The following is a 72,089-nucleotide window of genomic DNA, read 5'->3' as shown; positions in this document are numbered from 1 at the left end:
GTCTAATTAGAATGCCTTCACGCATGTTTATGGTCAATGCTGCAGACACTGGATTTAAAAGCAGTCAGTTGATATGCCACTGAAGGCCATAGCCAGGGGCATATTGTTTTCAGGCTTCCTGTCTATACATATATCCCCCTTGTCCTATCCTTGTGAAAGGAATATCTCAGGAACACCTTGGGGGAATTTCGTTATATCTGGGAAGATACCAACTTGGACTCAAGGATGAACTGAGTAGATTCTGGTGGTCAAAGGTCACTGCGACCTCACAAAACATGCTTTTGGCACTAACTCTGGAATTTATAATTTCACAAATTGTGTGCAGCTGTAATAGAAATAGATGATGACTTGATGGCATTTTTGATCCAAAAGGTCAATATTCAGCTTTACTGCAACATCATAATGTTCTGCAAAAACACTTACCTGTCTCAGGGAGAGAAGGTTGGGTTGTGACTGTATTTCCTCTTCATTTCGCATCTCTGCATTTCTCCTATTTTTCTTAATTATTTCAGAGCTGTTTGAATCAAACAGTCATTATGTGGCTGAAGTGCAGATTTAGATTTAAATTAAAGGGTTTAACAATAGTATGGTGTAGTGGTTTACACATTTATCTAACAAACAAAAGATCCCCTGCTTTGATCCTGGAGGAGACACGAATCCCTTTGAGATTGCGTCATGAAGAGCATCTGGTGTAAAAATCTGCCAAATCCCATGTGAATAAGGGAGCAGCTGAAAGTAGTTTCTTATTGTAGTAAGTGCTTAGGAATTGTAACATTTTTATCCATAGTCCCCCATTTTCAGAGCCTGAAAATTAAATGGAAAAACTAGCATAATTTTAAGTATAAGGAATGTTTGGAAGAAAAATCGTTTGCAGTTAATGACTACCTGATCGCCAGAACCTGTGGATGTCACAGAATGCTTTGTGTCCTCCACTGAGATGCTCTGTTAGGCCTTTACTGCAGCTACTTTCACTTGTTTGTGGGCCACTATAATTAGTTTTACCTTCAGTCTCTGACATGACTCTTTATTGGGCTGGGATAAGGTGACTGACTTGGCTATCAAAGAATATTTCATTTCTTTGACTTGAGAAACTCTTCGCTTACTTTTCAGTCATAATTCATTTGTACTGTGAAGTGCTGTTCATGTAGCTTTGCAGCATTTGGCTGATTCTGAGCAGAGAGTATAACTCTGTACACCTAACAGTTCACCTTGCTTCTATCAGCAGTCACATCGTCAGTAAACACCAGTGACTCAGTTTCACTGCTGCCTCCGCCATATTTTACAAATGATGTGATATTATTCAGATCATGAGCTGTTTTTATTCTTCTTCATACTTTTCTCTTCCATCATTCTGCTACAAGTTCATCTAGTTTTCATTTGACCATTTCCAGAACTCGGCCTGTTTCCTGGCAAAGTCTAATCTGGCTTTTCCGTTCTTGAGTGTAACCAGAGGTTTGCACCAGGTTGTAAACTCTGTGTATTTCCATTCATGAATGTGAATCTTGATTGGAGACTCTGACAAAGATAGAGACTGTTCTTTGCTTAGCTAGATATTTGACCAAAGAAGTAGTCTTTCAAGACTTTTGTTGTTTGCTGTGTACAAGATTGTTGATTTTGTTTGATTTTTCTTTCCTTCTGATATGTTTATTTGTATTTTTCACCCCCAATGTTTATTTATCTTAGTTTATTTCACCATTATTCATACAGGTAAATCTCATTGAGACACGATGTCCCATTTTCAAGCGTGGCCTGTTTTAAATAAATATCCATAACATCCATTCTAATGATGAACTTTGTCCCTTGCATTTCATTGGACCTCACATTGAGAATTCCAGGGGAACGCTACCTAATGTAAGTTCAACACTTTTATCCGCCTAATTTGTCACAGAATGACAAGGGAACAGGCCTCACTTGGCTTTTTGTCAGTTGGTTGTCCAATTATTTTTGAGCCTCTGGAGGACCATGTGTAAAAATGCCTGTAGCTCCTAAAAAGTGAATTCAATACTTGGTATTAAACCCCTTGAATTAAAAGTGTAAGGCTGCACTTCAGTCACATCTTGACTATTTGATTTGCATTCCATTGGGGTGATGTACTGCACAGAAGCAAAGCTACAAAAATTATGTCACATCCCAAAAACTTTTAGGCCTAACTGTATTTCACAGGTCTGAATGACTGTCCAGGTTGCCTGTTGTTTGGCACTTTGGTTCATCTGTTGTAACTTTAGTACTAATAAAAAATGGCTGCCTTAACTTGACTTGACACTAGTTTGATGGCACTGATCTTGGGTGGCCAAATGTGCTGACTCTCTTTGCATCTGAAGCACGGTTTACCGACTTGCCTGCAGTGTTGTGTTCTATCAGAATTAGCTTCGTCTGCCAAGTGTGTGAACACACAGAAGAAATATGACTTGTCTTCTGGTGCTCTTGGCAAATTTACGCATTAATATTGTAGAACAAGGAAAACTAATTTTAACACAGTCCAGTCAAATCAAATTTTTATTAATGCTACGGCACCACAAATCAAAAACAGACCTCAGCGGGCTTCAGTAGTATAGCTGACAACTTACTGTATCCTCAGACTCCTGACTCAGATGACGAACACAAACAGGAAAAATGTAATCATGGGTGCAAAGTACAACTTGACTGGGTGGTGGAGTCATACAACCGTGAGGGGATAATTACAGTTAAGCATATGGTATATGATAATACCAAACATCTGCCTGTAATGCAAAGGGATTAGTAAACAGGGCTTCTATTTAAGCCACTTAGTCTCATTACAAATATGGCTTATAAAAAAACCCAAAACAGTATATATATATATATACACTATATTTAGATCTGTTGTAATTACAATGTCAAATAGGAGAGACTCCATTAAAGATAGCCATTAAAAATGAACCAATTTCCTTAATACACAGATGCTCGATTTTAAATGTAATTATTGTTTGGAGTGAGTAACACAATATCCCTTATCTTGTCATATCCTCGTTGAGCTTGTTCTGAATCGACCCCCAGCCTCCCATCAGCTCCTTGAACACCAAAATGCTGACAATGCAGCCGCCGTCACACCGCTTTTATAATAGCATACATCAAGCCTTAAACGCTTCCGTGAAACACTCAAACATCTGCGTGCAGATAATTTTTGTTGCCCTATAGATTCTGCCCAGACAGACAGAGTGCAAAGTAATAGGTATACAGCAAAACGAAGAGGACAAACTGTTTTCAGCAGCAGCAGTGATTTTTTTTTTCTTGCTTTTTTTTGGACACTCAGTAATCAGTGAGTGTGTAGCATCTGCAGGGGCCTCTTGCTTCTGCTCTTGCCCCGGGCTGTGCAGCTAACTTGGAGTGCTCGAGAATGTAGAACGCTTTACAAAGGGCCTTAATGTAAATACTTCATAGCGGGCTGAGTGACTATGAATATGTGATAAGGATACAGGTACCAGTTTGATTTAAATGCTATGCAAAGCTTCCATCTGCATAAATGCATGCTTCGTTTTTTCGGACGGGCGGACAGTTCCGCCTTAATGATGGCAAGTGTGTAACCCGGAAACGGTTGGCTTCCTCTTTGAATACATTCACTTTTTTTTTTACGCCATCTGGTTTTATGTTTTAAATTACCTTTTAGCGAGGGGCGGTAGTGTTTTTGCAAAGTGTTATGTTTTGTAGCACTCAGCCGTAGCATGCCAGTGGCCACCTGAACTGCACTGGTGCTTAATGTGACAGCTGCACTGGCAGCCGTCACTGCACATCATAACTGATGCTGTGCTGAACTCACTGCTCATGACTGCAAAAAACCCTGTTTAATTGACGTGCAGTAACTCCGGCCAGCAGCCCATCTTTGCCACTCTGTGTGGTCGAACAAATATACCCAAGAAACTGATATTCTTTTTATTAACTTTTCTTTTTTTTCATCAAATGTGTTCTTTTTTCAGGCGAAAATACCTTAAAACGGGCTTCTCCCGGGGAAGTGTAATGCAGTACATCCCCAAGGCTTATTAGTTTGTCCCTCAGTAAGTGTTGGTCTGAAAAAATGAAATGGATGAGTTCCTTTGATTTCTGCTGGTTGACATGACAACCGTGCCCTGAAATAAGAACGCAACATCTGTTCAGTCAATAATTGGACCTGAGCTCCTTGTTAAAATGTCTCACTATACTGAGAGTTGGTTGTTCCGTCACTGCGAGCATGTATCACCTGTACATTTGAAGAACCTGCTAATTCAAATTTCCCACTAGACTTGTGATTTTTTTGTGTTTGAATTTTTTTTGCTCTCTTATGTACCAACACCCAGCGTGAAGTGCTTTATTTAGGGGAGAGCGCTTTGGTTAGAGTCCCACATAACGCACTGAAATGAAATGAGGTCCATGATGAGTAAGTAGATAATTTCCATGGATGCTTTCATTTGAGTTGCTTGCCATTAAAGAGAGAACACATGCAACAAGCACCAGTTAATGAAGGAGTTAAATCATGGGCAGAGTAGACTTAAGACAACGCTGCTGGCCAATTAGCTTCTCCACTAGGGCGTGATCCAAGGCTTTGCAGCACATACTGCCTCTGGCGCTCGCGTCCTGCTTGGAGAGTTTTGAAGTCCGGTGCATAGCCCCATGTGACCCGGAACTGGCTCAGTCTCAGTCTTCTTTAGCCTTCTGGTAGCAAGACTGGCAGAATTAGGTAGATAAATACAAAGAGATCTGCAACACCCCAACATCCCTAGTTGAGTCCATGTCTCACTTATTGATTGGGTCACACACCACTAGATCTTCATTTGCTTCTGCTAAACGTGCGTGCTGCTTTTTGTGAGCATGACTCCAAGGATTTACAGACATGGAGTAAACTGCCTTGACCTTTAGAGCAGGTGTCGTTCACATGTCAGGCATAAAAAAAATGCAGCAAAAAATGTAAATCTCTGCAAATTCTCTCCTGAAACATTGTTTATGTGCTTATGCAGATTTATCCCTCTTGTGCTGAGCTCACACACAGAGTGCTTTGTAGCCAGGGAATCATGTGACAGTGTACAATGTCAAGTTGCTTTTATTGCGGCTCCGCTGCCAAAGCCCAGTAGTGTTTAAACTGGATCATAGCTGAGTGCGGTGGGGGGGGGGGCGTGATGGATGTTTGGAGCCGCTTTTTTTTTTCTTTCTTCACTGTGTGGTTATTACACAGCTCCAGTGTGGAAAAAATCCCCAGGGGCATAAATTCTCACATACTATTAAGTGGAATGTAATGTTATAGAGGATATTCATCCTTAAAATGAAAAGCGTAAATTAAAAAAAGGATGTAGCTTGGGAAATTAAAGTCAGGCTTCATGTACACGACATGTATTGAGACTGTCACGCTTATTCTGCAGTGGGGAAGGTGCGAGGGAGCCTTCCCATAGAAGTGCTGAATGAGTCATCTTTTAATGTTACCTGCTGCCGTGGAGGCTCCACTTGTCCCTTCTTTTCATTGAATTTCACACAGAACGTTACAAAATCACAAAACAGAAGGTGCGTCTTTCAGCCATTTGTGTTGCGGTTGCATCACATGGGTTTTAATCTCTGCTAAATATACCGCACTGTGAACAGATCAGTGCATTCTCACAGCTCAAAGCTCCAACCCTCCCCTTGCATCTTATCTGGCGGGTATACTCACTTTTTCTCACATTTAAGGACTCTGGACTCCTCATCTGCATTTATATAAGCAACCATAAAAGCTGGTTTCTGCTCTTTCTGCTTCCCTCTTCCTTGGACAGTCTTGAAGAACAGGAATAGAATTGAGATGCTGGCATAGGTTACTTACTCGTCGGAGGCAGCAGCTGCATAAACAATGCTTTATTTCACATCCTCTTAATGTTTATTCACTGGCTCCCATTCGTACACTGGTAGTGCTGAGTCACACCCTCATGCACACACTCTCTAATTATTCTGTACCATAGCAACCGTAACTTAGCAATTGCTAAACCTCTTCCGTTTGAGAGGTTTAGAAAAATGTCATTATTTCTCTCTGTTTATCCTTTTAACTCAGGAAAGTATGAAGCCAAATGAGCAGTTGCTTCATTGTTGTGAATTTTTATGTGACCATCTTATCTTGAACCAACTAAATCTCTTTTGTGATATGCAGATTTATGGTCTTCAGAGAAGAAGTTAAGTCATTAAGACAGACTTGGCTTACTTGTATGTTCATTTAAGATGCATAAAGTACATTTTTTCATTCAAGCTATTAAATGCAGTAAGTGACTTATATCTGCTGTCCTCCCTGCACAACCATGCAGCACCGTCTGGAGGTGAGCCACTATGAATTCTGGGCTCTCTGACAACTAGTGACACTCTTTCTCAGCTGATGTGTCTCATAACGCTTAGACACACAAACTGGGAATTGAGACAATGAATTACACACATTCAGCGTGACCATTTATTCTCGAATTATGCTAATGGGTAAATTCTAGTGCTGTGATTGATACGTTATCCTGTTCTGTAATTATTCTTCTAAAACGGGTAGTTCTGGTCCTTGATTATGATTGGCTGCGCTACGTTCAAAGCTGTTGTGAAATAATCTTTAAGCACACACCGGCAGCCACACAAGATTAGAGTTAATGCAGCAGGCAAATTGTTTCAAAAATGTGAAATTTGTTGTTTTACTTGGTGGGCTAAGTGGTGAGTGGATCAGTGGTTGAAAGCGATGGACAGGATAGAGGAGAAAGATCAAATGAAAAAAGGAAATAACCAGTCATCTGACAAACTGAAGAGGTGGAAGTACTTGGATCGTTAAACAGACTACATCCTCTGTTTGTTTGACCTGTCTGTGTAATATCATCACCACAATGGAGCAGTTTTGTTGCATGTATTATCAGGGTGAGCTGTGTGGCTGGCAGTGGCTGGACCCAAGTGCAGGACTCGGAGACAAAACATTTGCTGGCAACAAACTTGGCAATACAAAAAACAAAACTTAAACTAGGAGGGTTTAACTAGACTGGAAAAAAATGGCATGACATGTTCTGATGATACAAGACAATGGATACACACACGACTAATGTGGAGGATGCAACATCTTGCCAGGGAAAATACAGGGCTTAAATACAATAGGCCGTAACAAGGAAATGAGACGAACAAGGGGAGCACGTGGGAGTAATCAAACCTGACGAGACTGAGGGAAGCAAAACAGAATACATTAACCTGAGACACTGACCTTCAAAGTAAAACAGGAAATCCACAGACAGAACTTACAGACTCAGGCGAAACACAGAGACATGGGACTCGGGAGACATGAGACATGACTAACTGGGGAGCAAGAGAATAAGCGCAAAGGCAGAACCAAACCCCAAAACTAGAAATCACAATAGACAAAAGAGCACAAACAAGGACTCAGAACAAAAACCATAATATGAAATAATACAAAAACACATAAACTGAAAATGCTGTCAAAATGACCCAGAACGGTAACATGTATATTTAATGAATCTAAAACATAAGAAGTTGGTGGAGCTGTTTGAAATTATTTTAGATTTTCTCCTCTCCACACAGGATCAAAAATATATGGTATAATTATAATTCTGGCTGGATATTTGACCACTCTGTTTGAAAGAATTGATAGAGTAAATTTAAATCGGTTTCTTTCCTCACACTGACCCAGCTTTTAAACATAATCCACTCATTTCCAATAGGACTGAGGTTGGGGCTTCGGGAAGGCCATTCCAAAAGCTTAATGTTAGCCTACATTGTCCTGTTGGAAGACACAGTTGTGTTCAAGTTTCAACCATCCAGCTGCTGATATGAGGGCGAAATTGCAGAATTTGGAGGTAGTCCTCCTTCTTGATTATTCCATATATTTTGTACAATGTACCAATACCACTGGCAGCAAAACAAGCCCAGAGCATATTGCTACCACTACCATCCATGCATGCAAATTTCAGTTGAGCTTAACCTCCTTAGACCCGAAGTCTTTCATGACATGCATTTTTAATTTCTCTTTGATATTTGGGCTGATTGGGGCCCAATGAATGTAGAAACAAAGAATTACCAGAATTTTATTTTACCTTATTTTTGTTTTTAAGAAAAATAAGAGCCACATATAAGGATATTCATTTAAAATTTTGATAGAACAGTAGCAGTATAATGTCCTCGTAAGTGGATATCAGGCCCTTGTAGAGCAAAATTGAGTATTTTGGTCTAAATAACCCAAAATGTGATGTCCACATATGTGGATGCCAGGTCCTAGGAGGTTAAAGGTGCTGATTTTAAAGCTTTCTTAGATAGAAGCAGTTGTAGATGCACCCGTGAGAGGGTGCCATCTAAGAATCCTATTACGGTGCCACGCTGGAATGCACCAACCCAGTCTTTCACAAATGTTTGCAGTCTGCATGCCTTTATACACCTGTGGCTGTGGAACTGATTGGAACAAATAACTTGAACAATTTGGATGGGTGAGTGAATACTTTTCGCAATGTAGCGTCTGCATAGTCACATCTGGCTTTCTGCAGGGTTGTGTGGAAGTGCGCATGTGTTTATATGTGCTTTTGAACATGACTGCTGTGAAATAATCAGAAAACAAAGTTCTGACTCACTGCTTTGTTCTCACTTCGGCTTGTTTCTTTCTCTTGTTGCCATTGTTCTGCCTGACCATCACTGCCTCTCTCGTTCTCTTGCTTATTCACTTGTTGAATTTTGTATTTGCAACCCAGCAACTGCTACTTATTACCTGGCTGTAAGCATTATTTTTGATAGTTTTAGAGCAGCAGGTTGGTTCAGCCCACATTCTGCCTACTTATCAGATACACCACCAGTACACCACAGGTGAACCCTGTGCAGTTATTTACCGCACACAAAACAACAGCATGGTTGACACCTTTTAAAACAACCAGCTGACAAGAATAAACTCTCTAGAGTTCAAGCACAAAGCCACAAGGATGCTCAGTGTGAACACACTCTTATGCCTTATGGCTTAGAGTATCACCTTGTCTGTCTCGAGAGCTTCCTCTTGTTGAAGATCCCTGAAATTTTCCACTCTCTTCTTTCGCTGACTGTCTTATCTTGTTTGTTACTGCTCGGTCTCAGAGCTCTGCTGTGCAGGATACAGTCTACACACACACACACACACACACACACACACACACACACACACACACACACACACACACACACACACACACACACACACAGAGGCAATTTTCCTTTCCTGCCCATGCCTAAGGGTTTGGTTTGATTCATGCCCTTTGTCAGAGTTTGAGTGGGTCTCAAAGAAATAATGGTGCGACTTCTCTGGAAGTGTGGTGCCTTCTTTAATTGGTGTCTTTTCTCGCATGTACATCGCATTCGCCCTTGTTCACTAGAAATCACACATCAAAGGATCTGAAAAACTCCTCTCCTGCGGTGTCAACTTGAAGTTCATACTGCTGAGGTCCTGATAAGACTGCACATCAAAAATTTTGAGGGGGGTAGTGGGGGTTGGGGGCTGCATTCAGCATTATATTTACAGTTTACTGTACAGAGTATTAAATCAGCAGCACCCACTGCAATTACTGCAGGGAAATGGTAACATGAAAACATCGTTGCATGCCATTATTGAAGACGCTTTTTATAGGAGGAGAAATGCCACTTTTAAAAAGGAGCATGTTAAAGTGGTTCTCTGTAAACACACTGTGTAAAAAAGCGTCACTTATTATTCCGATGCGACTTGACACATGCCCTTTAATCTCGCAGAAACGAGATTTGCCTGCACCACTTAAGGCAAATGTTGTTGGTTCAGCAGTGCGCGCTTAAGTTACCCAGCATTGCCGTGGCCCCTGAAAAATCACCATTAGAGATAATTTAAAACCATTTTCCTACACTGTTATCAATATTAAAAAAAAGCAGCAAATACAAGTGCATTGTACAAGAGTGCGCGTCTTGTATGCGTCTGCAGGTGCATTTTAGCTCGTGAATGAATTTTACTTGTGAAGGCGGTTTTTTTGTCCTTAACCAACCCACACTTCAGCCGTGGCTAAGTAGAGCTAGTCATACTGTGATAGATGCTTTAATGCTTATTAAAAGCATGCGATCGCCTTAAACTTAGACATCCAAACGCCAGAGAGTTTTTCAGGAAGACAAATAATCCGAGAAGCTAATTGAATAACTGAATAGATGACTGCAATGGAATAAATGTAATGCCTTCCCCTGCTGCTGCGAACACAGTTGAATGATGGGGAACATATGTCTCATACCTGATGGCTGAATTGGAGCCTTGAGGTTTTCCCCTGTCACCGGCAAAAAAAATGAATGGTCATGTTTTTATCCACTCAGGTGTGAAATTGCTGCTGTATTTGGCAGATCGGTGCGGGTTAATGTACTCTCCAAGGTCCCACTTCCTATCCCCTTGCACCTCCCTGGCTAGCATAAGCAGTCCATATCACACCTGGTGTAATGCTTTCACAGTGGCCACTCTGGTGATAACAAAAGATTTGTGAGGGTGCTTGTGTGCAGGAATGCGTTTAGATGCAGAGGCATGGCCAGCAAAACTGCTCTGATGGATCTGTCCGAACGGTGGTAACTCCTCTGTGGTCCTGCCGGCTCATTTGCCGGTTCTCCCAAATGAGGACTAGGCCGGAGTTTTTTACCCCTCCGCAATCAGATTGGTAGAAGTAGCTGCTTGATGGCTGGTTTGTTTTAGAGCAAAGAGGGCACGGGGCCATGAAAATCAGCCCGTGCCCCTGCCTGTTTCGCACCGCTCACATCTCATTCTGCCGCGCTCTCAAATACCCAGGTTGGAGTCATTTGGTAGCTGGTCTCATCTGTGCATTGATCGCTCTGTTTTGGATCCTCTTTCATCTATAAATAATGTACTCATCTGCAGAGTGTACTCTCTCTGTAAGCTCCCTGTTACCCAGACCGGCCCTACAAGGCATGCCATTCCTGTCTGTGATAATTCTTTTATGGATGACAGTCTCTCTTTCTCCCTTTAACTCTCTCTGTGATGGACAGAGGATCTTTCTTCCAGCCCCGAAATCACCTCACACCTACCAGTGGTCATCATGATCTGAGATCATGAACACTGCATCAAAGTGACGTTAACTCTATTGGAGGGCTAAATAAAAACTAAGCGTTGACTCTCTTCCCTTGTATTTGCCGACAAACACTGCCCAAGTAACACTCTCCCTCACTTTCTCTCACCGTCTCCTCATTATCAATGCTTGGTTGCCTGTCTTACCCAGTGTACTGTAAATGCTTTCAATGGCAATCTGGGAGGGTGGAGAGTGTTGCGATTTCCATTCTGTTGCACATCTCTCCGCGCCGGTCTCCAGAGGCAGTCGGGGAGGGGGGTGGAGGGGGTGGTATTGCCGGGGCTCCCCTGGGGTTAAGCACCAAGCCCCAGGCAGCGTGAATGGATTAAGTCAAAGACGGAAATTCATATTTGTTCAGTTACTGTTTTCAGCTCTTTAAAAATCCACTCTGCGTATTTTGCGTTTGTAAACACTCGTGGAGGTAGAAACGCTGTCCGTCCCGACCCGTGTTCACATGCGGCGTGCTGTCAAGTTTTTCTCAAGAAATGAGGTGTTACATAATGTGACGTGGAGTTTCTTTTTTAACAGGCACCGCTGACACGGCAGCTCATGTTGCATCTTTCTGAAGCACCTGGCAAAACACTTGGTTTTATTTTCTGTTACTATATACTGTATTATTATTTCATGACAGGGCAGCTGCTTCTTTTTCCAGTTTAATCTGGTGCTTGGACTATATACGATCCAAATGACTGTGCGAATATTACCCCAAAAAAAGAGAGCAGGACTTATCCTTTCCTTGGGCCATTTCCCATTATGTAGCTTTGTTGTTTGGATTAGGGGCAGGGTCTTTTCTAATGAAATCTAATATCTTAAAAAAACCATTAATGAATGAAATCATGGAAAGAAATAGCTTGGAGTCATTTGTAGCAGAAAATATAGATAGATCTAGTTTCTTTTGAAGTCAAATGAATGTTTCTGGCCAAAAAAAAGAAGAAAAAAACTGGATGAGGATGAATTCCCACTGCCTTGTCGAGTAAGACCAGACTAGATATCTCTAATCTCATGACATTTCTCCATGCCAGTACTAGAGTTTTGCAGCGTATCTCTGTGAGAATAGGGCTGCATAAACTGATAGACTATTCTGTTGAGATTTTAAAGACACACTCGGCTTAATGGCTGCCAATAAACAAGACGCTGTGGAACCAAATCACCGCTGCAATCGTGCCGCTGCCGTCACAGTCCTTGAAGACAGGTACAGTACGAGCCAGCGTGGCGTGTGCATCCCCGCAGACCCGAGAAACAGTTAAGAACATGCAACCGCAAAATGCCACGGCTGCCTCCAAACATGCCAGGCTTAGAAGTGGCTTCATGTTGTTCTTTTTCATGAAAAACACGAGATGTGATGAATAATATATATCCTGGTTTGACATGCCCATGTACACTGGCAACAGATAACGCTTTTTATTTTTTATTTTGATGCGGCTGTTACACATTTGTCTCTACTTTGATGGCTGCGGCATTGAACTTAAGACACCACTTTTGACTGCTGAAACACAGCGCTTACCATTTCAAATGAGCTCATTTGCAGTATTTTGTTTCTAAAATGGTTTAATCAAAGGGTCAGTTCACCCTCAGGTGCCATGTGTCCTTGCAGATAGTTTCGCTTTTATAGGCTTTAATGTTTGAAGTCCATTTTGATTCGAATTCTTCTTTATGTCCCATGAGCAGCAATCTGAAGCAAGCACGCTGGTAAACAACAACAAAAAAAGCTTTTCATTCACTTGCACAAAGGAAACAAATTGAAATATGATGTTATTAAAATTTGAAGTCATCTACAACATGTAAAGCTAGTAGTTCAATCATGTGGGAGAATGCCGGTATCTTTTATCTGTACTTTAGAAAGCTACAAAAAATTCTGGATCATAAATATTATGAAATGATCATACATTCTTCAGATTGCTGTATTTGAACCCCTTATCACCCCTTTATTTTTTCCCATCTCGATCCCTCTCAAGCCATGCCAAGGCAATGTGTTCCTGCACCACACATTTGACCTTTGTGCAGTGCGTGTCATGTGTTACGGTGCATTGCTCAGCCTGAGGAAGAATTATCACGGCCATGCAAATACACAACTCTGACCAACAAAAAACGTTTTTACTTGTGAGTGCAGCAGAAATGAGCCATGAAACTGTAAACCTCAGGTCTGTTAACGCAAGCATGAAATATTCAGAGATAGCATATGGCCAGATATGTAGTTATAGAGTTATATTACCAGAGAGTTTTGAAGCTTTTCATGTGTCCCAAAAAGCAGACTGCTTGTCATCTAACAATGGACGCAAAGAACATGATAGGATGTTCAGATTTGTGCTACTGGTGCTTACATCTGCGCTTTGAAAAATCCTAAAAGTTGTGCTAACTTGTGCAGTAAATAATGTGTGTGTGTGTGTATGTGTGTGTGTATATATATATATATAAAAAAAACACCCAGCACGCCCCTGCGGGCAGTTTATCCTTCAAGCTCGGGTCCTCTACCAGAGGCCTGGGAGCTTGAGGGTCCTGCGCAGTATCTTAGCTGTTCCCAGGACTGCGCTCTTCTGGACAGAGATCTCCGATGTTGTTCCCGGGATCTGCTGGAGCCACTCGCCTAGCTTGGGAGTCACCGCACCTAGTGCTCCGATTACCACGGGGACCACCGTTACCTTCACCCTCCACATCCTCTCGAGCTCTTCTCTGAGCCCTTGGTATTTCTCCAGCTTCTCGTGTTCCTTCTTCCTGATATTGCTGTCATTCGGAACCGCTACATCGATCACTACGGCCGTCTTCTTCTGTTTGTCTACCACCACTATGTCCGGTTGGTTAGCCACCACCATTTTGTCCGTCTGTATCTGGAAGTCCCACAGGATCTTAGCTCGGTCATTCTCCACCACCCTTGGGGGCATCTCCCATTTTGACCTCGGGACTTCCAGGTTATACTCGGCACAGATGTTCCTGTACACTATGCCGGCCACTTGGTTATGGCGTTCCATGTATGCCTTGCCTGCTAGCATCTTGCACCCTGCTGTTATGTGCTGGATTGTCTCTGGGGCATCTTTACACAGCCTGCACCTGGGGTCTTGCCTGGTGTGATAGACCCCAGCCTCTATGGATCTTGTGCTCAGAGCTTGTTCTTGTGCTGCCATGATTAGTGCCTCTGTGCTGTCTTTCAGTCCAGCTTTGTCCAGCCACTGGTAGGATTTCTGGATATCAGCCACCTCCTCTATCTGCCGGTGGTACATACCGTGCAGGGGCCTGTCCTTCCATGATGGTTCCTCGTCTCCCTCCTCTTTCTTGGGTTTCTGCTGCCTGAGGTATTCACTGAGCACTCGGTCAGTTGGGGCCATCTTCCCAATGTATTCTGAGATGTTCGTTGTCTCATCCTGGACTGTGGTGCTGACACTCACCAGTCCCCGGCCCCCTTCCTTCCGCTTAGCGTACAGCCTCAGGGTGCTGGACTTGGGGTGAAACCCTCCATGCATGGTAAGGAGCTTTCTTGTCTTTATGTCAGTGGCTTCTATCTCCTCCTTTGGCCAGCCTATTACCCCAGCAGGGTACCTGATCACGGGTAGGGCGTACGTGTTGATGGCCCGGATCTTGTTCTTACCATTCAGCTGACTCCTCAGGACTTGCCTGACCCTCTGCAGGTACTTGGTGGTTGCAGCTTTTCTAGCGGCCTCTTCATGGTTCCCATTCGCCTGCGGGATCCCCAAGTACTTGTAACTGTCCTCTATGTCTGCAATGTTGCCTTCTGGTAGTTCAATCCCCTCAGTTCTGACTACCTTCCCTCTCTTTGTTACCATCCGGCTACACTTCTCCAGTCCGAACGACATTCCAATGTCATTGCTGTATAGCCTGGTAGTGTGGATCAGTGAATCGATGTCTCGTTCACTCTTGGCATACAGCTTGATGTCATCCATGTACAGGAGGTGGCTGACAACTGCTCCGTTCCGTAGTCGGTATCCGTAGCCAGTCTTGTTAATGATCTCACTGAGGGGGTTCAGGCCTATGCAGAACAGCAGTGGGGACAGAGCATCTCCTTGGTAGATCCCGCACTTGATGGTGACTTGTGCTATGGGCTTGGAGTTGGCCTCTAGTGTTGTACGCCACATCCCCATTGAGTTCCTGATGAAGGCTCTTAGGGTCCCATTGATCTTGTACAATTCTAGGCATTCCAGTATCCAGCTGTGGGGCATTGAGTCATAGGCCTTCTTGTAATCAATCCAGGCAGTGCACAGGTTGGTCAGTCTGGTCTTGCAGTCTCGGCTGATTGTTCTGTCTACCAGTAGCTGGTGTTTTGCGCCTCTGGTATTCTTGCCAATTCCTTTCTGTGTCCCGCTCATGTATTGACCCATGTGCCTGTTCATCTTAGCCGATATGATGCCTGACAGGAGCTTCCATGTAGTACTGAGGCAGGTTATTGGTCGGTAGTTGGAGGGGACCGGTCCCTTCTTGGGGTCCTTGGGGATCAGGACCGTCCGGCCTTCAGTTAGCCATTCCGGGTGTCTCTCGTTAACGAGCTGGTTCATTTGTGCTACCAGACGCTCGTGGAGTGCAGTCAGCTTCTTCAGCCAGTAGGCGTGAACCATGTCGGGCCCTGGTGCTGTCCAAGTCTTCATACTGGAGACCCTTTCTTGGATATCTGCCACTGTGATGGTTACTGGACCCTGTTCAGGGAGGTCGCTGTGGTCTGCCCTCAGATCCTCTAGCCACTGAGCATTGCCGTTATGGGTTGCATCCTTGTCCCATATGCTCTTCCAGTATTGCTCCGTCTCCAGCCTTGGTGGTGCTGTTCTCTTATTGTTCCCTTGCCACTGAGAGTACACCTTTGCTGGTTCTGTGGAGAACAGCTGGTTTATTCTCCTGCCTTCTATCTCTCTGGTGTACCTCCTCAAGCGGCTGGCCAAGGCTGTGAGTCTTTGCTTGGCAGTTTCCAAGGTACCTTATTTGTCGCACCTTTCTGCAACTCCGTTAGTTGGCTAACCTCCCTCCGTGCTACTTTGATCTTGCCCTCTAGCCTCCTTCTCCATGGAGGGTACTGCCCCTTGTCGCTGTTCAACTTGTAGCCAAGCATCTCACTGATCACTGCTGCCGTATTGTAGATCAGCTTGTTAGTGTCGGTAATCGTGGTTGTAGGTATTGCCCGTAGTGCTGCATTAACATCATCTAGCAGACCTTCTGAGGGTACTTCACGTAATCTTGGTAACCGGCTACGGGGGATCCAGGTTTCAAGCTTGGCCATGATCCTATTTTTCAGGTCAGTTCCTCTCGCACTCAACGATCCTTCTCCTATCGCACTTGGGGCTATGTACCCAATCTCGGGTGGGGGTGATGATATCGCCCCCCCTGACCTGGCGTCCTGACTCCTCCTTGCCGTAGCATTTGTGTTGTACCTCGTCAATCTCTAGATGTGAGAGCAGTCCCTTCTTTCGAATGTTGGAACACTGAGCTACTAGTTGTTTCGCCGTCATTGTGGATGTTGGGTATCGAAGAATCCATAGGTCCCTCATCCTATTCATGTAGCCCCTTCCGCCGGGGTTACTTGCGTAGTAGCATTCCAACAACGCCCTGTTTTCGTCTCTTGCCCACCGATGCCTTCTTGTTCCAGTAGCCCACTTTTCGTCAGGGTGCCCTGGTTCCTCAACACCTGACGCGGACCTTGTTGATCCGGGCGACGTCCGAGCCGGCATGCCTTCATATTTATCTGTCTCGCTCATGTCTGCGGTAGGCTTGCTTAGCATAGGGGGTCTAGCCTTAGGACCCTTACTGGATACAGACGCCCCAGGCAGGAATCGAACTTGCGATCCTCTGTTCCAAAGGCGTGTAGTCTAACCACTACGCTTGTTGGCACATCAATTTTTGTGTTAGTTTTAAATAAGCCAAACTAGATGTATCCCTTGGATATCTTTAATTTATTCTACTCTCAGTGTTTTCAGTGTGACGTGATTCACAGTAATAACATAGACGAGGGTTTATCAGTTCAAAATACTCAAAGGCACGTTATGCAAAAAAAGTATTTGACATTTATCAAGGAGACAGCAGTAAAACTAAACTTACTTTCTCTGTTCATACACTGTATTATCCTAAAGAAGTCATATTAGGTTCTTACTGTAAATCCCTTTCTGAGCACAGCCTCGAGGTGTGGAAGGAGATATTCTGATTTAAATCTGACATAACTATTCATTATTACATCCTTTTCTTTATCATCATCATTTTTAGAACAGTGTATCATTTTTACAGTGCAAACATGAATTAAAGTGTAATTGGGGCATTGTGCATCGTACTAAATGACACATATAAATTAAACAGTAGAAAACCTTTTGCTATAGCTCACGAGAGAACTCCTGAAGATGTTTTTTTTATTTTTAATCCAGTTTTAAATGGCATGTTGATTCTTTTATTTTTAAAACATTTTTAAATATATATATATATATATATATATATATATATATATATTTTTTTTTTTTTTTTCCTTTTTGGCGGGGGGGGGGTTCTAAAAGTTGCACTTTAATTCTCCCAGTCACAAAATCAGATTCTGGCCGGTTACTGTCTGACTTCTTGTAACTTAGTAGCACATTTGGTCATTTTAATTGCAATTTAGGGAACATTTACCAGACAAGCATGACACTGGCACTAATAGAAACTATGGTAATTAACCTAAATCATGGTCATTCTATTCTGCTGAAGGATTGTAGGGCTTTTACCACATGTTTTATCACTGCTCTGTGACATTCATTAACACGGTCATGACTCATTTTTCCTCTTGCTTTGAGGGAAACGGAGTTTGCTCCTCACTGGGGAGCTACACTGCAGCAGCAGAAGCTAAAATAAAAATAACATCTTCCTTCACAGCCTGTGAATGGGGAAAAAAAAAGCTTCTATCTTCACATCTACTGTAAAATTACACTAAAGCTTGTTGACCTGGCAGGTCACTGAATATAGTGTAACATGGGTGATACTTGACTAAAACCTTTATTTCTTCTTTTCCCTGTGTTGTCTAACACAGGCCAACATGAATTAAAGCCTAAAAACGAATTGGACTGGAAATGAAACTTTAACTACCCTTGCTCAGTCTTAGGATATTTTTTTATGTTAAGTTATCTTAAAAATATTTAATCAACTGTGAGTTTTGAGAAATGAACTTTCCTACTTTTCCTACTTCTGCCTTATTACGACATTTTAATTGTAAGCCCATTACAATGAATGTGAAAGTTCATTTGTGTTGCCAAAAGTATTGAAAAACATACCCTACTTGTGCAAATCTCCAAAGTGTTTTCTGAATATTTAATACTTTTGGATACAGCTTCTTTAGAAAATAGCTTTCATTTTTTTCCGTTTGTTCACCAAGTTGTCTGTCCTTTCTTTAAAATCTGTTATTTCTCTTTTGTTTGACTACTTAAGAGAAGAAATATAATCAAAAATGACATTCATCTCTAATAGATTAAGGCATCTGTGTGTGCGTGTGTTTGTGTGTTATCTACATGGATACCACACAAACACACCCCTGCAATGGTCCACAGTAAGTACCATATTGAGTTTGAGGTCATGCAAATGGTCACATTTTGAGTTTCTCTTTACGAGACAGTTGAAGATGAATGGAATCTATATTAAATTATATATTATACACCTGTGTGACTGATTATTAACACAAATATCTGATTAGCTAATCATTTCAGTGCATTTAGGCATATAAACATGGTCAAGTAAACCTGCTGAAGTTCAAATTGAGCATCAGAATGGGGAAGATGATTTAAGAATGTGGCATGGTTGTTGGTGCCAGATCTGGTATGGAAGTATTTCTGCTGGCATTTTCCCTCAAAAAACTCTCTACAGAGAGTGGCCTAAAAAATGAAAAACATCCAATGAGCGGCATTTCTCTGAAAACACCCTGCTGATGTCAGAGGACAATGGGTCAACTGCTTCTAGCTGATAGGAAGGCAACAGTGACTCAAATACCTACTTGTTACAACCAAAGTGTGCAGAAGAGCATCTCTGAAAGCGTGGAGCCATCTTGCTTAATATCAGCTGTACAGGCTGCTGCTGGTGGAGTAATGGGGGATATTTTGGATCTTTTTTTGGCACACTTTGAGCCCTTTACTACTACTTGAGCATCATTTAGACACCGTAGCCTACCTGAGTATTGTTGTTGAACACTTCCATCCCTTTAAGACCACAGTGTACCCATCTTCTGATGGCTGCTTCCAGCAGGATAGCTCACCATGTCGAATCAAAGTAGTTTCTTGAACATGACAATGACAACTCAAATGTCATCCACAGTCACCAAATCTCAATCCAATAGCACACCTCTGGGATGTGGGGGAACACGAAATTCACAACATGGATGTGCAACAGACAAATTTGCAGCAAGTGCGTGACGCTATCATGTCAGTATGGACCAAAATCTCTGAGAAAAGTTTGCAGCACCTTGTTGAATCTGTGGCAAGAAGAATTAAGGCAGTAGTGTGTACCTAACAAAGCGAACGGTGGATGTATATCATCATCACAAGTAGTAGTTTTGTAGGCTCTTACCCTTGATGCGTTGCTTAACAGATGATGGCCCTGTAATGCTGTCACATAGTTTACTAATTAACTTACCCTGGCTGTTAGCCACCTTCGCGGATGCTAACGTAGCTGTGACAGCTAGCTAGCTAGCTGTTATCAGATATTAAAAATCTGTATTGGTCTCAAACATCTAATATTTATGAAAAGCTGGAGAAACAGTGCAATTTGATTGCTTTAACGTTTCCAAATGTTTACACTCAGATTTTGCTTTATTACACTTATGATCATTTTCACGATGAAGGGGAGCTGCTGTGTTTGCAGCAGGATTGGGAGTGCTTCCAGCCACAACATAGAAGTTACAGGAAAATGTAAGTTTTGCTCTGATACAAATGGACCCGACAGACAAATGGTATGACTCTCACAACCAGCATTTTTAATATACAAGATTAAAATACAGGAATTCTGCCAGTGCACAAAAAAATATCAAAGAGAGAAAAGAAAGACAGAGGAGAGGATGTATTAGCTGCAGGACAAATTGTGCTTAATAGTGTAAAAACCTTTAAAATTAATTGAGCAGCCAAATGTTACTTCATCCCTCTCATGCATGCTCGCAGCCATGGAGAATCCTACCGCAAAGGGAAATGGCTTTGTTCTCTGTCTCACAGCCAAGCATGCGTGTGGACGCCATATTCATCCCATTATTCTTTTTTATTAAGGCCTGTGATATTAATGTTACAAAATGCACTTCCCTTGCATGTGTTCAGAGGTGCTTGTGGTGGAAAATAAATAGAATGCTTTAGTGTTTTACTGCCATCATGTTAAACACCAACAATCAGTAATAGCACAGCAATCAGAAGCTATTAACTGGATCAGGATTTGCATAAAGAGCATACTATTTACATGATCAGACTACGCCACAGTTCATCACTGAAGGCAGGAGGTCTTGCCCTTTCATATCATGAGATATTTAAGCAATGCAAAGACATGCACCACCGATCTTTTTTTATTTTTAGTTGAAGTGCAGCTTCCTGTTCAAAAACATGTTTGCAAAATGAAATGCGAACGAATGAGAAAACAGTGTGGGAGTCCGTTTTTAGGAGCAGTTCTGAGTCACAAAAGGCTTCAGTTCAGTGTTTTCAATTACAGCGTATCTCATCTCAGTTTGCCGGACAGTAGGCGTGTACCAATATGAAACTCAGGCCACTGTATCCCCGTGGTCTCAGATTGTTAGCTGACCTAGTATTCAGCCAGGGCTTCATGCTTCACAGAGCCGCTCCCGCAATCTATACTCCACTGTAGCACCCAAGAAATTAGGGATGGGAGGGAGATGGAGTACCATTGATACATTTCATCTTTGCTAGAGGGCTGTCTCTCTCATGCAATCAAAAGCTGGGCCCTAGGAGCCACAGTGCCCAGACAGAAGTAGGGGGGGAAGCTGTGAATCCCTGCAAAGCCACTGTGGGTTTTATAAGCTGTTCCCTGGAAACCAACAATTATTTCATTGTAATGAATGCATGCACAACTGCGTATCACATGACCATCATCCAGACTGTGAACACATCTGATGCCATTGGTGAGTATTTCAATGTCTCTAAAAAATGATGCACAGTGCTTTCATTACGGCTCTGCTGCAGTCATCACCTCATCTTGGAAAAAAAAAAAGCAAAGTGTCGGACCCGAAAGCCACAATTTACCTGGAATTACTCTGATAAAAACATCAACATGGATAATGCATCTCACAGCCGCAGACTCATAAAGACGTGTATTTGTCAAAGACAAGACAGAAATTACAGTGCTTGTGCAGCAGCTACGACCACATCAAATCTGCATGCCTCCGTCCCCAGAGGCTCCCCGGTTTGTCCTCTTCCATCTTAACTCAATGAGAGGCTAACGTAAACCTAGTAATAAATCATATCCCTTTAAACTGAGCAATGATCTAATTTTTGAAGTGCTGAGGGATGGGCGAGAAGGGGAAAACACGGATCTCACAAAATGAAATTTTATGACTCCCCCTGTCACATCTAGTTGCTTTGTCAATTTGGGGCTAACACTGCTGCCTTAGGGCCCCCGGCACAAAGATGTGGAGTGTGGATGTACCAGCCGTGGTCGCCTCAATCGCTGGAGCATGCACGAGTTCACTTTACATCTCTTTGGCAATATACAGTCAGTCAAAAAGTCACACCTGAGTAAACAATGAATTCAAACAATTGAGCAGCCGTTTAATTAATAAATGAAGATTCTCAGAGTGATGTTATCAAAAGTTCTGCATTCTAGGGAAGGTCTTCATTGCGCTTGAAGATGAATACCACTGTTGCCAAAAAAAGTGTCTAATTGTGGTCACACAGTCTCGCACTGAGGGACAATTGCACAGTTGGCAGTGTGCAAGACTACTGAGAGGAGTGTGTGAACCATCTTCCACGCTGTGCTTGACTTTTACTTTCTTCTGTGTGTGGTCATTTTAACGCACCGTTGCCGATTGTTCACCTGTTCAGGCAGGTGAGGTGCAGGTGTAAAAGCCAGGCTAACTAACCAGTCGCATGCAGCCAGTACAGACTAATGATCACTCTGATCACGAAGCATGCTGTAGCAGACTCTTTGTACAACTGGTGTCAGCACTTGGACTGAATTTGCATTTCTCTTTGAATGTGTGCTGACAAGCGCTACTGTCTCACGCAGTTATTCACAAAAGAAACGGAGATGATGATTGTAAGTAGAAAGAGAACAACACAAATATATATAAAATAGGTAGCTGACTGGGTTAGGCAGCTTTAAAAGCATCTCTGGAAAAGAATTTGCATTCATTGCAGCATTATGTTATACAAATATCTTGCTTCGTGGCCTCTCACAGGGAAAATCTATACGCTTATCTGTTTGCCCAGCAAACAAGCAAGAGGGTTTTGACTGAAAGATTGTATTCCCGTGTGCAAAAAGCTACGCCTTTCCTTTTTTTTTGTAACAAAAAGATAGGAGCCATCCCTGCAGGTCTTATGCTGTTCCTGCTTAATATGTGAAGTGAATAGAGGGTGCTGCTCTTCATGGGCATAGCCGATTAACGCGATAAAGAAGGTTACTGCGATAGCCCAAACGCGAGGCAGTGTGATAACGCCAGGGTCTCGGCAAGATCAGGCTTAATGTCCCAAAGTGCCTCCACAGGATTCAGCCGCGGTCGCAGAACAGGTTTCCATTTAATACAGACTGTGGCATTTTAACCTTTTGGATGAATTTAACATGACTTTCTATTTGCGCTCGTGTATAGGTGGGGGCTCGGCAAGCGAGCAGGAAGCGTTCAATAAAGAGGAGAAGTAATCTGCTTAGAAATGGCGGGAGAGAAGCGTCAGCCTTCATCTTCTCTGTGCTCTGAGGAGGTGTCTGTGGCCTTGACAACAACATTACATGCTCACCAGGCAAGGTGCACCCCCCACCCCCACCACCGCCGCCCCCTCCTCCTCCTATCCCAAACAAACACACAGAACATATCCCACGATGCACTGGATTAGCGTCACAAGTGTTATCTTTGTCGAAGCCCTTAGAGAATCTAATCACGAGGGCTCGGTGTGGACCGCTGAGTGCAGTTTATTCTGCTGAGCTGTGCCGGTAGATAGCACTCCACAACCCTCCTCTGCTCGCAGGCCACATGGCGCACACGTCGACATTAAGTTCTCGCTTCAAAACAGGTGAACCACGTCTAGTGGAGAAACACGACAAGCTGCTACGGGAATGCACAGATAGCATCGGATTGTCAAACTTTTAGTGGGTTTTTTTTATTGTAAAAGAATCATTGCTCGTGTGCGCTTTGACTGTAAATGGGCCATGGGCTGATTGCTGCAGAGCAGAGCAGAGATTCTCCAGTGGATGTGTATTTGTACAGCAGCAGGAGGGGCCCTTGTATACCCAGAGGAGAGGCTAAGCCTACACATGGCAGCCCTCTGGGATGCAGAGAGGCTGGGGAGCCTCTCAGGGGAGGGGATGTACAGGGGGTCACATCCCCCTCCAGAAACTGTTTTTGTCTGCGATTGTTTCTGTCTACATTGCTCAGGATGATACTCGAATATCATCTCTCCCTCTCGTTCCGCCTCTGTCCCAAGGCTGAGACATGATGTCGGCATGCTAAATTGGTTGCTCCTTGGTGACGGTGACATTTGAGCTACTAATTATTATGTTCTCTCATGCACTGTTTCTCTGCTGGCTCTAAATCTTTCTTAGAACATCTCAGGTCAGGAGTGAGCCTTTTCTCACAGCGAAGGGGGTGAAAAAGTGAGTCTATTATAAATCACAATGTAGTTTAGTAATCCTGAACATGTCATTAAATGGCTATTGTATCGGCAGACATGTAATTTGGAAACTTGAATCTTTCATTTTCACTTTAGACTTTCTTTTTCTATCCGAGTCGAAAAGTGTTACCTTTTAATTTAGATATGGCATTTTTATACCGGAAATTAGGTTTTCGTTATCTTTGAAGCTGACAGAGCTCAACTCTACAGCCGTGCAAAGCTCGTAAGGGGAAATTTGGCAGCACCCAAAAAAAACCAAACAACCCTTGTTCGCTTTCTTCTTGAGTTTCTCATCTCACAAGCAAAGCAAACACACGGAGAGAAGTACACATAAAATGACCCCTTTTCCTCCAGAGAGCTCTTTACCTTCTGAAGCATCTACACTCGTGGCTGAGGAGAAGGAAAAAAGGGTCTATGCCCAGCTGTAAAACTCTATCAGCGCTTTAATCTTGTTTTCATTTGGAGCATACTGCATCTGAAACTAGCTCCATTAGATAAGAGTGCAATCAGATCAAGAAGTCTTCAGCCTCCCAGTCACATGATAACGCCGGGATCTTCAATCTCCGGCATTCATCACTTCAATTGGCGCGCATCATAACATGCCCTTTCACAACACTGCAATTATTATCCACTTTTACAGCTTATTATAAGTGTACCTGTTTGACCCAGTGTTGCTGTCTGACCAGGAAATAGCTCTGCTGCACCACACAGTCCCCACTGGGACATATCTAGTTTTTCTTTCAAACATAAGAGGATTTTTTTCTCCCATCTTCAAAGGATGCTATTTTGAAATTCAAATTTTGCAGACATGTTTCCCTGCGTGCAATAAAGAGCTTGCTTCAAACTACTACTGAAACAATGTTTACTGAATATCATCAGACGTGTCATTTAGTGAGAGGAGAGAGGTGTGTAGGACGCGTTCGGTACATTTTTAGCATTTGTCGCCTATATAATTGGTGTCCATTATTGCAGAGCATTAGCAGGGATTCTTTCAGATCTTCAGGATCACGATAAACTAGCACAATAAGAAGAAAGAGAGACAGTGTGCTGCTTTTATATATGGGTTCACTGATTTTCCTCTGCTTTCAAAGGCCATATGGAAAAAAAGCTGATTTTTTTTTCAAATACTCCCTCATACTGATTAATTCGTAAAACCAGAATTAACAGGAGTACTTTTACTTGCACAGTAAGTTCATTTTACACATTAAAAAAAGAAAAAGGGAGACAGAAACTCACTTCACACCAGTATTCCATAATTTAAATAGCATTATTTTTGAATGAAATTGGTACGGATGGCTGTCTCCAGCCCTTTGATGGATACCTGGTGCCTACAGGATTTGTCCCAGAAGTGCTTCACCTCCTTGATGTATGTCAGCACTGCAGGTGTAAGCTTCTTGGCCACAGGTTCGAAGTGAGAGAAAATTTTTTCCCTCAAAGTCTCATTTCTACCCGCGCCAGCCACTTCCAGTGAATTCCCAGCTTATTTGCTGCCAGTTTTTCTCAGGAATTTATGTATCTGGGGTTGGATAGGGTCCTTGCACTGTGTGTGTGTGGGGGGGTGGGGGGTGGAGTTGGGGATCATTATGTCATCAAAGTCTCTTTGTTTCACGCCAAACAATCTTCTCAACGGGCATGGGGCTGTAGCGCTGTAGGCCTCTACCTTTATGTGTTTTCGAAATTAAATCAAGGTTGAATGAATTAATAACGATACAAATAGTGGCTCTTCTGTTTAAAGCACTTGGTCATGTGGCAGTGTTGGTATTGGCTTCGGGCATCATGAATGAGCTCTTTTGGAAGATAGAAAGTTTTATTGCCTATCAATCCCTTCAGCAGAGGCAGAAAATCAACAGCTTTCTTGTCATCATTCCTCTCATTGTCTGACCTATATTTCTTTTTACCCACGGGCCAGTTTTAATTGCATAGTTTGCATGTTATCTACTCCCATGAATATAAAAAGATAGTGAGCCACAATAGCTAATATACTTCTTATACACTTAACTTTTATTTTATTTTGTTCTTAACTGTTAATTTCACACTGAGTACCCCATTGTTCCAATTTACAGAGTCTATGCAGACTATGCAGCTCTTACTATGCGCTTTAATTCAAATCCTGCAAGTCCAGGGATCCAGCTATTTCTTTGAAATAATAACTGAGATGGGACATCTGTTTAATCATGTATTTATTACTTTATACTCAATAGGATATTTGTTAGTCAGTGTTAAAGCTCACTGGGGTGCTGTAAAGTGTAATGTGGTTTTAAATTAAACATCTAATGACACACTCTTTACACTGAAAAGTGATTTAGATGGGTCACAAGTCACAGAGGGGTTAGGCGAGACAGGAAGAAGTAACTTGAGCAGCAGGTATTCCTAAACACAGTGAAATTAAAGCTATTGTGCGACAGAGTAAACAGCTAACAAGAGGCCCACCGAGGCATTTCAGTGGCCCTCGCTGCATTTGGATGATAGATTAGGATTATTACGTGTGCGTGTTTTATTTATGTGTTTTGCCTGGTCAGTTCACACTTAAAGAATAAAACATAACACAATGTAAAGGTATGATACGAAACCAGATCCATATCAGCTAGAAGACTAGACAAAATTACTTTTTAATCTTTAAAATTTATAGCTTTTTATATGCTTGGTTGGACACCTGATGCACGCAATGTTTTTCCTTTTCCACGGAGGCACAAATGCAAACAATTTAATTTATTTTCGAATGATTGAACTCCATTTAGCTCCTCCGGTTTCAGTTTACCACTATTGCCGATGCTGGCTCACTGTGATGCTGTCAAGGCCTTACTATGGGACACATAGCAATGTGTTATAGTAAACTATTAGTAAACTGCACTTTTCTTACTTTGGCAGAATGTCTCTGCTGAAAAAAAAAAAGCCTTCAAGGGTTCACTTTGTAAAAGATTACACAGCTGCCAATATTGATGCAAAACATTTTGCTCGTAATTCAAAGCTCCGATTGCACAGAAATTTGCACTTCCATCAATTCCACATGACATATGTTCCGCTGCCATCAAGCAACAGCTGGGTCATAAAATGAAAACAAAACAGAAGTGCAATTTTCTAGGACTGCTCTGCGTGCAGCCTCTTAAAGACTGTGGTTCGGGAACTGATCCGTGTTTTCTGAGGGAATTTTTTTTTCCCCTCCCACCACACTCTGTACTTTGTGAGGACAGTTAAGATATTTAGCGGCAAAGTAGCACCTTGTAACAGGTCCTACATTTATAATTTCAATTGGAATTTAATTAGAGCTGCTAGAGTATTGGCAGCAAAGAGTGCTACATTTGTTAAACATAGACATATCCACGGAGGTGACAAGGTCATGCTTTTATAAAGGTGCCCCTTTTTAAGAGTGTAATAATAGAGGATAATTATTTTTAGTCGTGCATTAATGTGCCAGCAGAATTTTAATGGTTTGGTTATTTGAGCTTGGTGTAATGATAGGTTGTTTTTTTATTTATTTAGATGTTTAATGATGGAATTTGTTGAGTTTAATGTATCTTCACGTTCTTAAATATCAGGAACTTTGCTGGAAAATAACTGTCGCTCTAGTAATCAATGTAATCAAAAGTAGCTGATGAGGCCAGCTGAGGCATGGATGACCTCTGATTCCCTGCTTCCAAATTTAAACAACACCTGTGGGTGTATCTAAAATGTTAGAAACATGGTGTCTGTCTTTCAGTGGCCTTTGAAGAATCTTGAAGTTATTTTTTTTATCAGGATATGTCCTTCTACATCGACGTTAAACAAATATTTAGGACTTACTTTGCACAATGTTGCTACATTAGAAACATCCTCTGTCAAAGTGACAAACTAGTTCATGCAATTCGTTATTATCAGGATGTCATAAAATCTCCCTGAAAAGCCTTCAGTTGATCCAAAATACTGCAGCAAGAGTGCTGACCGGGACTAGAAAAAGAAAGCATATTTTTCCCATATTGGCTTCCCTTTATTGGCTCCCTGTTAAATTAAATTTAAACTTTAAATCCTTATTCTCACATTCAAGGTATTGGATATAATATAACTTCTTTCTCTGAAGGTTTACTTGTGGCTCTTAGGAAATTTAAAAGTAGAATCGGAGGCCGAGACTTCAGCATTCAGGCTCACTTTGCTTCCCCTTCTTGTGTTTAGATGTTGCGCCGTCACGTGACGTGACTTAGACGTGACTTAGACGTGACTTAGACGCTTTGGGGGTTGTTAAGTTGTTTACATATTATTTATATTTTCACCAGTTGTTCTTTCTGTTGTTGAGAAATTTAATTGCAATTTTCGTATTATAGTTTCTCAACAGTACTTGTTTGTTTTCATTTGTTTACTGGTTTGAATGCACCTTTTATTTAAGAATTTTCTAAAAAAAAAAAGAAGATAATATTCATTTTCTATAAGCATTTTAATTAATAAAAATGTATTATTAATTAATTAATTAATTATTTCCTGGGCTTTAACTATTTAATAATAAAAAAGGAAACATCACAAAAAACACTTAAGGTCATAAAAATTAATTGAGATTTAGCAATTCAATAATGCATCCATCTTATTTATTGAAAAGTATCGGTATCAGTGATACTGGCCCGTATTTACTTGATATCGGATCGATACCAAAATATGCAGTATCACACACCACTAGTCGTGGCAGATGGACACCCCTCCCTGAGCTTGGTTTTGCCAGAGGTTTCTTCCAGTTAAAAGAGAGTTTTTCCTTTCCACTGTCATAGAGTGCATTCTCATAGGATACCATCTGATTGTTGAAGTTTTCGCTTTAATATTGTAGGGTTTTTACCTTACAATATGTAACCTTGAGGCACCTTGAGGCAACTGTAGCTGTGCTTTGGTGCTATATAAATAGAATCGGATTAAATTGAAGAGTAATGAACTAAAACTGTTAATCAGCACTCAATAGAAAGCGATGTGCCTGAATAGTTTGAAGTAAATGTACATAGAATCATGTAAAGTGGAAGGCTGTTGCATAATTTTCTTTCAAGGTTATGTAAAGCTGAATTTATACTCATGCATTTGTGTCCATTTGCATAACTCTTTGGCTACATAGAAAGGATTATGGGAATTCAACCAACCTGGAGGCTATAGACACACTTGCATATGGCACATCACACGAAGCAATGACCCTACGTGTACGTACTATGCTGACTAGTAGAAAAGTCGCTTACACAGTAACGGGATTGACAGCGGATTTCATCATGAAGAGGTTATCTTTGATGCACAGAAAACGGGTAAAAAAAATACAAGCATGAGTAGAAAAGATGGCTGCAGTGGCATTCTGAGTTGTTGTTAACACTTGGCTAGCTTCTCTACAATTTTTTTTTCTATTATGACTTTTTTCTTTTCCGGTGGGGGCTAAAAACAACACAAACAGAAACAAAATTAGCCCACATTACCAGTTGCTGCTGTACAATGAAGCAATAATTTATTCTAAAGTCTTGACTTGAGAACAATTTCTCAAAAGGAGCACATATCCCAAGTTTCAAGATCTTTTCTTGATTTGCAGCCAAGCCCAACACCTGAAGTACTAAAGTTCCCAAGTGTAGATGGAAATACAGTAATGGATCAGTTATTTGAGAGTTTTCAATAATGATTTATGTGGATATTTTTCATTTCTACCTCAGTATGGGCTTTCTTTAGCTGCCTTGGTCACACAAAATATGGCTTTTATACTTTTTTACTTGTATACTTTTTGTGTGTGTGTGTGCCTGTGATGTAGCACTTCTCTTTCTGTGAAAAGACCCTGATGATGATGCTACAGCTGCACATTCACATGTAGTGAATACTCCTCCGCCTAACTCTTACACGACCTTGCAGGTTTCAACACTGAACTGGCGCATACAGCTGGCTCTGCATCAATCACTGAAGACAATATTGCTTCTGCCATCCTTACAGACATTTTCAGTAACCACTCAATTTTATTCACTCAGTGCCAAAACACAGTAGTCATCTAAAGGCACTTTACATTGTAAGGTAAAGAGCCCAACATTAAGGGTGGAAAGCCAATCATTCAAATATCCTCTACAAGCAAATGGGGAGGAAAAAACCCTTTAAACAGGCACAAACCTCTGACAGAGGGATGGTGGCCATCTGCTGCGACTGGCTGGAGTGAGGGGAAAGAGAAGAGAGCAAAGAGATGTTAAACCCTTTCTTCTACAACTGTGTCCTAAATCTCTCGCTTTAAAGTGAAACAATGAAAAATTCTTCTCTAAATGTAAAGAAACAGCTCAATTTTAAATGACAAAAAAGGTAATAATGGAAGCTAGAGACGCTAATGAGAATGAAGCAACTCCCTGAGATCTCTCTCTCCATGAACCTCCACCTAGACTGTCACCTGAAAATTTGATGACAGAATATGCAATCAGTGTTGCAATTATCAGAATGGAGTCATCCACTCGTGTTGTTGACCCTGTTCCAGCCAAGCTGTTTGACTCCAGTACCTCTTACAGGAAGCAACCATTATAATAAAGTGTTCTCTGAGTTCTCAGGCCTCATTCCCAGAGCTTTCATAAGAGCTGTGGTAATACTTATTCTTACTGTGACTCTTATACACCATCCCTCTAATCCCAATTTTTGGGGAAATTTAAATTAAAATATCTCCATATTCCTTTCATCTGGATGACACGTCAGAAAATTCTAATTATAAACTCCATACAGTCTAAAAAACATGCTTTTAACATTTCAGAAAACTGTAAACTGTCTGAAAAACATAACTGTCTTTTGTACTCTTTTTAGTCATCCTCATAGCTAAAAATAATAATAAGAGATACTAAAGAGCCACATTTCAAATGCAGTAATGCAAAGACACAATTTTAGCACTGACCTTTTTTTTTTTTTTTTTTACAAGGAAATCTGAGTCATTGCAGAAAAACAACAAATATGTGGATCCAAAGGATAATAGCAACCCTAAGTGCTCCTTCATTACATGCACCTAAGACTGTGTGATATGGATGTGCCAAACCTCATCTGTTGGCCACAGTCAGCTGACATATCTAAGAGTCTATCCTGGTGAATGACAGGAGACTGTCTTCTGTTTTCCTCAGACAAGAGTAATTGGTTCCTCACCCTACTCAGCTGAGCAGGTGTCTCCTGTCTCCGTGTCAGGGAAGGAAGAATCAAAACCACCAATCAAGCTGGCCAAATGTCTCTGAGCGACTGACTTCACTGGAGCTTCGGTGGAGAGGAAAGCAGGTGAATCTCCCTTTGCATGTGACCTTTTCCACCACACACCTTGTCAAACTCCCTGTGATGCCCCATCACTGATATAGATGCATGACAGAGCCTCTACTGTGATGTACAGATTTGTCTTTTTTTTTTTTTTTAAATGGGGCTGCTGAACAAGCTGTTATCATAACACAGACACGGTATCTTTGGATAAAATATATGGTAAAAATGCTAATAAATATAGTTAATTTGCACTCCAGCAGACATAAAGCAAAAATAACATATTGGCATTCAGTTCAATTTGTCTTTTTGCTGTGTCAGTTAAAGTCAGCTGACCTTTGTTGGTTGAAAAAGATTTTTGTGGTAAATATTTGATTATCATTTCTTGTACTTACTCTGAAGCTCACAAAAGTCTTGTGTCACCTTTCATTTCTTCATATTTTGCTAGAAAAGGGGGAATTGAGTTATTGAAACGTGCACAAACATACACAGAAATACAGTACAAAAGGCAAAAGCAGAGTTTGTACAATTCTAACAAGGCTGAGTTGTCAGCATTTGGTACAATCATCTTTATTCTTCATTTTCAAACTGAAGCTTTCCTCTTTGGCAGCTTTTTTTGTCATTTCTTTTAGTAGTTTTAGGAATAGTTCTTAAGGCTTCTTGAAGGACATTCAAAGCTCTTCTTTGGATCTTGGCTGCCTTTTGTTCAGTTCTCTGTCAAGATCATCCCACACTGCTTCAATAATGTTGAGGCTCTGAGTCTGGGGAAGCCAGTCCATCACTGATAGTGTTTCATTGTGTGCTTTTCTATCCAGGTAACCACATCTGATTGTACTTTGCTATGTTCATAATTCCATCATTTATGACAAAATCCTACACCACAGGCTGAAATGCAGCCCTAAACCATGTGAAAGCCTCCACTGTGATTGGCTGTAGACACTATAGGCTAAACAGTAGATGAACTTTAGGACCAGATGCGTCTCTCAGGTCCTGTGTCAAGTCTTCGCTGGATTTATTTCCCGCATTAAGCACATACCTTTCACATACGTGACACTTCTTCTTTTGTCCTCCATTTGTCCAGTTTTCCCACATTTTTTGACACACTCAACACCATGCTGACATATGGCAATTATTCAGCTAACAGCTCTCTGAGAATCACCTTGTTATTTTTCCTGTTAAATTGTGTTATTGTTAGCACTTTTCTGTTAAAGAAATATGAATAAATTATGTGTTTTTGTGACAGGCTCTTAGTAGCAAATTGCCTACCATTTAAAATTAGTTCCTTGCCAAGTTGTGAGTGATGTGCCTTTTTATGCTTGAATGAGTCATGGATCAGATTCATAGGTAAGTAACACATAAAATAACATTCCTCTAAAAATGGCCAGGCGCAAGGTTTGGACTGAAAATGAAAAAGCAGACAAACTTTGAAAGGCCTTTAGAAAGTCTGGAGAACAATTGATCAGAACCATTGTAAAACGTTACATAAACATCTGGCTACATGGAAAAAATATATAATGAGGTGAAGTATCTGGTCGTTAAGTGATGACGTGACGAATCCTACTTCCGGGCCTAAAGTAGTCTGCGTTTAATATGGCTTTTGTGTTGTTAACATGTTTTGTATTTTCTTCTATTTAATCTCAAAAAGCTCCTAAAACAGTCAGTAATCACTGTTGAATTCCCTCGTCTTTTATTACTGCTAATCATTTATTTAAGCTCAGTTTTTAAAACCTCATGATGTAACTACAGCCCAGCCCATGCAGCAGTATATAAATGACTAACCTCGTATTGTGGATGGATTATCTCAGTTGTTCTCCTGGCTGAAGTTTGGTCCGTTTACAGCATCCTGCCATGCGATTATATTTGTTCCTGACCACCGAGAACACTCACGTTAACTTTTATCGAGTGGAAAAAAAGTTAGCTTGTTTATATTATGCTAACATAGCTGTGTCGCTAGCGGTCATGTAGCACATCATTATATACCAGGTAGCCAAACTTCAGTAACCCTACAAACGTCACTGCTGTTTAGTTTTCTGTCTTCATTTATGTTGGAAGTGATAACAGAGCTGTACGTTTTAATGTGTTTCCAAAACCCCACAGTCAGGACATGCTATATTGCAGGGGTGCTCAATACGTCGATCGCGATCGACCAGTCGATCGCAAAGGTAGTATTGGTAGATCGCATGGCATTAAAAAAATAGATGCCAGCCTATCATCCATCCCGTCACTTGATTGATACAGGGAAGCCAGTCAGATGACATCGGATTTTTTTCTGACCCTTAGGTCGCTGCGCATGTGCAAACAGCGGCGCGAAGTGTAGTAAAACTGACAAGCTAGTCAGCGAGTTAACTCCAATTTTTAGCTCTCGGTTTTTTCTAAACCTAAGAAAGGGTTAAAAATGAGTGAGGGAGCTGGACCAAGTAAGAAGACAAAAACGTATCACTTTCATACGGAATGGGAGGAAGACTTTTTTTTCACGATGTCATTTTCGAAGTGCGTTTGCCTCATCTGCCAGGCTGCCATCGCAATGCCAAAGAAGGGAAATGTGGAGCGGCATTTTCGAACTGTTCACGGAAAATACGACACTACATTCCCGCCGAAAAGCGAGCTAAGAAAGAAAAAGGTGAAGGAACTAAAATCCCAGTTGTCCGGACAGCAGTCATTTTTCACACAACAAACTTCAAAAGCGAAAGCCGCCACCGAAGCATCGTTCCGGGTGAGTCACATCATCGTTAAAAACAAGAAGTCTTTTCAAGATGGAGAGATGGTAAAAGAGGCATTCGTTGAAGCAGCTGACTCATTGTTCCGAGACTTTAAAAATAAGGCAGAAATAACATCTTCGATCAAAGCTCTCCAGCTGTCAAGAAGTACAGTTACACGGCGCTGTGAAGCCATGGCGGAGGATTTAACCCAGCAACTTTGGAAGGACATCGGAGATTGCCAGTGTTTCTCACTGCAGTTGGACGAATCTACGGACGTGAGTGACACAGCCCAGGTGTGCATTTTCATTCGTATGGTGTTTACTGATATCACTGCAAAAGAAGAGCTATTAACAGTCCTGCCCATGAAAGAACAGACGCGAGGAGAGGACATATTTCAGTCGTTCAAAAACTTTATCGAGAAAACCCAGCTCCCAGTGTACAAATTGGTGTCTATTACCACAGATGGAGCACCCGCAATGGTTGACCGCTTGAATGGATTTATTGCCAAGTGCAGGCAGGACGATGCTTTCCCGGACTTCCTAAATTACCATTGCATAATCCACCAACAAGCGTTATGCGCTAAAATGCTCAACATGAAGGAGATCATGAATGTTGCAACGAAGATCGCCTGTTCTATTCGCGCCAGATCTCTTCAAAGACGGTTATTTCGTGCACATCTGGAGAAGGCTGACTGCGACCACTCTGAGTTGTTGCTACACACTGACGTGAGGTGGCTTAGTCGAGGGAAATTCCTGCAAAGATTTCGAGAGCTCTGTCCGGAGATTAAGGAGTTTTTCCGTGTAGCTGGACAAGCAGAATACATGCAACTTAATGACGGTCAGTGGCTGTTAGACTTGGCATTTTTAACCGATCTGACAAACATGTTGAATGACCTTAATCTACAGCTGCAAGGAAAAGACAAAACAGTGATCAACATGATCAGCTCAGTTAATGCTTTCAAACGAAAGATGCAACATCTCTCTTTAAAGCTGCAGCGCCATGATTTGATAAACTTTCAAAACCTGGCGTCAGAGCTGGAGATGCAGGGGATGGCCTGTTTGCAACTTGACAGTGCACGCTACACAGAGCAGATTGACAATTGTCTGTCAGAGTTTGACAAACGCTTTCAAGACTTTTCTTTGCTCGAGCCAGTCGCTACCTTCATGTGCTATCCTTTTCGGGAAGATGCTGATGTCGATTCACTCGCATCAAAAATTGCAAAACTATTTCACCTGAACTCTTCTGGAGTGGAAGATGAGATTTTGACACTACAAGCCGACATTGAGCTGAAGTCCAGAGATCATGGACAGTTCTGGAACTTACTCACAGAAGTAAAGTACCCCAACATGAGGAAATGTGCTGCCTCTTTGACTGCATTATTCGGCTCCACTTATTTATGTGAGTCATCATTTTCCCACATGAACATCATTAAGTCCAAGTACCGTTCCACCATGACTGATGAACATTTGGAAGTGTGTTTGAGGCTGGCCGTCAGCAGCTACTGTCTGGACTATGCATCCCTGGCTGATTCAATTCAGTGCAAGTCATCAGAGTAAACTCAGGTAATGACAAAAAATTTACATTGTTAATTGTGTTGTGAAATATTGGATATTGCGGTTATGCATGTATATACATTGTAGATATAAAGAATCCTCAATATATTTATAAATAAGTATATGTTTTGGATTTTTGTAGTGGGTAGATCATGTTGACTTGGTCATTTTATAAGTAGCTCACATGCGGAAAAAGTGTGAGCACCCCTGATCTAAATAATACTCTAAAAAGCTGAGTGAAAGTGCAGAGCCATGAGTCTGATGGTTTGCCAGCTCTTACACAAGATCCACTGCTGATGTAAAAATATTGATTAGTGCAGATTTAAGATATCGAACTGCATGAATGCAAATTGGTTAACATCTTATTGTATGCATTGTGTGTCAGTAATGGTTTATTAAAAACGTGTGCATCACGTTAGAGAATGTGTTTGATAGACTGAGACATGCAGCACAGGCTCCATCATGCTGTATTAGTTCAGTTTCTTTTGTAAGTCAGAAACTGCTACGCTTTCTAATATGTCCTCATTACTATAGCATCCAATACCTCTTTGGGACTGTTTAGTTTTTTGATTATAAGCTGGCATAAATGCAGCACTCTGTGGTTTGTAAGAATGAAATATCTTTGGCTCCTTCTGGATTTAATCTTTTTATGGAAGCAAAGTCCCTACCAAAATATTTCTCTCTCCCACTGTCTTGGTTTTGTGCTCATGCCAGTGTCTCTAATAGATTAAATTTCTACGCAGACACAACCCATTCCCTAAAATCTGCAATTTGATAGATGTAGTGTGTAAATAGCAGAGAGACAAATGGTTCATGCACTGGCCCTGGACCCTGATCGTGGAAATATTTGTTGGGATTGTTAAGTAAATATGAAAACTGGGACTTTTGTTACATATAATGTTCGCAGCTGGATCCAGGTACATTATTTACAATATCTACTAATTAAGCGTGCTTGTGTGCAAACGCGGGAAGATACATTTACCAGCAGCTCAGAAATCCACCCCTCAAAACAACAGACTGATACATGTGTTAATTCTTACCACTCTGCTTCGCATTTCCCCCAAGCTATGTTTTGTTGTGATACTCAGTCAAATTAGCTCTGAATTCCACTGATCATCAGACTCATTAAAATGTGTTTATATTGCTATCAATTTTTCCATGGCTCAGTTAAACGGCTGCTGTACAGTCATAGTTAATGCAGCCAATACTCCATCCCTCTGAAGTTAGTGCAGCCTTCTTATTAGGACGTAGTTCTACACGAACCCTGGTACATGATTTACTTTCACTTGTTACTTGTTGAGTGCTTAATAGTACAGTATTTTATGTAGACCATGTTAGTTTGCCATTGTAATTTAATGACTGAGTCCACTGAAAGTCCTCTGCACTTTAAAAAAAAACAAAAAAAAAACTCTTGATAGATTTATTTGCTTAGTGCAAATAATAAATCAAAAGCAGATATATAATTCAATAAATCTGGATTACATTAAGATAAATGCATCTTAGAGATTCAATTTAGGACTTGTGAGGCTTGAATTGTGAAAGACGATTACTGTCTGGCTTCTGCCATGACTGTAACAGAACCGGAACTGAAAGAAGAGTTTTATCAAGACAGTTAATAGAAGTCCCTTTTATAAATAAGCGCCGCTTAAGATTATGATTAGGGGTGAGCGTTTCGAGGAGGTGAGAGCTCGCTTTAAAGACTTAAAGCCAATTGAGGTCAGAAACACGGGGTATATATTTTCGTCAGCTTTGCAATTGCCGAACAGTTGCAGCTGCTGTGCAGCGATTAGCTTGACACATCATGTGGTGTGCACAAAGTGCTACCAGGCTAACAGCTGAGTCAAAAGTGGAAGGCCAGACCCTCCTAATGGGGTTTTAGAAGGAACACGTTTTCCCTCCTCGTTCACATTTTCTGCCTCTGTCTTGGTGGGTGCAAGTTAAAAGTAAAATATCCTCCCTTTAAAAGTCTCAGCGGAAAATGATTTGCATTGTATTATTCAAATTGCAGTTAAGTGCATAATACACTCTAATTACACGGTACAGCACTGAGTGTGTTTTGAATTCATGCATTTCATTTTTCAGGCAGACTAATGCAGAATGAATCACACAAAATGAAAAGTGGAAGGTGGCTATTGTACAGATGCAAACCTCTCCCTCTGCTTTTTGCATTTCACAGGGAGACAGGGCGAAAATGTGCATTTGTGTGTGCAAGTAAACATTTGAAATACTGCGTATGTGCGTGCATACGCCTCTGTTTCTGCCTCCTGGTTTGTAGCTACACACAAGGGAATCCGATGTTTGTGTGTGATACCCGCACAAAGAAGCATCTGCAAATTAATTCCAAGCACTGATGGACATTGTTCATCACTGAGATAGGCACTTGATTTTCAACAATCTAGCTCTTACTTGACTACGGTCTCAGTAGCCTTGATATGATAATCCTCACTCATTTGGTATGCAAAACAGGTTCACATAAACCCTAAGTGTTACATTTTAGGCATATTTTGTTTGTGTGTGTGTATGTGTGTGAGAGGCAGGGGGTCTGTGAAGCTGAAATAGCTACAGTTAAAGGTGCAGTGAATAAAATCTTTACTGACACATTGCAAATAACAATGTACATCTATGTGATTTAAGTTTAATGGGAATGCTGCTAACAATCAGTGAGTCAGTTTTTACGTACTGGGTGTTTGGGCTGAAAACAGCCTTTGGTTAGAAGCACAGGGGGGACTCGCATTGGAGGGGGTGTGTAGCATCATTTTGATGATGAAATATAGCCCAGGAAAGCTGGTTTGAGTACCAGATATGAGATAGTCTGGAGGCTGATCAGATGCTATAACCACAGTGCACAGTGCTCTGTATCGCCAGCTGGGAGGATTTTACAACTCTGGAAAGTTCTCAGAGCAAAAATCAATTTTATCAGGTATTTGATTTCCTCTCTTTAAACACTCACCGTGTAAACAGTATAATTAAGTCATTGCAGATGACCCTGCATTTTCCCCTTCTTCTTTCTTTGTCTTTGAGCACTGCTAACAAAGCAGGAAATCTTTAACGGTCCACATGAACTGATACCTACCCACTCTGCGGTGTATTATTCATCAGTCTTTTATTCGGGCATCATGTTTTAAATACAACTGGATGTCACAGAACTGCACAGAGCATTTGTTTTTATCTGTGCCTAGCTGTAGTGGGAGTTGGGTTATTGCCGCTCAATGCTCACATGAGGATGCGGCGATTAGGCTAAAAAAACAAACAAAAAAACATGCCTACTCTGGATTTACAAGCAAAAAAAGTCAGGCAGTGCACACAGCTTCCTACACAGTTAGCTGAGGTGACACCACGGCTAAGTGGCATTAGGGTGACTACAAAATTTGGACAGAATGATGCTTTAATAGGTCTTTATTAGAGCAGACGTTTTGACTGTGTTACAGTGTCACATGTCATAGTAATAACTGTAAAAACAGCCTATTTTTGAAACCATATTCATTAGAAATTATGTTAACGGTAAAATATTTCAACCTGCAGCTCTGACTGTACAAATATTCAGGTAACAAAGGAGTTATTTACAATTCAGATTTATGTAGACTGTGTTGGTGGTGTTGCCATTAACTCATAGGAAGTCAATAACAATGGCTTGCACAGGATGATTGACACGTTCATTAATTAGGTGGCTTTACTTGAGAGAGTGGTGATTTGCTTTCTGTATTACACGCACCTCTGTGCAGGTACATTCTTTCTCCAATCACTCTATTTCCTTCGATCGTTATTAACATCATTCATCATTAACCTAGCTTTTGCATCTCCTTTAATTCTGATTGGATAAGGAGGTTCACCTGGATGAATGTGACATCAGAGGGGTCTTCACCACCAGTGTCTACCTTATTGCTATGCCATCCATCCATCCATCCATCCAATTTCTGTCACTTACCTGGGTTCAGGTTGGGGGGTGACACAGACTTGTTCCTAAGCTAGAGATATAATCTCTCCAGCAAATCTTAGGTCTGCCCCAGGGCCTCCTCCCGGTAGGTCATGCCTGGAATACCTCAGCCAGAAGGCATCCAGGAGGCATTCTAGTCAGATGCTCTAACCACCTTTCGAGGTGGAGGAGCAGCGGCTCTATTTTGAGTCCCTCTCAAACTCTTCACCTTATCACTAAGGGAGAGGCCAGCCACAGATCTAAGGGTACTCATTTTTCTCCGCTTGTATCCACGGCCTCATTCTTTCAGTCACTACCGAGAGCTCGTGACCATAGGTGCCGGTAGGAACATAGATTGACCAGTGAATTGACAGCTTCGCTTTTAAGCTCAGCAGATCAGTACAGCATTCGCATCATCGTGGACGCCACCTCAATCCATCTGTCAATCTCGTGCTCCACACTCCCCTCACCTGTGAACAAGACCCTGAGATATTTCTCCACCTGGTAGTAACTTGTTCCTGACCTGGAGTGGACACTGAACCCTTTTTAAGCTTCTCAAGGCTTTGGCTCTCTTTTGTATGACGTGTCATGTATTAGAGAACATAACACTCAGTAAAAGAAGAGATGCTAGTAACATACGTCAGCCTGTAAACAGTGACTGGAGCAATGAAACACAAACTGCAAGAGTCATGTTACAGCAAAGATACGTTTTGCTCTTTAAAAATTAAGTTTAAGAATCCTTCACTGGGACACATGTTGTTCTAAGGCCCAACTCCAGGCCTTGAGGGCCGGTGTCCTGCAGTTTTTAGATGTGTCCGTGATCCAACACAGCTGATTCAAATGGCTAAATTACCTCCTCAACATGTCTTGCAGTTCACCGGCCCTCGAGGCCTGGAGTTGGGGACCGCTGTTCTAAGGGGTTAAGCTTAGCCGTAAAGCCACTAAAGCTACAGTGTTGTACTAAAGCTATTAAACGCACAACAACACGTGTGTTTGTGTAACATGTTCAGCTGGCTTTCTGTGTGACCTTCTTGGTTTATTTTGCATATGAAAAGAATCTCCACTGTAAGCTCCTTGCTGCTGCAGAGAATGGCAACATTCAAAAAGTTATACATTGCAGCTTTAAGCCCACAAAGACAGCCTCTCTACTGCACTCAGATGTTGCCAAGAAAATGAGAGTCATTTGGAGTAATGGCTTCCTAGAACTCCCCTTACATCAGCATGAGTGTAAAGGAGGATGAGTGGCAAGCCACCAGGATGTTTTCACAGCTCAACAGGAATCACCACCTATTCAACAGGATTGCAACCCACACGCAAATAGAAATGGAGATTATCACCGCACACATCCACAGGACCTCAAAGTGCACACGCACACCTACGCACGCGCACTTAACTCTTAATTATCATGGATGCTGGAGTCATCAATTATTAAGCACACTCTAGGCGTTGCTAATGGTATTTTTGGAGTGGAAGCTTTATCTACTGTAAGAAGGTAGATGTCTAGTTTGGGAGCCTGTGTAATAATTTATTGTGGCCCCAGAGGCAGTTTAAATGCTGTCTGTATTTAAATCAACTCCAATGTCTCAGCAAGTTTAAGGTTTTTTTTTTCCTGTCCCTAATTTTGCATCCATTTAGATTGCAATTACTTTCTTGCTACCAAGCAAAGCCCATCGATGCTATCAGACAAACATTTAAGCCAGATGCTCCTGTATCGCTGTAGTGCAGGAACTAATCTGCACCATCTACTGTATTACACATTGATTTCATCAGTACTTTTATCATATTCTTTCTTTTTTTGTTTACCAAAGGAACATTGGGATATTCTGATTCATGGGTTACATAAATGACTTAACAAGCAGACAGAATATTTTAGCATTTAGATTCATACTGTGTCACTTGCTATAATGAAGGCGGTTTGACTGACAGAATATGATATCAGAGCAGATGGCTGCAGAGTTTGAGGCCAGCGGGGGACATTTCGGGGGAAAGAGACTATCTGTTAGGATGCACTGTATGACATTGCATCCAGTGGTTTAAAACAAAATAAAACACCTAAATATCAAGGCGCCATGACAAGGCTTGAAATTCACCTCTTGGCTTTAAAACAAATGCTTTCAATTTGGGACAATCCAAGCATCACCAAAGTGAGACATTGCACCGTGCGAAGAATGGATACTGTATCTCAGAGGGAGAAAAGAGAAACAGTGAAAGGCTTTCGTAGTGAAATCAGCAGTGTTGCCTGTCAGCTCCTCCGTAATGGAAAATGTATTTAAAATGGGGTCTACTGGATCTCATTTTACGAATCATTAATAATAAATTGGTGCCATCAATCCTAATGATGACGGGTCCCCTATTATCAGGCCAGCATTTGGGAAACTTCTCCTGGCTTGGATCAATTAATTCCCCCTTTCCCTCAGCATAAAACATCTGTTTGGTTTCAGGAAAGACAGTGTTGCATAAAACAAAAGACCTTGGGCTTTGTAGCCTCACTGGTTGCATGTCTGACCTACTTAACCTCTTGCTGTTAGCTTTGACTGCTGATACCAAGGGACGGCAAAGAAAGAGATCACGCTCAAGGCAATGGTCACATACACTATAAGAGATTGAAGAAAGCTACACCACTATAGCAAAGTTAAAGAGCCGTGACTGTACACGCTCCAGCTATGACCACACTAATAGAAGAGATTATTTGGAGTACTGAGGGCATTATGGTTAGATGATCATGGATATGTCCTTGAATAACATCCATCAGTCACATTTTTCCCTTCGCTTCATGCCATGTTTATGACCAGGCTTTAATATGCAGTCGTTATAAGGATTTACCTTCACATACACTTCATACAGGTAGGTCAATGCACCTAGTCACAGGTTATCACAGAAAAATAAATAGGGTGCCATTTATTAAACTGTAAACAGCGCTGTTTTCCTCTCTCATCAAAGCTACGGGCCGGCTTCCAGAATTGGGAATGTTTAAAATGTGCATGTCAGGACATTTATATAGCAGGATACTTCTTAGGAACATTTATGGGCCTCTGTGGCTTCAGTGATGTATTGCCACACTCTAACTCTGAAAAGAAAGCAGCTGAAAGAGTGTTGATTTAATTAAATTAAAGCTGCAATTAAATAGCAACCCTGTCCACAGCCAAAACATTTTGGGTGTGTTGAACAGTTGTTTTACATTAGGATTAGACAGAAGAATACAAATGATGTTAACTGAATCATGATATCTATTTGTTCGTTTAATCAACGGTAGCACTGTGCATTTTTAATTCCCCATTACTTCTGTGCAATGTCAACAGTAAGGAATTTGTTTAATTTTAACCAGGAGAAGTATACTATTATGCTAATAGCGGCTCGCTTTAGCTAAGGGGCAGAGCACCAAACTCGCTCTTGTATCGCCTGCATGGCTTGCATCAGCACTGCGGTCTGCGAAATGCACAGAGGTATCATAAAAATGAGTGTGGGAGTGCACATGTTGCTTTCAATTTATGCATACTAACTATGTGTGCACTGTAACCTTACCAGCAGCAGTACTGCTAACATTAGCAGCTTATGTTTACTGCCCTGGCCTTAAATTCATGGCCATTGGAAGGCAATAAGCAAAGCTGTGAGCTGTCTGACTTTATACAGTTACCCACGTATTGCTGAAATTGCCAAATGCAGATCAGTGGCACTCGTCCTGTAACCAGAGAAGTAATACTCCTTAGTTGGACCTGGCTAAAAAGGTACCGCATGTATGGTTTCATTACCTGTGTTTACTATGTTGGTACAGAATAGTTAGATTTCATAACAAATTCATATTCATCCTTCTCAAAGGAAATTATTAAATTCATGAACTAAGTCCTATTTAAAGTCTTGCTTAAATCAATTTATTAACTAAATGCAGCCGGCGTTGCACTGACTCTCAAGCATAAGCACAAATCCCAGTGGGTTGTTGTGTTGATGGGCCAGTGGACCATCAAAAATGCCATAAAGTTTTTACCAGCACAGCAGTCTGTGTCTTAGCAGCCCTCTCAATCTGCTGCATGTTGTACTAATATCTTTGAAAGCTTAAGAAAACCCCACAGTTTTTCTCCCTAATCTAATTGAACAAGCATTGTATGAGCTTTTGCAATGAAAGCCTATTTTTGCCTCAGACTAAAATACTATCTTTGATTTTAAAGGCGTTCGAGTGGGGAGCCATTTGCCCAGCTGTGCTCTTTCTCATTTGATCATTTTATTGACTATACTGACGATATATTCCAATGATAATGTTTTAGCAAAGCATCCTATTTGCTGAGTTCAGCAAGCACTGTCCTTTACATGATAAAACACCGTGCCCTTTGTCTCTTTTCTTAGGGTGCACTTATTCACAGGACAGAAAACTTTGAAGTTTATATTGCTATTCTTGTTGAAAGATTATATTATGGCTTTACGGCCAGGTTATCGAAACTCAAGAGGTGGTGAAAGGGTCCCATCAAGATATGGTATGTCACATACCTAACTGTGCAGCACAAAACTTGCCTTACATTGTTCATGGTGTCACAGATATACAAATGTGGAAACCTGCAGACATTAACTAGCTTGGCCAAACTAGCCCTGGACATTTGACCAGGTCATAATTGTGGTTTCTGGGAAATTTTATAGGAATAGTGATGATCAATGTCTGATCAATGGAAAATGACAAAGGAGCAGATTTAATTAAATGTAGAATGTCTACACACCACAGAAATTAGTTTCTGCTTTGGATTTGTATCTGATGCTGAATTTATTGCTTAATGTGCAGTGAACACTTTATTCCATGATAGTAATGTTTGTATCTATTATAAATACTTACAGTTTAATAAACAAATGTGTTTCATTGGCAGTTACTGTTTTTTTTTACCAGTAACTTAGCTCTTGACTCTGTGTTAATCCAGTAGTAAGCGACAAAATTAACTACTATATTCTGTCAATTAACGGTCACCACGGATTTATGGAGATCCCCTCAGCTTTCCTCTTGTGCCACCATGAAGATGGTAAAATGGTAAATGGCCTGTCTTTGTATAGCGCTTTGCTTAGTCCCTATGGACCCCAAAGCGCTTTACACTACATTCAGTCATTCACAAACTGGTGATGGCAAGCTACATTGTAGCCACAGCTGCCCTGGGGCGCACTGACAGAGGTGAGGCTGCCGGACACTGGCGCCACCGGGCCCTCTGACCACCACCAGTAGGCAACGGGTGAAGTGTTTTGCCCAAGGACACGACGACGAGACTTTTTTACTCTTATTTTCTAGCCACTCAGTCTCTGAATTTTAATATCATTTAATTTCAATTTCCGTTCAACTCTAAATATATGGGTTTCACTTGATTGCATTCGAATGCACAGTGATTAATTTCGTGGCACTTCTTTTTGAAACAAGGAACCACTTCAGACTATCAAGGTTTTGTTATGTGTGGTTGACGACTGATACTAATTGCCTGTCAGGTAAACTGACTTACTGAGGGAGTCACAGCAGAATCAAAATGAGCCACTTCACATATTTATTCATTCAGTTAGACTGGGCTGCAGAAATCCTAAGGTGAGGCAGCGTCTGAAACGATTCTCAGAAAAAGAACAAAAAAAACCCGTGTTTGCCTCTATTCATCTGTTCCCCATTGTAAATTAATGTTTTCTGGCATGGAATAGGTTCTCAAGAATTAATACGAGTGTCCGTTAAGCCCCTAAAGGACGTGCTGCTAACCGTACTGCGGTGATGCATACTGAACAGACACATAATAACAGGAAATAGATGCTTAAATTCTTGTTAGAAATGTTCTGAAAGAGTCTTTCATTCTCTGGAGCATCCTTAGCCCGAGTCTGCCGTTTGTTAAGGCACCGACTGGGTGTAGCTTCTCTCTGTCCCTGACTCGTCATGCTGCTGCTCAAACTCATATGCCAGATCCACTGCCTGAAGCCACAAATGAGTCATGTCTGCTTGCATGCAACCAGGTCTCACAACCAGGTCTCACTGAAACAGCGCTAGCCCAGTTGGCTTCAGGCAATCTGTGAACATTCCCGTAACATTCATCTATCAATACTGACAAGAGCCATACCATAGACATTAAGATCAATGTTGCCAAAGTATTCCAGTTGCCTCAGGTTGGGCTGAGCTTTGATTCTGTTACTGTCTGCACCTCCTTTACACCACACAGCCAAACACGGTGTCACGGTCTGGAGGGCAGACCGTGGGGATGTGGGGAAAGGAGGACCCAAAACGCAGACTCTGCGATGCAAACAGTGCTCTTTATTTACAGTGGAAAGCTGTAAACACAATAACTCCCCGTTGCTCCCTCGAACCCCATGTGCGTGCTTCCCTCCGACGTCTGTGCTCGTGCTCGTGCTCCCCGCTGTTGTGTTACTGCACACCCTGTGCGTGCTGCCCTTCTGGTCCCTCGTTTCACCTGCAGGACAATACAGAAGCAGCCGTTAAACACTGAACCCGCGCGCACACACACACGATCCGCACTTCCTAATGCTACGCACTGACTTGGAGTCTTAGCTTAATGATCCCGCGCCGGTGGGAGCTCCAACTCTCTCCTAAGTAGCTCCCCCAACGAGCCCTGATCACCAACAGGTGTGGCATGAACTTCAGGTGTGGCCAGTCCTTCCGCAGGGCCACACCCCTCAGGCCTGCAGGTGGCTGAGCTCCATCCTCCAGCCACACCCGCAGACATACACACCCATACCCTGCCTATACATATGAGTGGGACACAGACTAACACAGCACAGTGCAGAAAAACACACACATCACCAAAATAATAATAACAACAATATCAACGGGAGGTGAGTCAAAACTGCTCACGGACCCCGAGTCCTCCAGAGCTGGGTCCGTGACAGTACCCCCCCTCTAAGGGTCGGCTCCCGACGACCCGAAAACAAAAACACAAACCAAAAACCACAGCACAACCAACCCAGGGCGGGCGGCGGGGGTCCAGGACGGAGGGCCAGAACCAAAAACCACAAAAGAAACAACCCCCCCAAGGTCACAGTTCCAAAGTCCGACCGCACCCCCTGCAACGGAGCAAAAAAAAGAAAAAACACCACAAAACAGTCTCAGGCGGCCCATCATTACAAAAAGAGTTCAGGGGGCCTACCTCGAGTCCAATGGCGGCAACGTTGCAGCTCCGGCGGACGGCCACGGGTCCGGCAACAGCAGAAAAACGGTTCTGGGGGCCTGCCACTGCTCCAGTGGCGGCGGCACTGCTGCCCCTCCGGTGGCGAGCCCCGGGCCCAGTAGCGGCGGCGCTGCTCCCCAGGCGGCCTGCCCGGGATCCAGTGACGGTAGCAGCGCTGCGGCTCCTCCGGCGGCCTGCCCCGGGTCCGACGGCGGCGGCGCTGCTCCCCAGGCGGCCTGCCACGGGTCCGGTGGCGGCGCTGCTCCTCCGGTGAGCAACAGCGAGGTGTGGCACACGGTTCATGACGCGCTGGTCGCTGACGTGGATGCAGAGGACGTGGATGGCGTGGAGGCCGCGCCAGACGTGGAGGTCCCTCCGGTTCGTTGACCTCCGGCTCCGGCTGAGCGGGTCCCTCCTCGGCTGCTGGCAGCGAGAGCTCCACCTCGGCGGCTGGCAGCGAGAGCTCCACCTCGGCGGCTGGCAGCGAGAGCTCCCTCGGCTCGCCGAGCTCCTCCTCGGCTGGCAGCGCCGGTTGTTCCTTCCGCTCGCCGAGCTCCTCTGCTGGTGGTTCGCTGAGCTGCTCCTGCTCGCTGAGCTGCTCCTGCTCGCTGAGCTGCTCCGGCTCGGGCAGAGCGAGCTCCTCCCGCTCGCTGAGCTCCGGCTCCCGCTCGCTGAGCTCCGGCTCGGGAAGATCGAGCTCCTCCCGCTCGCTGAGCTCCGGCTCCCGCTCGCTGAGCTCCGGCTCGGGAAGATCGAGCTCCTCCCGCTCGCTGGGCTCCTGCTCCGCCACGCTGAGCCGCTCCTCCGGCTCGCCGGGCTCCTGCTCCGGCTCGCAGGGCTCCTGCTCCGCCACGCTGAGCCGCTCCTCCGGCTCGCCGGGCTCCTGCTCCGGCTCGCAGGGCTCCACAGCTGGCGGTGCGGGCTCCTCCCGCTCTCCGAGCACCCTGAGCACCTCCGGCTGCGCTACAGCTACTGACGGTCGATCTGGAGGTGAAGATGGTGATGCGGTGTCTGCAGGTGGGGAAGGTGAAGGTAGAGTAGGTGATGCAGATGGCGAAGCCGAGAGTGCTGCGGTCGCTGCAGTCTGATGGGACTCTGGTGGAGAAGTAGCTGCAGAGGGAGGAGGTGATGATGGTGCGGTCGCTGCTCCCGGTGGACTGGCCAACGATGCAGGGACAGACAGGTGAAATGATGGCAGAGGTGGTCCAGCAGGCATATCGACCTCCAACTGAGGATGAAGGTGAGAGGCTGACCGGACTGAAGACTCAGTCACCAGCTGGGCAGCAGACTCCATTACTAGCTGGGCAGCGGACTGAGTTGAGGGTGATATGGCTATTATGAAGGGTGGAGAGGATGAGAATGTTACAGCTGGCTCAACAAATTCCAGGGGTCCAGAGGCAACTGAGGCCTCCAGTTCGGCCTCTGGGGAAGCCCTGGGGAGAACCTCTGTCTCCATATGGCCAGACTGAGCCAAAAAGTCATCTGGGTCTGTATGCTGTGAACACCCTAGCTCCCAGCTCACAGTCTCAGAGTGAACATCTTCTGAGTTTTTGGAGGTAAAGCAAGCAGTTTCTGACCCCACCAACTCTGAGCTAACTACCTCAGGGCTGTCTATGCAAAATTCTGCCCCAGCATTAGCACTCAGGCCACATTCGTCCGTCGGTGGTCCAAAAATCCCCACTGGGAGTTCAGTTACACCTCTTACAGTTTCTCCATTGTTAATTGCCGTAGTGGCTATAGTCTCTATGTCCATGTTCACAGGAAGGGAATTTACGACACCGGCAGAGTCCATTTTACTCACTGTGGCGTCCAGAGCCGCTGGTCCTGAGCCTTCGATCAGCACAGGAGTGAGTGTAGAGGTGGCTGAACGCTGCTTGCGAGGACGCCTTCTCCTCCGTGAAGGCGGGGCCGGGTGTACGGAAACAGTCCTCTGCTGTTCATCTGTGTTTTGTTTTTCAATGACAGGATTAATAGAAACAAATGAGTCGGGTTTACTCACTGCGGTGATGAGCGCTGTAGGTCCGTTGCCAGCTGACCGGGCTGAAACCGCAGGAGTGGGTTGAGGCGTAACGGGATGATGGTAGAGAGTGCGGCATGCCTTCCGTAACGGCGGATCAAACGATTGTGCCGCGAGCATCAACGGGAAAGCCCTCCGCCGACGCGTGAAAAACCAAGCGGCTAGAGTCTCTAGGAGAGCAGCCGAACTGTCCATGCTCGGACCACCCAAGCCAAATAGTTCAAAACTCGAGCTCTCCCTTAAACTAGCGACCAGGTGCCTAAGTTTGTTAATGTCCAGAATGTTCATGGTGAAGGTAGTGGATGAGAGATAATTGTCAAAGAACACTACCTGTATATGTCTCTTGGGTGGGTCTACAGCCTGGATTACGCTCCGGCAGTAATCCCATAGCTGCGTGAGCGATCTCTCCTCCGTGGCAACTCCTGAGTTTGCTGGGTCCATGGTGGTTGGCGGGATCATTCTGTCACGGTCTGGAGGGCAGACCGTGGGGATGTGGGGAAAGGAGGACCCAAAACGCAGACTCTGCGATGCAAACAGTGCTCTTTATTTACAGTGGAAAGCTGTAAACACAATAACTCCCCGTTGCTCCCTCGAACCCCATGTGCGTGCTTCCCTCCGACGTCTGTGCTCGTGCTCGTGCTCCCCGCTGTTGTGTTACTGCACACCCTGTGCGTGCTGCCCTTCTGGTCCCTCGTTTCACCTGCAGGACAATACAGAAGCAGCCGTTAAACACTGAACCCGCGCGCACACACACACGATCCGCACTTCCTAATGCTACGCACTGACTTGGAGTCTTAGCTTAATGATCCCGCGCCGGTGGGAGCTCCAACTCTCTCCTAAGTAGCTCCCCCGACGAGCCCTGATCACCAACAGGTGTGGCATGAACTTCAGGTGTGGCCAGTCCTTCCGCAGGGCCACACCCCTCAGGCCTGCAGGTGGCTGAGCTCCATCCTCCAGCCACACCCGCAGACATACACACCCATACCCTGCCTATACATATGAGTGGGACACAGACTAACACAGCACAGTGCAGAAAAACACACACATCACCAAAATAATAATAACAACAATATCAACGGGAGGTGAGTCAAAACTGCTCACGGACCCCGAGTCCTCCAGAGCTGGGTCCGTGACACACGGTGTCTGGGATTTAATTAAAAACCTGACCTTTGACCCTCCTCTACCCCCTTCCCTCCGATGAACATTTGCATCCGTCTTTGACAGGCCATTGATTCGAGAGAATGTAATTACGAACCGATAGCTATTACGATCCGCTAAGCAAACGATAAACGTCATAGCACGTTTAAAGCTGGTGTTGAAATATATTTCGCTTGTCGTAACATCCACTCGTCATCACAGATACAGCATGCAGCACAAAAGCAGCATCGATGCAATCTGATTTGAAATGTCTTTTGGCATGTCAGATATATTTGCAGCGGCGTCTCATTGTGGGCTTGCATTAACCTGTCAGCCTGTGGTGTATCGGTTCATAAGAAATATGTCACCAAAAAAAAAAAAAGTCGAGCTGTTATTTACAAACATTAGCCTCTCGGGCAGAGTTTTCTTATCTGAATTATGTCAAGGCTTCCCAGTGATGTGGTGCAGTCGGCTCGGAGAAGCCGTGCTGTTATCTGAGGAAGCATGCAAAAATAGGTCTTTATTGTCTGATGCGGTTGTGTTCATGCCACGTCTTACCCTGACAAACAAACAAAGCACAGACAGCTGCACAGATTGCACTTAGCGAGCAGCCACTCAGGCTAAGCGGACAGGAGTCATCCTGAAATGAAGGGCGTTTCAGGTAAGAGGGGATGTCCAAGGCAGTTCCTCAGCTGGATTGGCTTAGAGTAAGACAAACAAGGCCGTTTCACTCACATCTACAAGCCCAGTTGTGACATTTGCTTCCATTTAGATGATTATAAGTGACAGCTACCATGTTCCGGCCTTTACTTAGCAGGACGCTGCGGCTCCTTCTGTTTTAATTATTCAGGTCTTTGTTGGACAGAGTATTGCACCTCTCTCCCAGGCTTTTAAACAACATGTGATTTGTTACAAGTAACTCTCATCAAGGCAAAGATGCCTGCATAACACTTGAGTGGTTAATTCTGAAGTTAAGAACAATCTGGAGCCTTACTGGTTCTCTACGGCACAACTGCCTGAACTTAATGTTAAAATTTTGAAACATATCCTGAGCCCCACAGTGATTGAATTACATATTATGCTTTCTAATACTACCATACAGTCTGCTAAATTACAAAAAACTACTTTTTATTAGTTTTTATGTTTTGTTCGTACAATTTAAAAAAAAATTGAGTTTACTTTACTTTAATTAGTTTGTAGATTTTCATGTTTCAATGAAGTTTTTAGAGTTTTCAAGGGCAAGATTTCAGAAGCAGAGAACAGGTTTTGCAATACAAACACTTTGCGGAGGCAGTAGACTCAAGCAGTATAATAAAATTCCAATCTCGATAAAAATGAAAGCCAAAGCTGCCCCATATTAGTTCTTTTAAAAAATTATTTGACCAAACACCAAAACCAAAGACATGCAACATGTTTCGGGTAGCTTTAGTGTTTTTTCTGAAGTTTGTTTTTTCATTTCTTTTAAGAAAAATATTCTTAACAACCAGTTTTAGATAATTCAGTCTTTGAAGCTCATTAAATGTTGTTCTTTAAATGAAAGGCAAATGATCATAGTATGTCTTCAGTAAGAAGGAGTCCTGCAGAAGATTATATGATCTCAACATCACACGGTCACTGTGGACAGAACCCCCTGAGGCTTAAATTCACTAAACAACTACAATTTTCTAAGGTTCTAGGAAGAACCGACAAATAATTTAAGCATATAATTTGATAAGAAAACTGCAGAGTAAATATCCACTGTAATTAGTGGATATAGCATTCACAGTATATGAAGTTAATGATGAATAAAATCTATTCATGGCATTATTTTTCAAAGCATGCTTGTTAAAAAACATTATTTTTACAGCCTTAAATGTTTTCACTGGAACAGCATTTCAGAATTAAATACATAGTGAAGATGCTGCTTTTTCTAGTGTTCTGAGATGTGCTTCTGAAACTGAATTGGTCTGGTGACCTTTGCATTATTTTACATCTGTGTTCAAAGCTGAATATACAGAATGTAAAGATACAGTGCATCAGACATTGCTGTTACAAACTGCAGGTCAATTTGGCTAAAAGCATATAAATTAATCCTAAAAGGTTTCTTCGTTACTACACTTCCACACCAGTATGGTGAGCTCTTCAAACAGGTTTCAAGTTAGTGGGCACAACATCAAAGATGGAAATGAAATTTTTCTTTTTGATGAAAGATTCTGCAGCAGCAGATTCCTGGGAATGTTCAGTGTGCGTTTTCTAGCTTGTCTATGCAATCACTTTTAGGGAGTTAGGCTTCAAAATAAGACACCTTTGGGTAAAGTTCCCACTCGCTCAAGCTTCTTTAACAAAATCCAATTTTAAACATGTTTATTCCAAACCACACACATTCAAACATCCAACATGGAAAACATGTTTTTCTGCTATTTTTCATCCACTCGCAAGAGATGCGTGAACATCATGCGTCCTCCTGCTATTGTTGTCTACCAAATCATTGCAGACGCTTCAGTCCAATTTGTATTTTCAATTGCATCATAATGGAAAGATGCCAAAAATGGCACTTTATTCTCAAGGATTTTGTGTACAATTCATACAGACATACTTGAGTGTGAAGTGGCTAATTTAGGAACATCACTTATGATACAATGGTTTCTCTCTCTCTCTTTTTTTCCTTTGGTGTTGGACAAAGGTTGTTTAAAATGGACAAAGCTGATGGGGATGAAGTTAGAACAAAAGAACTAATTTGCAAGTTAATAGCGCTTAATCAGTTTGTCGCATTAGCGCCTGTTATAACAAAGGGATATGGACAGAGGGATTTAGACAAAGAGGGTTTAGAGCTGGTGAAAAGGCCAGGGCCCACATGTGATAACATTACAGCGAGTTTAACATTGTGCTGGCTGAAGGTGAACAACTGTAGACTTCGTAGCCAATAATGTGGATGACTGTGCTCAAATATGCAGCAGTTAAATAATCAAACAGCTGCACGGAGGTAGGCCTACAAGCACCTGATCGGCCACCCTGTGAACGGTACCCCTCCCGCGCCCCGTGTGTTCAGACTGCAGTGTATTATAATGCTTATGTAGTCATTTATGAGAGGATTATTTAAATAAAGCCCTTTTCCACCTCAGAGCCTAAGAGTTTCCAAAAATCTGGAATCTGGAGAGAGAGCGATTTACAACCTGTAGCTCATATCTGAATGAGTGCCCAACTTCTCTGGGATACAGGCTAGACTCTTGACTCATTAAGGTGATGAATATTCAATTTACCAAGATATGATCTTATTCTGCAAAAGAGCAATATTAATGGGGCTGGGATACATGGCCTTATCCAAACACATATAAATTAATCAGCACTCCCAGGTGTAGGCAGAGTATTCTGCAGCAAACATCTGTGGCATAAATTGCTCTATTGCTATCACATCATGTCTACCCACAGACAAACAGGAGATTTAATGATTTTTATGTTTACATGTTTACCCCAGAAAACGTGTCTGTTGGCCCTGAACCCGCGTAAAGAAAAAAAACAACTGAAAACTTAACTGCAGCTTTTGAAAATTGCAGAGGCCTCCATAACATTTTATTGGAGTTGTTACTTTGTAATAGGATTGTTATTTCCCAGATGTAATGTGATATAGATTGGGCTTTCATTTATCTAGAGGCTTTAATTGCCTCCACCTAGCCTGTTTAGAAAATTTGCATATGTTAATGGGATACCAGATTCACCCCAATAAAGCAAGGTGATCTCATACTGTAGAGCTTCCTAGCAACAGCCGGTTGTGAAAAGGGACACAATGGTAAGTTTTTAGATGATTTACCTTCACCTTTAACTCGGGTTATACGATCACAATCTGGTGATGGTGTCGTATATTTTACAGGTCTAACTCTTGAGTGAGCCTCCACCTTCCATTACAGCTCAGCGAGCAGTGGCAACGGGCAGGCTATAGTGTTGGTTCAAAACAGAAGCATCGAGCAGATGGCGTTTTGCAGAACTTGCAATGATTTTTCTTTATGGCGCTTAAGAACCAACGCAACTTGGATTGCAACCACAACGGCGCCACTAATGGCAAGTGCAGATGGCGTTTTTGACTGTTTATTGATAATGACCCAGAAACCAGGTGAGGCTGCTTTGGCATTTCTTGGTTGATTGGGTGTTGACTAACAAGTATCAGTCATAATTGCTCACTGAATTAGGTTATAATAGAGTCATAATTTCCTTCAATTATCTGGTAATAGTTTTTCAGATAGAATGTACCTTATTATTGTCAGATAAAGATATAGATGTATTTTACTTTTTGACATCCTTCATCCCAGGCCTGCAGAATCAAAGCAGGGCACTTCTCTACACTGCAGAAGCTGTCAAAAAGAGATCTGACCTTTGGTGCCTGTGAATTATCCTGTGAGCACGCATCATAGCTTCAGGTTTCTGCCGAGGTGATTAGGTATCTAGAGCAATACGCCCGTGCTTTATCAAAGCCATACAGATGAATCTCGTGTGATAAATATTCTATCAGATGCCAGTCTTTCTCGATGAGATCCTGCGTGTGCTTCTTAGAGCGTGAGCCCAGTCTTTCATGCATTACAGTAACAGGGAATTTTATTTTATCCCAATTTCTTTTTCTTTTTTTCATCAGTTACTTACAGCAACTGTCAGGACATGATTGCAATATATTTAGAAATGTGACAACACAAAGATGCTTTCTTACACGTACGTAGGCTGCATATATATTTTTATATATAAATATATGGTTTTCCAACCCTTTTTCATCCTGGGTTGTCAAATTCTGATGTTTCTTCAAAGCAGCTAGCATGTCACGGATAAACAACAGACTCCTTTGGTATTTGTGCCATGATGAACCTAATGGCTAGACAGCATATCTCTTCCAAGCGATCACATGTTCACGACCCCTCGGCGTCATATTCCGCTTCATGTTTTTAAGACTTAATGTTAAGAAGTGGCATATTTAACCCACACCTTTTAGTAAACGTAACCAGGCAGTTTTGATGCCTAAATTTAACCAAGAAGTGAGCTAAAGTACAAAACAAGTTACGACAAAACAAAAGAAGCTAAACAAAACACAAAAGTCGTCGTCTTCTCTGTGCTCAGATCAATGTGGCTCATGCGTCAAGGCACTGACGTCAAAGTACGCTCCGTGCATGTCTCTGTGACGGCAGCAGCTTCTGACAAAAGTGCACCATTTGATGCCCTGGGATGAAAACTGCTGTGATTTCTTACAGAGAGCGCTATTGCTTACAAAGATAAGTGAGCCAGACCTCTGTTTGAGTCCAAAAAAGTATTTTCTCGGCTCTGCGGTTCGCTTGCTGTTAAGTTGCATGTGGAATATGGAAGATTGAAAGAAATGCTCAGAATCAATATGGTTTTCTTTTAACAAAGTGTTATCAGTTATCGTGCAAAAGTGCTTCTGAAAAGAATAAATGACCTTAGTTTTTTTTTTGCTTATGATCAGCTTATATCAAGAGCTCTTTCCCACCTAATTTTGCTGCCATCGTGCTTTTTTTTGTCCTCTCAAGAAGGACTGTTTTGCACACATGTGCCAAAGAGTCCATCTGAAATCCTGCCTGCTCAGTGCTGTTGTGAACTATCATATTGTAAATTGGTCAGAGACCTCCCAAATAATAGGCATATCAAGAGATTTTTACACAACACTCTGACTCACTGCACATAGCCTGCCATTCTAGGCACACCATCGCTTCAGATGTTTGAGTCTTCATTTGCCATGACAACAGTGCAGAGGATAGAGCATGACACATCTTTGACAGACTGGGGAGTAAAATAGGCCTGTATGTGTTGTTTTCCTGTCACTCTCCACTTTATGTAACAAACATCTATTAAAGCCAGTGCTTCTCCTTGCACAATCCAAATTGCTTTGCAGAGTTGATAATGGCATTTTATCATGCGTCTGCAGACATCCAGAGACCATTAATGGATGCTCCCTAGCTGGGTGTAACATGATGCACTAAGCCAACTGGTCAAGTCACAGGCTGGGAATTAAACCCTTTCGGAAAATGAGGTGAAGGGGATAAATGCATCCCCCCCTGTTGTGCTCGAAAACATTTGCTGTGCTGTTGGAGTTGTTATGCCCAACACACTCAGTTGGCCTAATTATGGGAGATCAACACAAGTTGTCTGTTGTTAAAAACCTGCAATTATTCATGAAAGTGTGGTCTTTGAATTCTCTGATCACAGCCTGAAATAAAAAAGAAAGATAGAGAGACACTTGAGCTGCTTACTGTTCTGCCGTAATCACAGCCACATATTAAACATAACCAGTTATGATAACGAGGACATTCATTAAGCTAATTAATGCATTAATTGGAAAATGTTCTGTGTCAACAGCCGCGGTTTTACATAACCCAAGTGGTATTGATATGATCTCTGTACTGTAAAGCACAGTAGTTACATAAAGTTTAAAACAAACAATCCATTGTTTGTAATGAGCATGCAAATGTGTGCAAAAAGGTGCTCCCACTGGTATCCTGTGGCTTAAGTATGAAGGTCTTGAGTGATTGTATTCCTTTGAATGCATCAACAGGCGTGCCACACCCAGGATGTTATCTTCCATCGTGGTTGCAGAGCAAGAGACAGAGAATTATGGAGGCATAAGGTTAGAAAATAGAGCCGCTGGTCAAACAACCTGATGCTAAAGCATGCAGCAACAGCGATGGCCGACGGCCATGCCTCAGCTTGGCCAGGCTCGGTATTTACACAGCTGTGTCTGGCCTGGAGAACATCAATGCAGGTCGTCACCTCGCCGACCGCAGTGGGTCACGACGGTACGCAGAGACCATAAACAAATTAGCACAATCTGCCTCGACTCAGGAACTTGTGGGCTGACCCTCAAGAACACTGCTAACAGTAAAAACAGTATTTATTTCTGAGATGTAAATATCATCTGAGTGTGAGCGTTTATTTACAGGAGGCTGATTTTTATTTCCACTCACTGCAGTCAGTCTTCCTACAGAGTTAAGCCATTTCTCTGAGCTAGTTTCTGTTATTAATGGCATTTTAATTGGATTACTGGTAATTGTATCTAATCATGATGAGAAAAAGAGAGAAAGTACTGTGCATACCTTAGAGTCACTATCAGAGATACTGTGAACAGAAGGGGCTAGCTTTGATCAGCATTTTTCTCCAACATGTAGCTGTCCAATATGATGCTTCTATTAGCATTGCATAACTTCACCAATGGTTTATTTAGATTCTTTGCCCAAAAATGTGGGCTGACTGTAAACAGCTTGCACTGATGCTTCTGATCTAACGGAACAATGCACCAAATGTTCAGAGTTCTCTTATTGTGGATTCTCCTGCTTGCAGAGAATGCACTCTGTTGAGCTCAAACCAATAAATGAGCACTTATATATACATTTAATCAAAAAGTTTTGATCCTTAAGTTAAATTTAGCCCTCATTCCAAATCGCACTGTCTTCTCTGATATGTATGCCATTAATCTTTCATATAAATCCACCCTGTTACCTAACCCGAAGCAACTAGCAACCTGTGTTCTGCTCTTCTTTCCCTCTTTGCCAAACCGCATAAACTCAGTCACATGTCACGTGTCTAGATTTATTAAAAGGCAACTTGGGTCAAAGGTTTAATAAGCGTTATCGATTTCTGAGTGTTGTTCTGCAGCCATGCATAAAAATGATTGCTTGAGGTTCATTAAGCTTTGTTTAAATTCTGACAGTCTGTCTGAATTAGGTAATGGAGTTCAGAAATATCTTTGATTTTTCACTGGAAAAAAATGTCATTCTGTCAACACTGCTCAATATGAAGTTTTATTCATTCTTTTTTTTTTTCCTTTCTTTCTTTTCTTATACATAAATTTCCTATTGAACATAAATAATGTGGCATTAATGCAGGTTTGAAGAGTGAGAGAAGGATGTTTCGAACCCCCACAGTTAATGCTTTGTGAGAAATGTTAAATTTAATGTCAGAAGAAATATACTGCATGGTAGGAATTCGTGGATTTACAGGAGACTGAGAAAGTGCTTAATATTTAAAGAGCATAAAGAAAATTGCCCTTTCCATGATGGATCAACAACTTCAGCTGGGTAAACACGGTAAAGTATGGAGCACTCCGGGGCTGAGGAGCAAAGCAGCAGCGATCATTTTCACCTTTTCAATGGCTCCTGTCACGCCTGGACGTCCAAACCTCACACATTCGTTTCTAGCATGAAATTTTACATCTTGAAAAGTGAGTTCATTGCGTCTCTGCAAGTAATTCACAAACTTTTTTTTCCAATCTTTTTTCAGTGCTGGCTGTGCTGCTGAAATACATTTCCATCAAACACTTGACTGTTTTAGGCACTGTGGGATGAATACTTATGCCAGAGAGTCTGCATATAGGTTTGGATGTGTAAGTGTTGTGATAAAGGGTGGCAGACAATGACTTTCATATTGGTCCTCAGCCTATGCTGAGCTTTTACACAATAACTGCTGTGGATAGTCAGGATTTCTCCAACTTCTTGATATGTGTTATTGTGCGCTGTGAGCTGAGATGTGCACCGCGCTGCCCAAAGAATACCTTTGCAGTCTAAACAATGGAGCCCATAAATTTTGACATCATTATGAGCTATTCAGATGTTCCTCGCTTGATGTGCATATTTAAGAAGCCAGAGGGCTTTCAAAGTTAAACATGAAATACAAATGAGGTCTCCATGAAACCAAAGCCTTTACAGTCTGCTGCTGTGTTCTGCTTAATTTTCTCTATCTCCCTCTCTATCTCAATCATGCTTCTCCAATCTGTTACTGTTAGCTTTACATTACACAGAACAAAATAAACAATGGCATTGATCAGATCGTTAGTCGGTGATGCTTTGGTCTGTGAATACGTTTAAAATGCATATTTTCCCCCCAGTTATCCCAAGGGATGGATCGTTACAATAATAATTTCTTTAAAAAAAGAAAAATCTGAACTGAAAAATACTCCTACTCTAACAACTCCCCCTGGGAGTGGCCACTAAAGTAGCAGCCTCTGGCATGATCAGAAGTTTTTGACCAGTCATTATTTTCCAGGCCGTCTGATAAAGCCTCAGCAACAGGCATAACTCACACACACCTCAATTCACCTGCCAAGGGCAAGTGCACAAGGTCACATTTCGCCTCAGGTTACCACAGTGCAATCCAGCGGTGCTATGAGCTACTGCTGTTACTTATTAAAGTTTTTAAAGTTACCTTTCACTATACTGACTTTTAAATAGAATATAAATATGCATGACAATTTTGCTTTAAGATTTTCCCCCTAAAAAGGGCTCCTTCTTCCTCAGTATTTGTTTAACATGCTGTAATTTGATTGCAGTGGAGTGGGTTTTAAAAAGAGCTTCTGTCAGATACTGTGTCGCATTAAATTTTTATGAATTTTGATAACCTTTCCAGGATGGTAAAACGTTTCAGAACTTCAAAAGACTCTTTGTGGTGCTTCCTAGAAATATAAAGCTGAGTATATGTATGTGTGTATATGTGTGTGTGTATATATATATATAATATACACACACACACCAAGGATGAGAATAACCCTCACCAAAATAATGTATTTATCTTCCTAACTCTGGAAAAAGGAATTATTTAAACTATGCACTATGTGCATTGCAGAGAAGGAAAAAAAATCCTTTTAATATTCCTGTTTCATTGTCACACTGCCATGATGGACACATGGCTTTGCTGATTAAAAGAACCTGGGAGCAAAATGCATAACAAATAGAGGCAGGTTTCAGTGCGATAAACCTCCAAATAGATAATGTGTGTTCATTTTTTCCTCAATAATTGCTGTTCCAGCTGGAAAGAAGAAACAAGTTGGAAGAAATGCTGTTTACTAACTACAAAACAGTGAGTCTGCATTATAATAAAGACAAGAGGAACATGATAAAAATGTGTGAAGGTTTAAGTATGCTTGTATGGTGCACTATATCAGTCACAAATCTATATTCATGGGATTGCAGTGGTAGTTCCACTGTTACATCACGTTATTGAATTGCACTGTATTGCACTGCACTTGGTGAGTAAAGCCGGCTACTGACTTGTATCAATTTATTGTCTTCATAAAAAATGTATCGGAATGAATCTCGCTCGTTGTGCGCGTTGTTGTGTGTTCAGATGTAAATCAAATGCTCTCAACGGGTGAGCTCGACATTGCTGTTGGGCAAACATACCATGCAAGCTGGTTACACAGTCATAATTTTCTATCCAAACAAATCTACTGTCAGCATCTGTTTTGTGTTTTCGTTGTCCATGTCAGCTTTCCTGTACTCGTGTGCTGCCAACACAACGAAAGGTATGATGAATGTCGTGCTTTGTGATATAAACGGGTATTAGAGTAACATGCAGCATCTCTGCAGTGAAGAGGCTTTCTCTTTTTTACTCTCGTGTCTCGAAGACATGCTGATGATCACAAATCCACACTGACCTTGTTCAATGTCAGAGGATGCGCATGTTGCTGTCTGAAATCTGCTGTAGTTTACTGGGTGTACAGCAACCCAATATTGCTCAATAACTGTTTGCGGTGATAGGGGGATGTTACTAGGTACAAGGGACAGTGGAATTGCTTCTGCAACAGAACAGAGATGAAAATAAATGAGCGAATAGGGATGTGGGAATTATTCTCTGAGGTACTGCACAGTGCATGGCTTCTTGCAGAGTAAGGGTAGCGGAGAGCCACAATCAAAGGAACAGCTGTTTATCTTTGATTTCCTTCAATCAGTAATCAGGCCCCTGTTTTTTGTCAATTATTTGTCCCTCGTTGACAGCTCGTAAGCCCATAAGATCCAACACAATGCTGAGCCTCATAAAGAAAAGCAAATCCAGAGTTTATAGGATTACCGACTCCCTCATAAACTAGGAACTCAACACCCTCCTGAGTGAATATTCCATTTATAGGATTTATTTTGCAGATCCCAAACAGAGTTCACCGCTTTGCTGAACCTAAGGAGATCAAATGGTAGAGCCTTGATGTCAACAGTGTGCTAGGCTTTTCAATATGCATCACCTCAGCTGACATGGTGAGAGGTAAATCTGAATGGGACATCAATACTGCGAGGGAGCAAATTGAACATGATCCAGAATACATCAGCTGAGAGACCTCAGAGATATCCTGTAAGGATACAGAACATATGCAAATAATTCATCCAGGGGTAGTTCTGCCCCAGGGATTACGCAAAAAGAATGTGGGATAATAGAAATTTAAAAACTGGCAGTAAATTGATCTCAAGTAACTCTATTGTCCCCTTAACCCATATGCTACAAGTTAAAAGAAATTGCATGCTTCACATGTGATATGAGAGTGAGTCAATTTTATCATGCTGAAGCCAGATGCAGGCGCTGGAAAATTTACTTAGCAAGCAAGAAAAAGAGGCCATGCAAGATAGCTGTCTAAAATTAATTGTTATATAGTGTTCCTCTGTGTACATCTTTTTTATTTTCCAAATTATAATAACCTGAAGAAAAATATTAATTCCAGAAGTAGGTTTTAAGGTTTAAAATGTATAGACACTGATTAAACAGCCTGCTGAAAAAATGGGCAAAACTAGGGGCAATTCTCTAAATCTTTGAATTCAGCTTTCAGTCCCACTGGTATATAAAATAAAGTGCCATACAATCTCCATTTACAAACATCTATGGAAGAATCGGTCATTAAGGGCTCACTGAATTCAAGTGTGGTATTGTAATAGGATGTAAGTTCATGAGATTTCTTCCCTCATAGGTATTACACAATCAACTCTAAGTAGTGTAATTGCAAATTTGAAGCATTTAGGAACCTCAGGCTCGAAGTAGCAGGCAGTTACAGAGTGCTGAGGGACATAGTGTTTAAATGTTGTCCCTGATGTGCTGCACATTTCCAAACCTCTTCTGCCATTAACATCAGCACAAAAACTGTGCGCCTGGAGCTTCACTACATAAGTTTCTATCGTCAAGCAGCTCCTGTAGCTATAATGTGTAGCTGTGTAGCTGGCCCAGTACCACTCCCACATTTAGAACAATGCTTACTTTATTTTACTGCATTTTCAAAAGGGCAGTGATAATCAATTATTGTTGTTGAAAATGTATATTAATGAAGCTTATGCGTAAGTTTGATCTGATGTCACACATCTGTCTGCTTCCCAGGCGTTGGCGACTAATTTAAGCCATAGATCACTGCCACTTCCCCAAGTTCATTGTGACATCGCTGGTCTAGTCCAATCATCTTTCTGCTGGCCTTCTTTAGGCCAATCAGCCTTCACTCAGCGTACTTTAAATCTCTCTGCGTGTCTGTCATTCGTCCTTGCAGACGCCTTCGAACCACCCACCTCCTCCCCATTACCGCCTTTCCCTCGTCACTCAGGCTCCATTCAAGCCTCCATATTCATCTCTACCACCAGCGTTTAGACTCCGGGGGTCCTGCCCTAATCCCTGTCAATGCTGGGATTCAGTTCTGCTGTGATGGGACATCAGCATCTATCCGCTAAATGCCTCAAACTGAATTCTGTACATCAATAACTCATGTTCAATTCCTTCTAATCTCCTTATTGAAATATAGTACTGCAGTTGGGTACACTCTGTGACAGTATAGCGAGTTACTGCTTGCTCTCCTTTTGTCATTTTATGGTACATGGAAAGTGTTGAGGTCAAATACTATTGCTCAAATACTGGTAGTACTGGCACTGGTTTAATTGTAACAAGATGATGTGTTTTGTTTTTTTTAGTATAATATTGGTATTTCCATCCATCCATCCATTCCCTTATCAGGACCCCAGAGAACCAGCTAGGTCGAGAGGTGGGATACATCCTGGACAGACTGCATTATACTCTGTCACACTGTTGCAGAGCTAACACAGAGTGACAGACAACCAATCACACTCACATTTACACCTATGGCCAATTTAGAATCCCAAATAAACCTAACCCCACTTACTGCATGTCTTTGGACTGTGGGTGAGTATCCAGAAAAAAACCCACACAGATAGAACATGCTCCACACAGACGGTGGATTCGAATGTAGGACCTTATTGCTGTGAGGCTAACCACCACTCCACCATGCTCCCCTACATTTCATTTTTTCAAATATCACAGTGGGTTTTAAAAAGACCATCTGTCAGATACTGTGTCGCATTAAATTTTTATGAGATTTTATAACCTTTCCAGGATGGTAAAAGTTTTAAAACATCAAAATATTCTTCACAGTGCTTCCTAGAAATATAAAGCTGTAAAAAGAACACTGAAATGTTAAAAAATATATAAATATTAATACCTTAACCTACATCAATACTGGTATTGACACAACATTTACACAATCACTCAGTAATGTAGATAATAATCACAACTGCAAAGTAAACCAATGAAACAGATGCAAAAACAAAAAAACTCAGAGATGACAGCTCGATGTAGTCTAATTGTGCAAAATTTTTGCTTAACGATGGAAATGTTGTAGTGGAATCTTAAACAAATGAATTTCAAACTTCAAATTAAATCGACTTGTGTGAAGAAAGTGTAATTTGTAATACAATGTACGCAACATTTCTATGGTAACAACAATCTTTGTAAAATCCCTCATTATTCACATTCTGTGAAAATTAAAGCTCAAAACATTTTGATTGACATTCTGCTCATTACTACACAAAGCCCACACACTTCACAAAGTCTGCGGTTTGTGAAGTGAGTAGAAAGAAAAACAAATATCTTTCTTTCTAGTCACACACACAAACACACACACGCACAGATACTCAAGTGTATAACAATAACATTTAGCAATTAAATTTTTATGGTAAAATCATTTTTGCAAAAAAAAAGATATAAAATCCAGTTTAGCCCTGATTTTTTACTAAAGCATCAACTTCAGAGATGAGCCACACAAAACCCAAACAAAAACAAACCTCTTTGACGCTCCCATTTTCTTCTCTGTATTTCAAAGTTGAAATGAGCCCATGTAACAGGCTCGCACTGTTTATTCCCTCTCTACAAATTCATCTTTTCATCTCAAATCAGATCATACGAGAACTCGCAATGCAGCTTGAAGACATTTCGGCTGATTTGTTTCCATGCTCGTTTTCATCTAAGCATGCTGTTTACATTTGATAGTGTATTAATTTATAAGAAATGATGCACGTGGTGTTGTTTATTTATGAGATTGTGGAGCCGCATCTAAGAACAGTTTGTTCTTCCCAGGAGTGGAGATTATTACCACAAACTACATTTTTTTCCCCCTCTTATTTACTTTTGCGTGATTTTCAACACATGTGAAAATATGAACAATGTCTTGGAATGACACATATTAGGGGACTGGCTTTGTGCCTTAGAATGACATGTGTGGGCTTTGCTACAGCAGAATAGTTCCAAGTGTATGAATAATTTTGAGCTCAGAATGATAACATTTAATTGAATGAGTCAGTGGGAAGGCTGCGTTTAATGCCAGAGCCTATTATTCCTCACTAACAGGGCATTTTCCTCTACTCTGATGATATCACTCACAATAAGGTACACTATGAAGCACATATGTGCTAACTGTATGGCCTTTTTCAGTCGGATACATAAGTGTATTCTATATAGGCCACAGCACAACCTGTTACAGATGACACGAGTAGAAGAGGGCATTATATCAAATGTTGGAATATGCATCAACATCTTTGCTACGAGTTCCTCTGTCTTTGTTTCTTAGTAGATAACATTCTTACTGCATTGAAGAAAAATCAAAGTGTGCGAGGCATGATGGTATTGTGAATTCTAGACACACCAAGCTCCTCTGCAGAAATGTCTCCTGATGACTGAGGACGGTTGTTGTGCGTGAAAATTGCTCATCATCGAGCAGTCGGAGAGAGAACGATGCAAAGGAAATAAGTCAAGGTAAAAATCGAGCTTTTTCAACACCTTGTTGTGTGACAGAAATGCGCCTCCTCTCTCCCTCGGCTTGAGAAGTGCACACGGTAAACATGAAACAGCCAGGAGATGGGGGAAAAAAAGAAAAAACATATCAAATATTCTGTGCTTTCTCTACAGTTATGTCAATATCGGGGTAAGTGAATACTCAATATTCTCCACCGACCTCCAAAATGACGAGAGGGGGAGGGGGGGGGGGGATGTAAGACTTACAACTGCTGCAGTGTATTAGAAAGACTTGGCATAGGGAAGGGGCAGGGGCGGAGCAAAATAGTAAAATGAGGGAAAGACAAACTTAAGATTCAGAGACAAAGAGAAAGACAAAATGTTCAGTTAGCCTTGGAGGCTAATGTTTACATGACTTTTGTACTTTAATATGCTTCTAATACACTCCCATCTACAGCCTGATCAATTATTTACACAATATTTTCCTTTTATACTTAAGTCATGCTTTTAGCAGAATGAAAAAAGAAAGTTAAATGGTTTAATTCAAGCTCTTCAGCTGTCTTTATAATATATTCAGACTTATCAGACATGCTCAGCCTACACTGGTTGTATTGAGTGTCAGATCACAATCCACAGTCAGTGGCTTTAGCCTATAACACATAGCTACATGTTCTCGAGGGAAAACTCCTCCGCACAGAGGAACATGTAAAGGCATGTGCTGGCTGAGGTCACTGTTTGATGAAGTGATGCTCTTGTAAAAAACTCATTAAGAGAACGTGATGTTGTTGTGTAGGAGGACATTTGGATTGCATTGTAAATAGTGAGATTTGCAGAATACTGTAACAGGTTGGCGTGGGCTCAAACTGAGTATTTTCTCTTTTCCTTTTGCCCTGTTTAAATTAGGACATTGGTTTCATGGAGTTAGAGAGTGGGTGACACTGTAATATGTTTGCTCCCTCAGTGTCAACATGATTCAAACAATAACGAATCAGAAATGATGTTCCAATTATTATTTGTAAAATTATTTTTATATGGGCCAGTCTGCATTGTGACTGATTTTACCACTAAAATGAATTTTATGTTGATGCTGTGACTTTTGTACTTTTATTCAATTAGGATTTTAAATCTAAAACTATTATGGGGTAAGATCTGAAATTAGCACGATTCTACCCATGAAAAAAATCCAAACCCTTGTCTAATTTAAATGTGCTGTTTTATTTTTAAGGTCATATCCTTGTGCACCTCTGGATGACTTCCAGGATGGTGGAAGTCCTGTTCTATTTGTACTTGCATTGTCACGGTCTGGGGGGCAGACCGTGGGGGATGTTGGAGAAAGGACCCAAACGCTGGACTTAATGAAATGAACAGTGGGTTTATTTACAGTGAGGTAAATGTACACCACACATTGAATCTCCAAAAGTGCTCCCTCGACTCCCGTGACGTGTCTTCTCCCAAGTGCTGGTATCCCGTGCTCTCTGCCCCTGTGCCTTCACACACCCCGTGTGTCTTGCAGTCCTGTGTTCCACTCTCCTGAGGAAAAAACACAGACACAGCCGTTATGGCACCAACTCCAGCAGGCATACACTGACCAGCACTACAAACACTGACATGGAGTCTAACTCAACGATCCTGCGCCGGAGGAAGCTCCATCGCTCTGTTAAGTAGCTCCCCCGACGATCCTGATCAGAAGCAGGTGTGTGGTAAGCTAGGCGTGACCAGCAGCTGGCAGGGCCACACCCATCAGGCCTGCAGGTGGCTGTCCTTCATCCTCCAGCCTCACACACATACACACACCAGCATTGAACACAAGAACACAGTGCAGCAAACATACATCCAATACACTAATAACAATAAAGGTCCACACTGTTCACGAACCCCGAGTCCCCGGAACCGGGTCCGTGACATGCATTTCTGTAATTTTAGTATGAATCTCAAAGGTGTGCAGAGGGCAAACATCAGGCTCTTTGTTGGACTGAAGAAACGTTTATGCTGAGAATTATCTGGCCATAACCCAAAGACCAAACAGCAGTTCCCACCTGAAAAGTTCACGGTGACCAAACCTTAAAATGGCACGTCAGTTCAAGAGTGAGGCAAAGACGTCAACTGTGGTGCTCAACCATAAGTCAAAACCAGAAGTCCAGTTGTTCAGGACTGAACTTGGGATGAGCAACCTAAAAATAGCAACTATGTTGATGAAGAAGATGTTTTTAAAGCAGTTGATTCACTGCTTTAAAAACATCTACATAGTAGACACACAAAGTCTTAATAAACATGTTCATCAAAGCCTCATCATGCAAGTTGTATCAAATGCTGTTTATCAAATAAGCAAATATTGAAACTAAGGTAATTTCCTCTATATTCTTATTTTAGTTTAGCTAGTTTTTCAAATTCACAAAATCTTTTATTAGTTAATTAAAAATACTTTTTTTGTATCTACTTTCAGTTTTAAATTTAGTTTTACTTAACCAATTATAACCTTGCGTTGGTTTTTACATTGTAGTATAGTTGATTATTCAACAGAGGCATCTAAATACTCCTTTCTCCAACAGTTTTTCACCAAAAAGCGATTTTTTCAGACTGTGTAGCATCACTTTTCATGTAATACTATCGATATTGTGTATGTAATAGTGTATGAGAGCTTGAAAATTGTAAGCAAGCAGGTTTTCAATGCTGTATTTCATTCTGATAGAGTGGCACCATAGTGTAGTGGTTTACACATTCACCTAACAATTCCCAAGTTTGATCCTAGGAGGAGGAATAAATCAGTTTGGGGTTGCATCTGAGCATCTGGTGTAAAAATTCTACCAATTCAAACATGCAGAGACACCAGCTGTGGCGACTCCTTGTGAATAAAGGGGTAACCAAAAGTAGCTTTCTTCCTTTTTTTGTCTTTTGTTTGTTTATTGCTGATATAATTTCTGATGTCCCATAGCTGGCCTTGGTTCTCTTGTTATAACTACCTTTTAAAAACAAAAAAAGTCCTGGAATCAGCTTAAATTATATGGAAACACTACTAAAACACTTTAACCTAAAAGTAAAAAATCAGTACTAATATCTTTGACTCTAGTGAGGATCATCAGCCTCTACGTTGTGAGTTTGCCTTTTCTTTTCTGAAACAATGTTCTAAAAGCTGTTTTTCGTAGCAAAAAGATTAGATTGAATTAGAACGAGATTGAACTCCAGACTGAGTAACGTCTGTGTGGAATAAAGAAACAAAAGGAGAATAAATCAAAATGCCACAATAAATGTTGAATATTTGTTCTATACTCTCAGAAGTGTAGCTTAGTGGTTACTACAGGTCAGAGTGATACCTCTTCAGGGACCCATAAAAAGATTTGTCAAGTCCCTGTGTCTTGATGTCAAGTGGGCATTTCAACAGATGGAGCTTCCTCTCTGACCTGGTGTAGTTGTTTTGTCAACTTAACCGAATAAGTCTGCAACCATCACACTGAGTCAAGTAAGTTTGACCGATTTTATGCAAAATGTTTGCAATTGTAACTATTCAGCTCTAGTGCTTTTGAAATCACTTTGGGAGAAACTGTCATCTATAGATATTCATTGACCCTTCACTCATCTCCATAGGCATACTTTGCATCTAGCTATATCATTATCCCAATCAAGATCAGTGTAATACTGAGATCAATTATAAGATAATTCTGCTTTTCATCATATTGTATGGCCTTGGATTACTCAGGGTACTGCAGCTTGTATTTCCAGACAACTTGAAACCACTTCAAGCTATCATGCTAAAGTTTGTCTACCACTGAGAAAAACCTTGGATAAATCTAAAAGGATATTAAATACATTGGGAAAGAAGTATAACTCATGCTGGAAAATTTTATAACTGATCGGATGTGATGATGTTTCTTTTAATAGCTATCTTCTTACTATAATGATTTAAACATATGTATGTATGACTGGTACTCTAACTCCTCCTAGATGTGTTGATCAATGTTTTTTAGAGACCATGTAATATTATTTTGTATTAATTTTATTATCTATCTTATTTATATTTTTCCACGCTTCACTGTTATTTGTTATTTTTTTGTTTGATTTATGTTCTTGTATTTTTTTGCTGTCTTTTAACTGGAAAACACTTTGGTCAACTATGTTTTTCTTTTTTTTTAAGTGATCTATCAATAAATTACTTATCCAAACTTACTATCTAAACTGCCTAAAATTAATTTTATAACACTCAGATTCTTAAAAATTATTTATATTATGTATACTTGAGTGAAGCTACTAAGGACTTAATGCCGGGAGGGGGGGCTTCCTTCTAATGCATAAAAATCCCACCATTATGGTAATAAAACTTTGTTTTGTTACTGGGTTGCTGTATTTTCACTTAGCACTGTAAACCAGGGCAAACACTGATGCTAACAAAGCTTTACACTGGAGTAGTCATCAGGGAGCAGCAGTTCCTTTTTGAAGTCCCCAGCATGACCCCCCCATCTAATACAAGTTCACTATTAACCATAGAGTTTTGTTTTGTTTTTTCCAAACTTCAGAAATCACAAGTTCTCTAAAAGAACAGACAAAGTTTGAGCCTCTGTTCTTCTGTCCCTTTTTTAATAATTAACAGTATAATTCACTGGATCCCACTATTATGGAAATAAAACTTTGTTACTGGCCTGCTGTAGTTTCTCTTAAGCCCCTGTAAATGTGATAGATTGATTATTTGTTGAAGTCCATAATGGAGTAAAAAGTTGTGGTTAAAAGTTACCCAATATATTATTCAATTTATTTCAAATATGTAAATGTATAAACAAGGGTAAAAGAAGTCCCATTAAGAGACGTAATGTAACACAGGCTAAAATAGTTAAAAGAGTTCATGACTATGTTCAACCGGATAATAATCCTTAATGTGACTACAACCTGTGTAACATTCAATCTGTGATCTACTTGTCGAGCCTGGGAAATAATCCATGTGATTTAGTGATCATGATTGATTAGTTATGCCTGCTGTTGCCGGAAGGGGGAGCTCTGGCCACGATGCCTCATTCGCAATGAAGCTGCTGAAAGAGAAGCATCGTGTCTGAGCGTCGTCATTGACTTATCCCCTTTTCAGGGTGTAACATTTTGGAGGCACCGCTGGGATGGATGTGATGAGGGCCCGCTGTCCCAGATAGACGCCCCAGTCATCATTCAACCCCTCACATCAAATACCACGGTGGGAGATACAGTGTGCTGGTTTCGACAGTTACGCAGAGGGACCTGCATGCAACCTGAGGTTAACTACTGGTGCCAGGGAAGCTGCACTGACTCTTCTGCAAAGAGGTCTTACATCACACTAATCTTTTCCACAAGCCACAGACTGAAATGGAGTCTTCAGGGCTAGAGGACCTGAAGTTAGAAGTTGCTGGTACATTGTATACAGTGACAAGAGACATTTTGATCGAAGTTTGTGATTTCCTAAATATTGCTGGTTCAAAACTTGAAAGGGTATCGGGTAAAAGTCGTTCCTCTCTCATTTCCTATATAATACAGCACTTAGAAAGAGAGGAGCTGGATGAGCTTGAAGATGAGGGAATGTCTGAGCTACTGATTTTGAAAGACAAAATTTTGGAGTTGCAACAGGCTGCTCAGAACGGTACATCGGGACACAAAACCTCAGATACTAACCAGACAGATGAGGTGCAGGAACAGGTTGGTGAGGCCTCAGAAGAAGGACAACTGATAAAGGAAATAGAGACGCTTCAGTTGGCTCTTGCATTATCACAACAGAACAAGGCGAAGCAACCTAGTACAGCCAAACTGTCGATGAGTGTGGGGGACAATAGTGCTAAACAAACCCCTCCACCTTTTCTGACACTACCGTGGGGCAGAGAATTCAAAATATCAGGTCAGATTGGTGAGCCCGGCCAAAAGGATAAACTAACTTTCTCCAGCCTAGCCCATCAGATTGAACAAGGCATCAGCAAAGGAGTCCCTGAAATAGAAATAGTTGATGCAGTAATCAGGGCAATAGCACCAGGCTTACAATTGCGTAGCTACCTAGAGGGCAAAACCAACCTTACATTGCCTACCCTGAGGAGGATTCTAAGGTCCCACTACCAAGAACGAGGGGCAACAGAACTTTACAAACAACTCACGTCAGAGGTCCAAAGCATTAAAGAAACCCCACAAACTTTCTTAATCCGTGCCCTAGACTTAAGACAGAAAATTCTGTTTGCATCGCAAGAAGCTGAATCTGGCTTAAGATATGATCCTGTGCTTGTACAGAGCATGTTCCTTCATACAGTTCTGACAGGCCTGCAAATGATAACATTAAGAGTGACCTCCAGCCCTACCTACAGGAAACCACAACCAGTGATGAGCTCCTCCTTGAGAAACTCAATGTTGCCTGTGCAAATGAAGCAGAGAGACAAAATAAAAAGAAGTTACTCTCTCAGCAGCGGCCAACCACTGTGCATTCACTTCAGTCTGACACCCCTGCAGATAAAAAAGGGAAAAACCTAAAACCTGAATCCATCAGCAAAGCTCAGCCTGACCTACTAAATGAACTTAAAGAAATCCGTTCTGACATGGCATTATTGAAAAATCTTGGTGCTGAAGTCGCACAAATCAAAGAAATAATTCAACAGCCTAGTCCGGCACAAACACAGTATTCTGCCTCACTTGCAGCACCAGAATGTGTTCCCTTTTCTCATCTTGAGCATCTGCCACAAAACTACTGGCCTCCTGTGGGACCTGGACGGAGAGGTGATACAGCTCAGTATCAACAGAGGTTTGCACCACAACGTCAGTATCCTGCTGTAAACCGAGCACGCCTAAGGAAATGCTTTGGCTGCCAGCAAAGTGGGACTGAGTACTGCAACCATTGCTATCGATGTGGTAGCAGTGAACACTTTCTCGCAGGTTGCAGGGCGAAACTAACTAGACCAGACAAAGATCAACCTTTAAACGGACAGTGGTTGCCCCCACGGGACAGGGAGTAACCAATAATAGTGTAACGTCCCAACAGCTTTGCTATTACTGTGGTGTTCTGGGAAAACTCAAAAGACTCAGAAGGTGTGCAGCTTGTAAAAAAAGCACTTATTGTTCTAAGATGTGCCAAGCTGAGCACTGGCCCAGACACAGAAAACAATGCAACAAACACTCTCAGCCTCAAGTAAATCAGCACACGCAGCCAAAGGCAAGTGTTATTCACCCCAGAAGGCTGGACAGCCAGTCCCATCTTGTTGCTCTTGTTGGGAAACAGTGTATAGTTGACTGTTATATACAAGGCCACCAAACTCAAGCCTTATGGGATACAGGCTCCCAAGTGTGTATTGTTGATGAAAAGTGGAAAAAGAAGTATTTACCACATGAGAAATTAAGAGATGTTTCTGAGTTACTTGATGCACCTGACGATTTAAAAATCTCAGCTGCTAATGGTCAAAACATCCCTTACAAGGGTTTCATTGAAGTCACTTTTGGTCTAGCTGCTGAGGGAGCAAACCCTAAAGAACTTGTAGTCCCCATGTTAGTGATGAAAGGCGGAAGTCTTTCGCAGCCCATTCTAGGCTTTAATGTCATTGAGCAAATACTGAAAACTAGTACTATAGAGCAAATGGATGCTGAAAGAACTGAGCAGCTGCACGAGGCATTAAGAGGGGCTTTCCCTTGCCTTAAAAGAGAAAATGTCACAACCTTTATTGATTTAGTGACTGCTAAACAATCACATGATTTTGTTGTGAGAACAACAAAAGAGAAAGTCATTGTACCCAAACACACTTCTGTTCAGATTGACTGTAAGGTGCAGACCCGCCCGCTGAAGGAAGACACTACACTTCTCTTTGAGCCTGACATAAACCCTCAGTGGGCTGAAGGTCTGGAGTTTTGTGAGACACTAGTAGGACTCAGAAGGGGGGTCCCCCCCTATATTGTTCTTGATGTGCAAAATCCCACTGATCACGACATTGAGCTGTCAGGAAAAACTGTTGTGGGCACCTTAGAGCAAA

General features: G+C 41.9%; 2 protein-coding genes across 2 annotated transcripts; one reads left to right on the top strand and one right to left on the bottom strand.

Moving 5' to 3' along the window:
• The first annotated feature begins 33,407 nt into the window (after window positions 1-33,407).
• On the top strand, window positions 33,408-39,455 carry LOC146582052 (general transcription factor II-I repeat domain-containing protein 2-like). The gene is made up of 2 exons (XM_085245963.1): window positions 33,408-35,167; window positions 39,407-39,455. Exons 1-2 carry the CDS (start codon window positions 33,408-33,410, stop codon window positions 39,453-39,455), a joined length of 1,809 nt encoding a protein of 602 aa, XP_085102089.1.
• Window positions 39,456-45,661: 6,206 nt separating this feature from the next.
• Window positions 45,662-48,690, bottom strand: LOC146582051 (uncharacterized). Its single transcript, XM_085247949.1, has 2 exons — window positions 47,951-48,690; window positions 45,662-47,779 (listed from the first exon to the last, which is right to left on the bottom strand). The coding sequence occupies exons 1-2, from the start codon at window positions 48,688-48,690 to the stop codon at window positions 46,168-46,170; spliced, it is 2,352 nt and encodes a 783-aa protein (XP_085104075.1). The 3' UTR covers window positions 45,662-46,167.
• Between the last annotated feature and the right edge of the window lie 23,399 nt (window positions 48,691-72,089).

Source organism: Mchenga conophoros, linkage group LG2 (genome assembly GCF_057382185.1).
Source record: "Mchenga conophoros isolate Kocher_MC1m ecotype Shallow Benthic linkage group LG2, M_conophoros_male_GT1.1, whole genome shotgun sequence".
Taxonomy (NCBI): Eukaryota; Metazoa; Chordata; class Actinopteri; order Cichliformes; family Cichlidae; genus Mchenga; species Mchenga conophoros.
Note: the sequence above shows the minus strand (reverse complement) of the source record. Positions and strands in the feature narration are given on the sequence as shown.

Coding starts and splice junctions, on each gene's coding strand:
- LOC146582052 (XM_085245963.1), top strand. CDS start 33,408: ATGTCATTTTCGAAGTGCGTTTGCCTCATCTGCCAGGCTGCCATCGCA. Junction 35,168..39,406: donor TCCCTGGCTGATTCAATTCA/GTGCAAGTCATC, acceptor TCATTCTTTCAG/TCACTACCGAGAGCTCGTGA.
- LOC146582051 (XM_085247949.1), bottom strand. CDS start 48,690: ATGATCCCGCCAACCACCATGGACCCAGCAAACTCAGGAGTTGCCACG. Junction 47,780..47,950: donor AACATGGACATAGAGACTAT/AGCCACTACGGC, acceptor GTCAGAAACTGC/TTGCTTTACCTCCAAAAACT.